We start from the raw sequence: 72,089 nt of genomic DNA on the forward strand, positions 1-72,089 counted from the left end.
TACACTTCATATGGCAGATATGAGCACTGAGTTAATATAAGTACAGGTTTAAAAGTAATCTGGCACAAAGTAAGTGCCCAGTAAATGCTACCTTCTCTTCTTACCATCTAAGGGTTTGGGTTGATTCTCAAGATAAAGTTGTCAGAAGTAAAGACCAATGGTGATACTGTATTATTTCTGGAGCCTAGAATGGAAAACCCTGTGTCTTTATTTTGAGGGACAAATCAGAAGGACAGAGTTGGAGAAGATGGCCTCTTATTTGACAGGTGGCAGCCCAACTCTGGAGAGCAAAAAACACAGAAGAAACTTACAAAATGCAGGACTAGAGTTTGACAAATACGTTTTCAAAGAAATATAATGTGACATAAAAATGGGGGGGAAAACCCCATAGTAGCTCACTCTAATGTAATGAAAGGCCTAAGAATGAGAAATTCTGAAAAGGTGTGACTTGACTAGATTACACACTAGAGTCCCATATAAAATGATGAAAAAGCAAGCATGCTGGATTAAACAAACAACCTTTATTGAGAAGTCTGTCTTATTACAGAGAACGCATAGGCCTTTCATTGTGTTACATGAGAAACAAGCTGGCAGCACACGTGGTTACCAAAACTCCTCTGGTTCTTTATGAGAAAGGCTTGGGAAACTAAAATAGGGAAAGACAAAAATTTTTTAAATTTGTTAAATTCTTGTCCAGTTTATTCTGGGACCTTCCTACTGTTCTCAATTCCTTCCCTGTGGGGTTTCTGCCCTCACTCACAGTTTGTATCAGGAGCAGTATCACAACTTCAAAATGCAACAAATTTGTTTTAAAGTAATTCTGATTAATTCAATGATTTCTTACAGGCAGACTCCAAGATATTGCCCACAAAGCCAGCAATATGATAATGGTTTCTGTAAGAAGACAAAGTTGGGGAAAGCATACCTTTCGTCTTTGTCACTAGAGGGCAGCATGTCTACTTGTGAACCTTCTCTGTCACTGTTCGTTAAGCTCTGATACAGAGGGGGAAGAATAATTTTGAAATTAGATATGTATTAATTTTATTGATTTCTCTGAGAACTTTTGAAATATATATATGGTCCAAAAAGGAGGTGACATTTTTAATCCTCATCTGAGGATATTTTTTTCCATTTCTTTTCAGAGTGAGTAGAAGAGAAAGAGAGAGAAACATCTATGTGAGAGAGACACAGAGATTGGTTGCCTCACAAATGCGCCCTGACTGGGGCCAGGAATCAAGCCTGCAACCGAGGTACATGCCCTTGACTTGAACTGAACCTGGGACCCTTCAGTTTGTGGGCTGACACTCTAACCACTGAGCCAAACAGACTAGGATAAGGAGGTGACTCTTAAACATGAAACTTAGCAAGCACATCAAACAATCCTGTGTACATTCTCAGTAGCCATAGTATTCCAGACTTATGTAACATACTAATGTCTCAGACAGTACTAATGCATTCATTATTCACTGATAGGCCTTTCACTGTACTTCATTTTTGTTCTGAAAATAATGAGACATCTCAACCTTTACAAACTTCGACAAATCAAGACCTGTTCAATCCTTTACCCAAACAAAAGGAAAAAAAAATTGTCAAGGGTGTAATCTTAAAAGATCTGAGCCTCCATTTGAACTTTGGATTTCCTCTGCTTTTACCTCTTTGTCTCCAATGGAGGAGGCAGACTCCTCTCCCAAAGTTTTCTAACAAAGCACAGGAGGCCGTGTGCCCCCCCCCCCCGACTGCCAGTCCACAGCATCAGCACCTTATCTGCCACCTTCGGGTCTTGGTCCTCCTGCATGATTTTCATGTACTTCTCCAAAGGATTTTCACTACAAACAGATTTGTCTTCCATTTTTGAACACTCATTTCTAATTCTTTCTCCATCTCAATCTTCAAAGACTCTTCAATTAACTGCTATCAAAAGATGGCCACCAAAATAGAAAATACACACATTTTAAAAACACCCAGTATTATAACTCTGATCCTTTATGTAAAAGGTGCATGCCAGAATAGTTTCCTTTTTTTCCCTTTGAAGTCATTGCTACCATCAAAGGGGTGACAAACATGTCATGCAATGAAGGAAGGGATTCCTTTGTCTAAAGTGGCTTGTGCTTTAGACCAAATGAACCAGGAGTTCCAGGAATGTGGATATGAAAGATTAATTTTATGTAAGGTCCAGCAGGAGAGTGAAGTGGAGGAGTAACCCATCTGTCTGGGACCAGAATCAGGACATAGAAGGCCAAAGAGAATAAAGAAGGAGAGCAGGACAGCCTGAGGAAGCCACTGTGGACTGGTTGCCACATCCCCGAGTTTCCTCTGGTCCCAGCCAGTGGACCTGGAAACCCCACTTACTCAGGGAAGATCTACAGCAAAGCAGAGTATACCTCTTTCTGGGTGTGTTCTCAGGGCCAGATAGAACACATGCCCATGGGCTTGGAAAGCTCCCCTTGCCTATGAGACTCCTAGGGTGTGTGTGAGCAGCCCTTCTCAGTGCCCTTAAGCATAGGAAAGGATAGGGATGCCGATGGCAGGGCTTTTAAAAATTACCTACCATTATGACTTTGGGAAACACTAAGGACTCACTTCCTGGAGAGCAAGGTGCTCACTGAAGGCATGCCATGTGGAAACCAGCATGGAGGACTGAGCTGTACTTAGAACTATTATCCTTTCTTGATCCAGCTTTTCTAGTTCTCTCCGTTCCCTTTCTAAAGCTTCTTGCTCACTCTGCCTTCTGTCTTCTCTGTGCTTTTGTTCTTTCAGAAGGTTCCATATTCTTTCTTCTTCACTCTCTTCTCCAATTTCTTTCTCATCTCCACCTGAAGGAGCAGAAAATAAGTAGCTTCCAGGATCAGTTTTCCCGCAATTAAGGGACTGGTTTATAGGACCCCTGCGGTGACTAAGGGAGACTGCTCAATTCTCAGGATTCTCGGCCGACTGTGCTGGCTGCTGATCCATCTTCATGGTCTCACAGCCCCCAGCCCCACTCCTAGCACAGCACCTGCCTTTTATTTTACTGAGATGAACACAACTCACCCTTACCATGAACAACTTCAACTGTCCTCACCTCCACACTACAGTTTTGTATCTTTGTCACCCTTCCCCCCTCCTTTGTCCTTCCCAAGCCTTGCATTTCTGCCTCTACACTTGGTTAAATACCTCTGCTCTTTAGGATTCTGACTTAACCGTCAGTCCCTATTTACTGCCACAGCAGTTTTAGAACTCTTCCTGACTCCCACAAAGGTGCTCGAGCCTCTCCTGCCCAGAACAGTACAAAACCAGCATCCCTTCCCTGCACCTCCCTAGTCATCTCCCCATCATTCCCCGCTTCCTGGGATTTTAGCTATGACAACTGTCCCAGTCATTCCCACACCTTTTCCTCTAGTCCTGATCTCTCCCCCAGCCTCACATCCATGCTTCTAATGGGTTCCCTGCCATCAAAACATGGAAATCCCATGGCATCAGCTTCATACCTGAGATTATCATTTCTGTCCCTTTCATCACACTCTTTCCATGCTACTTCCTCCTCCTGCTGCAATTAAAGTCCCTATTATCATTTACCTGGATGGCTGCAACCGAACTAACCTCATCCATGCTCTCCCTGACATCAGTGTGTCCCTTCAAGCAACCCACCTTCATCAGCACTCATCATTCCTGAAGAGAACACCTGGATTTGCTGTGCGCTGTCTCTGCTCTGGTAGAGCCCAAACCCACCACGCTCAAGGCTCTGACATTCCTTCTCTTTTCTGGAGTGACTTCCAATAGCACCACACTTCTGCACTGGGAACACTGCACCTCTAGCAGCACATGCACTGCTGGCTGATACAGCTGGACCTTTCTTGCTCTGAGCCTTTGCTTTTACTCCCCAACCTGATGCTCCCTTCCTCCCACCTCTCCCACAAAACTCTACCTCGAGGAAGACCCCACTTAAGTGCCTCCTCCTTGGTGAGGTCCTCCTTATTCCTAAGGTGAATTACCTCTCCAACACCACATTCACACAGTATTTTGTACCTGCCTTGTCAAAACCATGTGTATGTGTTTGTCCTACGTCTATCGTTTGGGCTTTAATTGTTATTCCCTATAGCTCACAGCACAAGTCCCCACGCATCTCAGGTTTAACTCAATCTCAATCCAACAGATGGTTACGCTGACCTTTCTCCTCCAGCTCTGGAGGAGCGTAAACTTTTTGTAGGCTACACTTTCCCCCCCCATCACCAATGCTAAGAGACAAACTCATACGTTCACCAGAGAGCTTTGAATGTTTTTGCTCTTCCCTGTTCTAAGTTCCTGGCAAGAACTGAGTTATTAGTCCTACTAGCAGAAGAGAGGCAACACAATCTTCTCTGTCTCTTGGTCCTGGTCATGAAATTCAAATACCACAGGAGCAGCTAATCATGTCCACAAGCAGAAATGCAATTTCCTCCTTGCTGGTGGAAGAATGGTTATTCCTAAATGGCATTACTTTCTCGTATGGAGTAGCAATCTTAAAATAGGAATGCTGTTTGGTTGCTGACTTTAAAAGATAAAGAAGAAAAAAAGGCTACTTTTTTGCTGTGGGGTATATAGTCATGAGCCAGGTAACAAAATTTCAGTCAACAATGGACCACATATATGACAGTGGTCCCATCAGATTATAATGGAGCTGAAAAATGCCTGCTCCCTAGTAATGCAGCTGTCATCAGGTGATAACACTATGCATTACTCACATGTCCGGGGGATGCCAGTCTTGTAAAAAGCACAGCACATACAACTACATCCAGTACCTAATACTTGATAATAATAAATGGCTATGTCACTGATTTATGTATTTACTACACTATACTTTTTATCAATACTTTAGTGTTCCCTTTACTGATAAAGAAAAGTTTGCTGTAAAACAGCATGCCATGCTACGTAAGCAAAACCCTCAGAGTAATAAGTAACGTGCTTATTACTCTGTATCTTGATGGCATAATTTATAGGGCACAGACTGGTGTTCAGTACTCAGTCATACTATCTGTAGTTACAGCCAAGGAAAACTTACTTAGGTAGTGAGAGGAAACAGGAAGGGAGGCCGTAGCAGTGTCTAAGTGAGGCATATTGCCTGCAGTATGGAGGCCACTCACTTCAAACTCCATTGGCATGTCCCTTGCATCTACATGAGGTACAAATGAGTCTTCCAAGAGTCCTTAACCACATGAAATATTAACATACTACATCTTTATATTTGTATTAACCTATCATCCAGATGTTCCAGGCTGAAGAGAAGCACAGAGCTGACTCTACATCCCAATTTTATACTGAAGCAGTAGGCTCCCAGAGAGCAATTTAAGACAGGATGAGAGCCAGAACTCCAGTGTCCAGGGAGTGAAGCTAATGTATTTTCATCTCCATCCTTTCACTAAGAATGAGTTTTCTAAGTCTGAGGCAGAATCTGTACAACTTAAAGTAACAGCATCTTCATATTTCATGAAAGGAAAAACCCCCAACAAATTAAAAAATCACTAATTTAAAATCTGAGGCAAACTTCATAAATTAAGGGTTCGCTTGTGGTCTCCAACTTTGAAATTATTGGTTATCCTGAAATTTTTAAAAAATGAAACTCAAACATGCCCGTGAAAATCTTTATAATATAAATGTGAGGCAATATATCTGGATTTATGGTTTTATCACAAATACAAATTTGTAATTTGTGACTGTTTTCTGCATTTTCAACTTATAAAAACCAATACTTTTATTTGAACTTACATTCAAAAGGTGATTCAAATTCCTCATTATCCTTAAAAAATAGGTTGTGCACAGTTGAAACTTCATTTCTGTCATGAAGTTCAGCTTGTCTATCATAAAGACTGGGTAGGAAGGATAAAACCCATGAGCCAGAAGCTATAGTAATGTAAAACCTAACAGTGCAGGACAATGAAAAGCCTTTTCTGAGTGGGGAAGTGATTTAGAGAATGAGTTGTGCTCGTGAGGATAAGAGCTGCCCTGCCCTGGGTGCTCTCCAGCACCAGGCATCATCCCAAGCAATCAAGACATCAGCTCACATGCCTCAGAACCCCCTAACAGTGAGGCATAAGCTACCATGGTTAACAAGGAAGAACACTGCCCTGTAAATGCTATTCCTAGGACTTCATTTCTTCAAGAACTTATAAAATGTTTTTGCAAAGAACAAATTGTGCACATCATCAGCATGAATCAACTGAAGATGCAATACTAAAAGCCCCATGTGTATCCAACTGCCCTACCTCACCACGTGGGTGTCCTGTCTCTTCTCTTGGCTTTACCATAATAGAGAGCGATATAAAACACATATACATTACACACATTAGGACCATGATGGGCACATGTGGCAGTTGCCACTTATGTGCAGTGGGAATGAATCAATATGCAGATAGATGTCCAGCCTGTAGCCCAGAACTAAGGAGTCAGAGTCTCCCACCATAAGGATCAGGCACAGGCAGGACTCCCACAGGTGACTCAGTCCCAGCCTGGGTGATGCACCATTAAGCTTTACATAGGTCTACTCCACCCTGCTTCAGCGATCGGATCCTACAACCCACTACCACTTCACAACTTACCTCAATAGACAAATCTGAATTTTGTGTGTTTGGATTTAAATGCCAAAATGTTTTTAAATGATGTGTAAACTACTTCAAGTTTAAAAATAAACTGAGTTTATTTGCTTTTGCAGATTTTTTATGTTCCTTTTTTATCTTTATAAATTTAGTCTATTCATGGAACTATACAGATGCTTATTCCTACCACAGTGCATAGTGTACACATCAGGTTTAGCAAACAAAGAGAAATCATGTATTTGCGAAAAGGAATTTTCCTCAGGTAATTCAGATGATTCTCGAAGATTACACATCATGTTACAATCTGAAAGCAAATTCTACACTGCACGTGGTCTTGAGAGTCACCTTAAAACCCCACACAAGTCAAGGCTGAGACCCCATGCAGCTAACCAGACTTGGCTGGGGCTGACCAGAACGTGGGACTTACTTGGCCTTCTGCTCCAGAGGGTTGGAGAAGTGAATGGGTGGAGAGGCTGTGCCAAGACTCAGTTGGTGAAGGCTGGGGCATTCTTTCAGGACAAGGACTGGCAGCAGTAATGTGGCACAGGCCCAGACCTAAGGGTCAGAAGATATCATGGTAAGAATATTACAAATTACATGGAGAAAAAAATCAAAAATCAATGTGGTTTCTAAGGAGTTCTATTAGTTTAAAAAGAAATCTATTATCCTTGCAAACAGCTGAGCATGATGGGTAAATGACCCACCACAGTAACAATTCAAGCATCTAAATGAAACTGTAGTGGTTACAATAAAATGTATAAAACTAATCAGCATTAAGGGAAAAGTCATTGTCACTGTCTGGACACGTCTGCCTGCCAAACAAAATGCTGGAAATCGCCACGCTATCCCATTCTCTCTCACACCAAAGCCATGAGAGGGGAGAAGCTGCTGGTAAGCAGACAGCAACTGCTGCAGGGAGGAAGCAACTGCTCGGGCTATACATTTCCCAGGCTCAGGGCTTTCTCAGGCCCAGCTAAGCATGCTTTCCACTTCTTCCTGTTGTCAAGGGCTAGCTCTTACTCAGATAAGAGGTCCACTAAGGGCCATCCAAGTCCAGGGCATCCTGCAACCCTTTCTGCAGAAGCTTACCTTCCAGATGCATTTCACCATCAACACTTTGCTTAGCAAGGGGAGAGGAAGAGAAGCATCTGGCAGTGCATCTGCCGCACCATGAGTCTGCGCTGCACAGCGCTTCTGCCATGTTGCCCACTGGAGGCTGCCTGGGCACAGCTTCTTTCTCTGCAAAACTATGTCTTTCAGAGGAACCTGAAATGATGTTCCTGAGAGTTCGTTGCAAGTACAGAGATGGCAAACTGTTGGATGTCAGTGGGCTTCTAGCAGTGGGGTACTCACTAACTCTCTGACAGTAATCTAGGAAAGCTTTTTCTAAGCATTTGCCCCTGTGCTCTGCCTTGGTGTTGGCTACCAACTAAAGGTCAGAATCAGGGGAGCTACCACTTGTGCTTGCATTTGGGTAATTTCTAATCCTTGGTGTAGCTGTGTCTGCCATCAGCTTTTCCTGTTTGACAGGATATTTCAAGAAATCCCCACTTATTTCACTGTTAGAAGACACCATGAATTTGCTGGCAGAATGATGGAACAGAGACGTCTTTGGATTGCGGTACACTTCAGTCTCTAGGGCTGTGGGTTACAAACAGATAATGTGACCAATAAGTGGAGAATAAAATTCAAACATGCTTGAGGATATTTGAAAAATGAAAAGAGGTGGTAATAAAAACAAACATGCACATTTAACAATTTCTGAAGCTACAGTAACACAAATCATTATTAGCATTTATTTAGAGTTTTAATGTACCAGCTACAGCTTAATAGGCCTTTTTAGGCCTTTTTTTTTTAAGTTTTATTTTTGTTTAAAATATTACAGATGTCCCTTTCTCTCCCCAATGACCCATCACCCATCCCATACCCTTCTCCAGTTCTCCCACCATTTCCGAGTCCTTGGGTTGTGCATATATGCATATAAATTCTTTGGTTCCTCTCTCCCCATCCACCCACCCGCCCTCCTCTATCCCTCTGACATTCATCAGTCTGATCCATGCTTCCATGTCACTGAATCTCTTCTGTTTGTCAGTTTAAGTTCTTTAGATTCCACATATAAGAGCAATCATATGATATCGTCTTTCTCTGCCTGGCTTGTTTCACTTAGCATAATTTTCTCCAGGTCCATCTATACTCTCCCAAAGGATATGAGATCCTTCTTCTTTACAGCTGCGTAGTATTCCATGGTGTATATGTCCCAAAGCTTTTTTATCCACTCATCTACTGATGGGCACTTGGGTTGTTTCCAGAACTTAGCTATTGTAAACTGTGCTGCTATGAACATAGGGGTACATATATTCTGATTAGTGTTTCTGATTAGGATTCTTAGGATATATTCCTAGAAGTGGGATCACTGGGTCAAAAGGCAGCTCCATTTTTAATTTTTTGAGGAATCTCCCTACTGTTTTCCATAGTGGCTGCACCAGTCTGCAGTCCCACCAGCAGTGCACCAGGGTTCTCTTTTCCACATCCTCTCCAGCACATGTCATTTGCTGATTTGTTGATGGAGCCATTCTGACAGGTGTGAAGTGATACCTCATTGTGGTTTTATTTTGCATCTCTCTGATGATTAGCGATGTTGAGCATTTTCTCATGTCTCTTGGCCATCCGTATGTCCTCTTTGGAGAAGTGTCTATTCAGGTCCTTTGCCCATTTAATTGGGTTGTTTGTCTTCCTCTTGCTGGGTAGTATGAGTTCTTTGTACACTTTGGAAATTAGCCCCTTATCAGATTCATCCTTGGCAAATATGTTTTCCCAGACCGTGGGGTTCCTTTGTATTTTGAGGTTGTTTTCTTTTGCTGTGCAGAAGCTTTTTAGTTTGATGTAGTCCCATATGTTTATTTTTTTTGTTTCTCTTGCCCTAGGAGATGTATCAGTGAAAATTCCACTCCGTGGGATGTCTGTGACTTTATTGCCTGTTTTCTTCCACAATTTTTATGCTTTCGTGACTTACATTTAAGTCTTTTATCCATTTTGAGTTTATTTTTGTGTATGGAGAAAGTTGGTGGTCTAGTTTCATTCTTTTGCATGTATCTGTCCAGTTTTCCCAGCACCACTTATTGAAGAGACTGTCCTTACTCCATTGGATACTCTTGCCTCCTTTGTCAAATATTAACAGACCATAATGGTGTGGGTCTATTTCTGGGGTCTCTGTTCTGTTCCATTGACCTATATTCCTGTTGTTGCACCAATACCAGGACATTTTGATTACAATAGCTTTGGAGTACAGTTTGAAGTCCGGTTTTGTGATTTCTCCGACTCTGTTTTTCCTTCTCAAGATGGCTGCAGCTACTCAGGGTGTTGTTTGGTTCCATATATATTTTCAAAATGTTTGTTCTAGATCTCTGAAATATGCTGTTGGTATTTTAATAGGAATTGCATTGAATTTATAAATTGCTTTGGGTAGTAAGGACATTTTAATGATATTAATTCTTCCAATCCATGAGCATGGTATATTCTTCCACTTGTTTAATTCTTCCTTTATTTCTTTTTTAAGTGTCATGTAGTTTTCCAAGTATAGGTCTTTTACATCCTCGGTTAAGTATATTCCTAGGTATCTTATTTTTTTAGTTGCAATGGTAAATGGTATTGTTTTTTTAGTTTCTCTCTCTTAAAGTTCATTGTTGGTGTATAAGAATGCCACTGATTTCCAGATGTTGACTTTGTATCCAGCTACCTTCCCAAATTCATTTCTCAAATCTAGTAGTACTTTGATGGAGTCTTTAGAGTTTTCTATGTACAATATCATGTCATCTGCAAATAAAGACAGCTTTACTTCCTCCTTCCCAAGTTGGAGACCTTTTATGTTTTCTTCCTGTCTGATGGCCATGGCGAGGACTTCCAGTACTGTGTTGATTAAGAGTGGTGAAAGTGGACATCTCTGTTTTGTTCCTGTTTGTAATGGAAATGGTTTTAGTTTTTGCCCATTGAGTATGATGTTGGCTGTAGGCTCGTCATATATCTATGGCCTTTATTATGATTATTCTATTCCCACTTTGCTGAGAGTTTTTATCAGAAATGGGTGGTGGATTTTGTTGAATGCCTTTTCTGCAGCTGTTTATATGACCATGTGATTTTTGTCTTTCATTTTGTTTATGTGATGTATCACATTTATTGATTTGCGGAATCAATTTGTGGAAAGCCTTGCATGCCCAGAATAAATCCCCCTGGTCTTGGTGTATGATCTTTTTAATGTATTGCTGGATCCAGTTTGCTAGTATTTTACTGAAGCTTTTAGCACCTATGTTCATCAGGGATACTGGCCTGTAATTTTCTTTCTTTGTAGTGTCTTTATCTGGTTTTGGGATTGGGATGATGCTGGCCTTATAAAAAGAGTTTGGGAGTTTTCCCTCCCCTTGAATTTCCTGGAATAGTTCGAATAGGTGTTAACTCTTTTTTGAATGTTTGGTAAATCTCACCTGTAAATCCATCTGGTCCAGGACTTTTGTTTGCTGCAAGTTTTTTGGTTACTGCTTCAATTTCATTAGTTGTTATTGGCCTATTCAGGTTTTCTGCCTCTTCTTGATTCAGCTTTGGAAGGTTGGTTGCATCTAGGAATTTGTCCATTTCCTCAGTGTCCAATTTGTTGGCATATAGTTGCTCATAGCATTTTCTTACAATCCTTTGTATTTCTGTTGGGTCAGTTGTTATAGCACCTCTTTCATTTCTGATTTTATTTATTTGGGTCCTTTCTCTTTGTTTCTTAGTGAGTCTGGCTACAGGTGCATCAATCTTATTTATCTTTTCAAAGAACCAGATCTTGGTTTCATTGATTTTTTTGTTTTTTTTTAGTCTCTGTCAGTTTCAGCTCTGATCTTTATTGTTCCCTTTCTTCTACTTCCTCAGGGCTTTTTTTGCTGTTCTCATTCTAGTTTTTTTTAGTTGTTATGTTAGATGGTTCATTAGATCTTTTTCTTGTTTCTTGAGATAGGCCTGTAACACTATGAATTTTCCTCTCAGGACTGCTTTTGCCGTGTTCCATAGGTTTTGAGTTGTTTGTTCATTTTCGTTACTTTCCATGAAGCTTTTGATTTCTCCCTTGATCTCATTGGTAACCCATTCATTGTTTAATAACATGCTATTTAGCCTCCATGTGTTTGAATATTTTTGAGTTTTTTATAGTGGTTGATTTCTGGTTTCATGGCATTGTGATCTGAGAATATGCTTGATATGATTTTAATCTTCTTATATTTGTAGAGGCTTGCCTTGTGCCCTAACATGTGGTCTATTTTTGAGAATGTTCCATGTGCACTTGAGAAGGATGTGTATTCTGCTGCTTTAGGATGAAATGTTCTGTAAATGTCAATTAAATCCATTAGGTCTAGTGATTCATTTAAGGTCTACATTTCCCTGTTGATTTTTTGTCTTGATGATCTGTCCAATGCTGACAGTGGGGTCTTAAAGTCCCCACTATGATTGTGTTGCTGTCAATCTCACCCTTAAAGACCCCCAAGAAATTTTTTATATATTTAGGTGCTCCCATATTGGGTGCATAAATGTTTATAATGGTTATTTCCTTCTGTTGGAGTAATCCCTTTAATATTATGTAGTAACCGTCTTTGTTTTTTGTTATGGTCTTTATTTTGAAGTCTGTTTAGTCAGAAATAAGAATTGCTTCTCCAGCTTTCTTTTCCTTTCCATTTGCATGGAATATTTCATTCTGTCCCTTCACTTTTAGCCTGTGTGAATCTTTTGCTCTTAGGTGGGTCTCTTGTAGACAGCATATATTTGGGTCCTGTTTTCTTATCCATTCAGCTACTCTATGTCTCTTAATTTGACCATTTATTCTGTTTACATTTAAGGTTACTACTGATAAACTTATTTATTGCCTTTTTTCCAGGTCTTCTTTCTTAATGCATGATATTATTTCACAATTCATGGTACACACTCTTGAAATCCAAAATGCTCTTAGAACTGAAAATTTATTCATAATTTATTTGGTCACAAAGTCTAACCGTACCTGAACTCACTTGGTTGATAAACTTGACATAAACTGATGCAAACCCACTCGTAATCTTTATTTATTCCATCCAGCATGGACAATCATACCTTTGCTGCAAACATAGTTCACTAAAGGATGCTGCCCCAGCACTCCCAGGGCCCAAGTTTCAGATAAGTGAGTGAGGACCTGCAGTCACAACAGGGATAAGAACTCTCCCTCCTCCCACCTTACAGATGGAGGGCTGAGGCTGGGTCACACAGTTAGCAAACTATACAGACACAGGGACTCCATAATGCAAAGCCAGTCCATGTGGCCACTACTCTGGCAATGTCACCAGGACAATACATGTGTTTGAAAAGGTTCCATCCTCAAACTATTTTTCATCATTCGAGATCACCGTGATTTTAGCTGTGGGCAGTTTGGCAAAGAGACTTGAGAGAAAACAGAGAACAAGAAGGAATAGAAATAAGAGATAAAAACAAAACTAGTGCAGGAGAAGGGAACAAGAACTGATGAGGAAAGAGTGCAAATGGGAACTAAGTCTCAGTCAGGAAGTGTGAGAAATCAGTTTAACTACTAATACACAGAAACTTCCTTTGAGCTTGAAAGCAGCCAAAGAAGGTATCTAAGCTTCAGTACACACATGAAGTAGGAAGGGGCAGATATCATGCATCCTCAGTGGAGATAGGCACTAATGATAGGTGTAACCCATCCAAGTGTCTCATGTGTTCCAGGCGCTTGCCTGGGATCCATCTTATTTCATCTTCTTCACCACGGCACAGCAGGTATTCCCTTCCCCATTACAAATGAGGAAACTGCCCAGCTGGGCGTGGCTCAGCGGTTGAGCGTTGACCTAGGATCCAGGCGATCAGGGTTTGATTCCTGGTCAGGACACATGCCCGGCTTGTAGGCTTGATCCCCAGTCGGGGGAGTACAGGAGGCAGCCAATCAATGACTCTCATCATTGGTGTTTCTCTCTCTCTCTTCCTCTCCTTTCCTCTCTCTGAAATCAATAAAGATATATTTAAAAACAAAAACAAAAAACAAATGAGGAAACTGAGGTCTAAGTGTTCCTGGATCCAATTTCCCCATTTGTGGGAGTGGAGTGGCTCTTGCAGTATCTTCAGAAGAAGAATTTTCTAAGATCTTGCACAGGAGAATGAATGGTTTTTACTGGTGTGGTTGTAAAATCTCACGCTGTTTAACCATCCTGAGAAAGGTGCAACTAGGGGTACAGCAGGGCCAAATGTAGGCACAGTGTCCAGAGTGTCTCTTCCATGGTGGAACTGGATCTGATGTAGCCACACTACATTTAGTCCATCAGTCCACTGTGTGGATTCCACATGGCTGTGGGCCACATGGCCAAAGTGCCAAGCATAAGAACCCTATAAGCCAGGGGTTAAGAATGAGCAGCAAGAGAAAGAAAGAGGGGCTCATTTGTTCAGAGCTCAGATATTAAATCTTCCCATCATTTAAGTCTCCATGCCTATTCTGGCCACTTACTGTTCCCAGGTACCAGTGACTTGTTCCCAGGTGTGACTGATGGATGAGCACCTTCCCAGATCACCCAGACCTTACTGGGCATCAGTCTATTGTCCAGTCCCTTCCCATTGCAATCTATTAGGGAACAGACTTGCAGAGTGTCAACTGCAGCTTTCTGGCATGGCTGTATAAATGGGAAGCCTATATGATCTAGTCTTCCCTTTACTCCTTTCCTGTTAAATAATAACCAGGTTATTATAACATTATCACAAGAAAGCTAAATGTGCCCGAGATCAATCAACTAACTTCCAAATTTGAGTGCAAAAACAAAAACATATATAATCAACATGGTTTATGCTAATGTGACATAAGCCACCCTGCAACTCCCATATTAACTCATCTCTCAAGGAATATGTAAAACCACTGAAGAGTCAAACTGAAGTTATTATCAAGGTAACAAATATAAAAGCCTAGGTCCATGATGAATCTGGGAGCCTCTGCATCATCACCACACCTTTATTTGGAGTATGAAGCTCTCTCAAGCTATGGGACACCTGTAGAAGCAAGTAACATTAGCTGATGACCCAGCTGGTATTCCTGAAGTGGACAGGGAGTTTTATTTCTAAAATGACATATTTCTATGGCTGTTCCCCTACTATGAAAATTACTAAAATTTTGGTAATGATAATTTATTTCCACGTCTGAAGTTTTACACGTACATGTTTATAGGTTAAAAAAGTCTCTCACCTGTCTGAGTTTGTTTCAGTTGCAATTTTAAATCAACCACTGGCATAGTTAACCTTTTTACAGAGGCATCATAATCTAATATCTGGGCCTTCAGCTTTGGAGAATGCTCAATCTGAAAAGAGTTAGAGAAGAGAAAGAAATCAATGTAAAACAAATTCCATTTTACAGCAAAAGGAACAAGTTTCTTGTTGGGCTTATTCTCTCTCTGTTTTGCTCATTCTGAGCAGCTTTATAATCCACAAGTCCCTAGAAAACAACAACAAGGCACATAACAAACAAGTTTCCCATGTCTCTTTTCACTCATCTCAAAAATAGCTACTGCAGGGCGTCAGGTAGACACTAGAAAGAGACTGTCAATATTTGTAAGTCGCAGGGTGAGCATCAAGAGACACTAGTAGTGGGCTCCATCAGGACTTGAACAATTTTGTGTTTGCATGTGTTTGCTTTCCTCTGGATTTTATTACTGTTATGAATATAAAATTATATCATCACTTGAGAATTTTATCAGATGAAAAGAATACCCTGAGTATACTGGAGGAGTAATTTTTGACGTTAAAATCCATCTGATTTACTCTGGCATGACATATGCCAAGTTTGCAATTGTACAACAAAGTGGACTGGCCTGACACCTGGCCAACCAAAGAGCAGTACTCACTTCACTTTGCAGCTGTTGGTGCAGAGCTTCCTTGTGGGTTTCGAACTCCTGCTGCCCTAACACAATAGCAGTTTCTGCTTTCTTTAATTGTTTCTGAAAATTTACCAGCTCAGGAGATGGCTGAGCTATGCCTAAGAAGGAAAAAAAGTCTGGTGATTACCAACAGTAAGTCTTCTCATTTCACTTAGCAAAACCAGCCAAAGAGATTTTAAATTCTTCTTTCTTTTCTTTGTACACATGCAGTTACTGTATTAATTCTATGAAATGGACTAGGCAATCCTGAATCACAAATTTCAGAAGACTGTAATGTATACAAATGCAAACTTCACTACTCTTCCGACTCCCACTCCAAGTAAAAAATCCTTTCAAATCCTCTAACTTGAAAGTCCACACCTTTCCTCTACCTCACACAGCAGGCATAGAAGGAGCCCTGCATTAAGACCTGTTGATGACTACCCGAGGGTCCAATCAGTCTGGGCATCTGTCAGCAGCACTCAGGATCCAGGCAGACAGCAGATGGAGTTTCCCAAATTTCAGTCCCTGGAAGGGCCTCTAATATACGGTAACACATGTAGGGTAGCCGCAAAGGATAGTGTAGTCCCCTGGGCTATGGCCATGCTCCTTGGGCCTAGAGGGTCAGAGAGTGAAGAATTCCCAGAAATGGAGAGAATGAGCTGGCGCAGGTACAGAGTGCTGGTGAGAGGCCATCCTACAAGCATATGGGATCTCACCTGGCTGAGAGGCGCAGGGCCAGCCTAGAGCACAGGGGGTCAGGAGGTGGTGGGGAGGGGATAACCGCCACCTCAACTTCACTTTCATCGTCCTTCCCAGCACTGAGGGTGTCCCTACTGGCCAAACCTGAGCAGCAGAGGGTGGGGAGATTGGTGTAATCCAGAGAAGCAGGTTTGTACTGTTTAAAAATATTTCTTCTAGTGACACTACTAATCATACAATAGCAAGTGAATGGAAATGATTTCAAATCAAGAATCTTAATTTTATAAAATTTTCCCAAATGAAGCCTCCCTTACAGGTACAAAGCCCATTTTCATTATACTAATATCAATAATAAAGACATGCCATCAGGAAAAAAGACATACAGTTCAAGAGATGTAAGTTTTCACTTCTCTCTTCTAGTTGTTAAGTAATTTATTTTGTGCCTAAAGCTTCAGTTTCTCTTCCATTAGAAGTGAATAGTCACTCATCTCTTTCATCTTTTCATTCAGCAGGTGGTTTTGCCTTGTTATTGCCAAGAATTGGGCCCTGAGAGACTTGAGCTCCAGCTGAATTAAAAAGTAAAACTTGTATCTGAACAGTGACTGCTTGGATACTTACGTGGTGCTACTTATGTGAAAGCTGGCAGGCTCTTTAAGCTGGGCCTCATGATGTAATTAAGATCACTTGAAAGAAGTCTCATTCTCTGCAGTAAGAAAAGCCTGACTACAACAATCAAAGTCATCATTTGCCCTAGATTTGGTCAGGGGGAGATTAATCTAACTTTATACTTAGAGCCCTGCCCTACCAAGCAAGTGCTTCAGATTAAGATTATCACCCCATTTTCCAGATGCAACTAAGGTTCCAATACCAATTGCAGACCATAGCAATACATTTCTAAATGTGAAAAGGTGAGCATCAGAAAAATGCTGTGGGTGCTTTCCTTTTCTTTGTGCATGTTTGCATACAAAAGCCTACAAAATTCTCAAGTCACTACAGCTGCAAAAATACATTTTATATACAGGATATATTCAGGTACAGGGAGTTCCAGCTCTGTCCTTCAGACAGCATGTATGAATGAACAGAAATAAAGCAATAGTGGCATGTGAAAAATGCATCTCATTTTGTTTTAACCTGCAAGGTTCCAATGTAGATAGGAATTTTTATCTACTGCTGATGGGAAGGAAAAAGAGGCTGAAATAGAAACTAAAATGTACTGGCTGCCAGCTATGGGCTAGGCACATAAGTCAGCTCTCTGAGGAACCTCAACAACCATGGGATGTGGGCAACATCCCAATGTTTAAGGAACTTGTCTAGAGGCACACAAGCAGTAGGGAGACACAGGATTCAAGCAGAACTCTGGGTCCCAAAGAACATACTCTTCCCTAGAAGACTAAGATTGAAAGAAAGAACTACTGAATTAACGTAAGCTCGGCCATCACCTTCGTATAATAAATAGTCCAAACATATCAAGAGGATAACAAGATAGCCCTCGCTTGTGGCTCAGCATGTGCACTGCGGCATCGCAGGTTTGATTCTGAATCAAGGGCACCTACCTGGAGTGCAGGTCTGATCTCCACCCCTGAAGGCCAGTGGGAGGCAACCAATCAATGCTTCTCTGTCTCTCCTTCTTCCTTTCCTCACCCCCCCTTCCCTTCCTCTGTCTCTAAAAAAAAAAAAAAAAAAAGGAAAAAATATCCTCACTCCTCAGGTGAGAATTAAAAAAAACCAGAGAACAAGCAGCTAAAGTAATGTATGCCTGAAATACAATTTCATGTATTGCCTAACATTGATTTCAAAAAAATAATAGATTTGGGAATTACCTTAAGTTCTTTCACATGATTTGCAGAATGAATGAGTTCTTCCTTTTTTGAATTAACAGCTATGAGCTGCTCTTGCAAAAGTATAGCTTTTTCTGTAAGAGAGAGCCAAGCAATTAAACATCATGTTTTTCTAGTGAACACAAAACTCACTTAAGACTTTATGGCTGATATGTCAGACCTAATGACCATTATTTCATGATCTAAAATAGGTGTCAAAGTAAAAAATCAGTAGGGCAAGTAAGAAATAAGTCTTGTTACCCAACAGGTGGTAGGTGGGTCCTAACGGTCACATATGTGGTGAACTTCCTCCTGCTATACACACCAACCAGTCACACCGCATGCTCAGAGCCCTCATGCCAACAGATCTGAATTTCCTTAGAGACAACAATTTGTCTTATGATTTTTATAGTCACTATTTTGTCATTTTCATTTCACCTATTACAAGTCTATGCAGATAAATCATCAAAAAATAATGTGCTGACTTCATGATGGTACTAACTGCTAAAGAAGTATTAGTCTCCACAAGATAGTCACAGAGAGGCAGCCACATATTGGATGACCTTACAGGTCTCTATCAAGTACCCAGGCCTGGTTCATGCCAAGAATTCCTTTGAAATTTCCACTAAAATTCAACTTCTTGTACAGGCAAGTTCCTAGAAATATACTGAAATGTAAAATACCTGGAGATTGAACAATTATTCAACCTTCCTAGTCCAGGACTAATTATACTATAGTTTAGGGGGTCAAGCGAAAATATCATGAGGCATAAAAACATATTAGTAGTGAAAGAAATAAGGAACCAGATCAGAAGGGACAGAGAAATAAATTTTCTGTAAGTAAAAACTAAAGTCTCTCATGCTTAAAACTACAATGAAATATCTCCTTGGAGCTGTCAGAATGGCTGTCATCAATAAACCAACAAAATACAACTGTTTGCAAAGATATGAAGAAAAAGGAATCCTCATGCACTGTTGGTGGGAATGTAAATTAGTGCAGCCACTGTAGAAAACAGTATGGAATGTCCTTAAAAAATTAAAAATAAGAGTGGCTATATTGCACTTCTCAGCATATATCAAAAAAACAAAAACACTAATCTGAAAAGATAGACATAACCTCCTATATGTTCTTGGCAGCATTACTAGAAACAGACAAGATTTGGAAGCAATCTAGATGTCCATCAACAGATGAAGAAAGAAAATGTGGTATGTTATATATATACAATGGAATGTTACTCAGCCATAGAAAAGAATAAAATTTTGCCATCTGTGACAGCATGGATGGACCTCAGGGTATGACGGTAAGTGAAATAAGACATTCAGAGAAAGGCAAATACCATATGATTTCACTTATATGTGAAATCTAAAAAAAACACATGAATAAAACAGAACAAAAAGAGAACCATAAATATAGAGAACAAGCTGATGGTGGCCAAAGGGAATAAAATATCCTCAATACCCTACTTTCTCTCAGGTTAAGTCATTTCTGACTTATTACTTTTCTTATTTAAAAAAGCTTTATAAAGTTGGATAAGATCCTGCCAACCACTGACATTTGTGAATATACAAAAGGTTAAACAAGAAAGTTTACAAAAATGTAGTGAAAGACAATGATTTTATTTTAAATTTTATACAATTAAAAGGACAAAATAATGTGTAATTTTGTAGTAACAATGACATATAAGCTATATAAATGTATGTATATTATATATTATTTTAAATTTAGAACAGGCCCAATTTAGGAAGCTATTAACCATATCAGAAATAAAAAATGCAGCTTTCTCCCCTGACACAAGAATCAGCTTTATTCTTCCTTTCCTCTTCAACTAGCCTGTTAGTTCTGGAGATGTAGTTGTCGTTTTGCTCGAGTTGAAACCTGAGGATCCGAATGACTAAAATGAGTTTCTTTTTATATTCCTAGACAGGTCCCTATCAATGTGTGGGCTTATCTATGGCACCTGGTGCCTAAGGACAACAGGGCCATGAATAACTTCAAGGTTTCTCAGTACTAAGGCCCAAGATCCAAATTCTGAATATGATCCAGTTAAAGCCTGCTATACTCAAGTAAACTGGGTTGCCAAATCTCATGTTACTGTGAGGTTACAGAGAAAAATTATTCCACCGTTATCTGGGCTGACACAAAAAAATAAATTAAGTTAAATTTACACTGTATACAACTGACCCTGAATCCCAAAACAAATTAGTCAAGTCCAACCCACCTGCCTTGCCTGCCCCCATAAAAACTTTTGCCTTGGGTTAGGCACAGTGTTGAGAGCCAACTGCCAATATCTTCATAACTGGGTGAGCAATACCAAAAGGCACACTTTCAAGCAGTTTTACTTATCTCCACCAACTGCTACTAGCAGAAGTTTCAGTTCAGAGATGGGAGAAAGGAAAGAGAAGCACTCCTGTGGTGAATATCCTGCGAACTCCAACACTCCCCAAGGACAGAGAGGATACCCAAAGCAGACAAATAACACCAGACAGTTCATGATCTCCATGGCGATGGAACGTTAACATACACACTTATTCATTTATTCCTAAAAGTTTAACAACTACAGGTACATCAGTGTCTGCTACTATACTCGAGGGGCTGACATAAAATATGTAGGGATAATACCCATCCTTTACAGTACATGGAAAGGTACTGTATCTCTTTTATTAGAATTCTTTTAAAGAGTAAAGCTCAAGAAACCTTTGCAAGTACTATGTAATGGAATATCAGTGACAAATTATGGGCAAGACAGTAAAAACAGGCCAATGATTAAGAAATATCAGAGCAGCTGTTGAGTCATCTTTTCACCAAGAATTCATTTACTCACCTGGCTGGTATTGCTCAGTGGTCGAGCATCGACCTATGATCCACAAGATTGCAGTTCAATTCCCAGTCAGGGGACATATCCTGGTTGCAGGCTTGATCCCCAGCAGAAGTGCAGGAGACAGCCGTTCAATGACTCTCTCATAACTGATGTTTCCATCTCTCTCTCCCTCTCCCTTCCTTTCTCTTGAAATCCATAAAAATATATTCAAAAATAAAAAAATTCATTTACAAAATGAATATTTACTGAACACTTATGTGCCAGTCATTATACTGAGCACTAAAAAAAAAGTTACCAGGCTTAATGTCTTTGCACTAAGATATTAGTCACTGTAACACAACAAAACTCAGACTATAGGAAAGCCATGGTAACCAGTTATCCATATCTTCCTTTCCCTGAATCATTTTTTTCTTCGTATATAGGTATTTTCAGTTTGTTTCTTTTGATTCTGGCTTTGCATAATCTTGAAGGAGTACAAGACACATGTCCACTGACAAATACTATAACCGCTACGTAAAATAACCTATAAATTGTCAAACACCCCCATCTTCTTAGTGGCAGTATGAATGGAGTAGAGGAAAAGAGAACTAAAAATCATTATAATTTCAGCCCCGGCTGATGTTGCTCTGTTGTTTGGAGTGTTGTCCCATGCACTGGAAGGTCGAGGGTTCAAATCCTGGTCAGACACATACCTAAATTGCAGGTTCAGTTCCCAGTCAGAACACATACAGGAGGCAATGGATCCATGTTTCTCTCTCACACAGATGTTCATTTCTCTCTCCCTCTCTAAAATCAATTTTTATGAATTATAATTCCACTTTTATACCTTATCAGCAGTGCAAGCTGAGCAAGTCACAAGGTGCCCCCAAAATTAAAGCAAATCAAAGGCCCCCAGTAAATGTTAGACAAGCTAAGAGTAAGAATGAGCAGAGGACACTATTCTCTTAAAATATCTTAATTCAAATACTCATGAGAAAGGATTGACTGTCAGTGAAAACATGCATTTTTTTTAAACTAACTTTCACCATAAAATGTTAGGCTTATCTACTTCACTAGAGTTGCCACGTTTCCATCAACTTAATTCAAACATACTACTTCTTTAAGAATGCCAAACAATTACTTCAGAATTTCACTCTTGAGCTTCTGGTCATAGGTCTCCTCCATGCTCTTTATACTCCGTTCCCGTCTCCTAAGTGTATCAGCCATGCTTTTATCATTCTCTTGTTGTAGCCTCTGAGCCCCGAATTAGCAAAAATGTAAAAAGCAAATAAAAAACTGTAATATCTGAAGAAAAAAATGATGTGATTAGCTCCACAGACTAAAACTGTGATGTTACTGTCACCACAGGGAAATAAACAGAAAGAGTCAGAAATCCTCCTATTTTAAGAACTGTCTGAGTTATGAGGGATCTGAAGTAGGAGATGGACCTATATGGTGGCACCAGGCTGGAGGGAGTGTGAAAGTGTCAAGACCAAGGTGCTTTTTAACAGGTGATAAATGGCCATAATCAATTCAGAGGTGAAAGAATAACGTTATTAAGAGCCACAAACCAAATTTGTTAGTGTACTTTAGTGCTTGTTTCTTCTGTAAGGTTGTTTCTGCGAGATTTAAATGATTAGCCCATAGGTATTAAAGACAGAAGAATTTTTTTGGCATTTAATAATCTAGTGATTGAATACTGAAAAGAGCGCCAAATGAGAGAGCAAAAGAGAGGGGGACCAATCAGAGTTTCCAAATACTGAAGAATGGAACGATCTTCAAGTCAGACCTTTAATCAACCACAAAACAACTTCAGAGCCAGTGAATCAGGTTCACAGGTACTCAAGCCATGAGAAGTGCTAGGGAGCACTGACCATTCCAAACAAATGATAAAAGCTTATGTGTTAGCTTCCTCTGCTGGCTAATCAGTAAAGCAAAAGGAAAGTTAACTATATTTATTAGCTTGTATCAGTGATTTTCAACCTCTTTTATTTCATGGCATACATACTGCAGCACACCAAAAATATATTTTTCCCCATCTGAAAAAAAATCATAGGTATAATTCTGATTAAGGCACACTGAACAGCTAACTATTTTGTATTGGCTATTGTCATTTTTTTATTTGACAATCGAAGGAAAAAGAGGTCAGTGTACCTGACCACAGAGTAGGTATTGCATGTTTTAAAAATTCTTGTGTACACCACTTGAAAATCACTGGCTTATATGCTTAGAAAGGAGGAAGAGTTGGGGAAGTGAGGGTAAAGTGAAGATATAATCATGAGCTATCTCCACCCAAATTTTGTCACTTTCCTTTTCTCTCTCATGATTAATTTACCACTTCAGTAATGCCAAAAAGAGAGTAAGGAAGGCAGAGAAATCAAATAAATCAATCTTACATAAATGAGAGAATAACCTTAATGAAGACCATGGACAAATCCTTTAATGAAGTAAGAGTATCTGTGAGTTTCCATGTGAGCTTGCTATTAATCACAGGTAAAATGTGAAGAATGAAACGTTGGTGAACACTCAGAAAAAGTACACACATCACAGACCGCTTCACCCAGTACAACTCAAGTCAGAACCACCACTTGTCCTCTGATACCAGAGCAGTAAATGTGTCTGCAACTGTTACTATATGCACATGCAACTGTTAGATCTGAATGACTGAACGTTAAGTGTGCAACATGATCTGTTAAAGCATTGTAAGCTTCTTCAAAGTACTGGCCTGGTTTTACCATAGCCTGATGATGGTATCTCACTCGGCTTTTCATCCCAATGTCTAATAATTCAAAAGCAAAATAGTAGCCTTTGTTTCTCTTAATTTGTGCCTTTTAAAACTAGGTGATGGCACCTCTACTTGGGGATTAGCATTAGAATACTTAGATGTACTTAGTTTTTAATCTCACAGACCCAAAATGAAAACTTACTACTTACATATCAAAAGCTTCAATTCTTTGCTTCAACTCTGCTTCTCTGCCTCTGAGCAAATCAATATCCTTTAGAAGAAGTTGACCTTGAGCATAAATTTCTTTTGTTTCCATCTGTAGAGAAAAGCATTAATTTTTAGCAAGCAAGCTAAAGAAAGTAAAACAGATCTGAACTAATGGACTGCTTCCTAAATTCCAGAGAACAATGCAAGAACAAAGTAACAATTTAGAGTAACAATTTCACTTTCAAGAGGTTCCACCTGGAGGTATGCATTTTGCCTGTTCTGGTTACACAAAAATTTACTCCCTCCCCCAATGACTGTTAAGTTACATTACTCTATATGCCTAATATCCCATGTGTAATCATTCTACTAAATTAATGTCTCTCAGACACTTAAAATTTTGATAAGTTCTTCAGCAAAAAAAAAAGGAGGGGGCAATAAAATGTACATTCAGCAATAAAACAGTAAAATATTCCCATGGATCAGTAGTTGTTTGAGTCATAGGTCATTCTGACTCAGCTTTAGAAAGCGTGTATGAAGCCCTGAATGAACAGGCCACACTTCCATTTGTGCGTTCACTGAGCAAGGATTTACTGAGTATCATGTCAGAAAGCACAGTGGAGGCTTAATATGAAAAGATGAAACAGATACAGTGCCCACCTTTTAAAAAATTCACAATTTACTAAGGGAGAAACAATCACACAACAGTGTGATGATTTCACAACCAGACTCCAGTCTCCCCAGCAGGAATGATTAATAATTCAGTCCATCAGTGGGAGTCAGGGAAGGTGTCACCTCGAGGTGACATTCAAGCTGATGTTTGAAGGACAGGACAGTTTTATTAAGGAGAGAAGGGGAAGGACATTCCAGGTGGAGGAGTAAAGGCATGGTGCCTTTTATGAGGACGGCAACCTTCTCCAGAGCCTTCAGAAAATCCGTTGACTAAAAGGGGACTCACATTATTAACTGATGGACCTGATGTAGTAGGTCATGTATCTTGAAGATAAAAGTGTTAGAACACAATCCAGTCATCTCAAAGACCAGTGCTTCCCACATTTATTTTTGTAGCTAAAATGAGCCTAATTCCCAGAAGTGCTACACAAATCATAGAGGGGGTGCAATTACCATTAATAACTGGGTCTCACTGAGAAGCTCTAAGCAAGGGTTGATGCTGAGAGGAAGCCTCTTACTTCCACGATCTCCTGGCATCAGTAGCTCTGGCTGGACATAGAAACCCATGCCCCAAATCCAGTCTGGTCTGACATCCCTTGGGGAAAGGAACCCGTTTTTCCTAAAGGAGTAGATACAAATCCACCTGCTGACACGCACTCCCTGCCACTCCTCAACCTGTCCCACCTCCTGACCAGTCACTTTCATAGGTAACAGGATCAAATGGCCACATGGATGACACTTGCAGGCCCCAACTCCTCTACTCCAGGGAGCTTCGCCTTTGCTCTGATGGAAGCATAACGCTTCCAGCTTCACCTGGAACTTCAACCTGCAACTGTCTTCTTGATCCACCCTTATTCTTCTGTCAGTATCCCTGCACCTATTCCTTGATGTCTTTCAGACTGTCATGTAACTCTCCCTGCTACCCTACGTTACTGGCCATCCACCCTCTGCTTTGGTCCCTTTCACCATCATGATGAACCCCAATGTCTTCAGCTAAACAGTCTGCCTTTCTCAAAATAAATAAATTCATCTCTATAAAGCTCCACTCCCCAGCCACCATCTTTCTGCCCTCACTGACCTGCCAAAACTTCCTAAGAGCTACAACAGAACAATCACCTACAAGCACTTGGTTTGGTCTACTTCAGTTCCAGGTTGCCCACCTCAGCAGAGCCCCTATTCAGCTCTAGCAGTCCTGCCCACTTCGGAGGGCTGCTCTGCTCCTCCTCACCTCCAGCAGCCACTCCACACCTCTCTGGTGATCTCCTCCAGATCTCTACCTAACCTTCACATCTGCCACTATGTAGTGCAAGTGTCTTATACTTCTGATACAGATATTCACATCCCCTTTCCTTGGAAAAAGTCTGTGTGTCCTTTTTAAAGTCAATTCCTCCACTTGCACTCTTGACTCCAGTCCCTACTGATCCTTTAGGGCCTGAGCCATCGATTATTCCAGCAAATGCCCAATCTTCCTCCTGGGCTTTGAGCCAATCTACTAACAGCTGCAGGAAAGAGCCATCCAGTAAATGATTTTAAAATATTACCTCCTGGTGCTTTTGAATTCTCTCAATGAACATCTTTGCCTGAGAAAGGAGGACTTCAGATTTTGCTTGACAAGCTCTCTCAACATCATTCCAGAACTTGGCTATTTCCTTCTCAGACTTTCCTTTCTCTTCCATTTTAATTTTTACTATTTCAGTATTTTTAAAATGCTTCAACTGCCAATTGGTCACAAATAATTGTAAATACCAATGACAATAGTAAAAAATAAAAACAAATTCTCCGTGGTTAGGTTTAATATTCATTCATTTTTTAAAAAATATATCTTTATTGATTCCAGAGAGAGGAAAGGAGAGGGAGAGAGAGAGACAGAAACATCAATGATGAGAGAGTCATTGATCAAGCCCAAAACCGGGCATGTGCCCTGACTGGGAATACAACCCCAATCACATGGATCCTACGCCAATACTCAACCGCTGAGCCATGCCCAGCTGGGTTAATATTCATTCTTTAAATATACAGGGAGTCCCCCAAAATGTACACACACTGTAATAGTTGATAGCTCAATTTAAAAAATGAAATGTATTTTAATAAATACTGCCTTTTAATTATTCAAAGTGTGTGTGTACATTTTGGGAGACATCCTGTATTATTTTAATTCATCTTTAGTTTCATCTCATTCACTGTACCTGTAGGGGTTCATTCAAAAGGCAGAAAGAAATGACATCAAGTGGAAAGCAAAGTAATATGCCTAACAGTATAATATCACATTCATTAATAAAGATTCTATATATTTTCCAAGATTAAAGAATGAAAAGATAGGCAAAAATATCATTTTTATTAACAGCAACAAGATAAACTTACCCTATCATGCATTTCTGCCTGACGCTGCTGTTCTTTCTTATATTCATTTAACTTCATTTCTAAGGATTCTAACTTTGGACACTGAGGATAGGCACCTGCAAACTGATCGTCAATATGCTGAAACTTCTCAGCTATTAAAAACACACACACAGGAAATTAGGGTAAAGGAATGTGGTCAAATGAGCAAAAGGCCAGAAGTCTGTTCAAAAGCAGAAGAGTACATATAAGGAACGTGTGGGGATGTCTGCAGTCTACTCTGAAATAATTCAAAACATTAAGACAGGTTACTGGACAGAAAGTCATTAAGTATAATATACATTTAATGGTGAACTGTAAAACTTTCAACTTTGAATAGTTGAAAATTTTCATAAAATGTCAAGGAAAAAGAAAGCAGTTTAAGTCAGAAAACACTGGCATCTCTTTCCAGTGTCTAAGTACCAAAGCAGAGAGCAGTGAGTTCTTTGATCAGTTTTTGGTGAAAGCTGAGTCACATGTTCAAAACAATGACCTTGGAGGATTAAAGATGACGATGGACTGAGTGGAAGTTACACTGACACTCTCCTGGGACCAAACTGGAATTACAACTGAAATATACAAAGACCATCGTGAATAATCAACTACAACTGAAGATGAACTTGGTTAGAGAGCATCCTCATAACCAAGGAGGAAAAGTGGAGACTGCATTGAGATGTGTAGGAAGTGTGGAGGCAAGAGAGGGCTGCCCAGGTTCCCATAAGCAGCTGCTGAAGGTATGGAGGGAAATCTCAACTGTGCAGGCCTAAACCCTAGGCAGGGCTTCCCAGCCAAAAGCACCAGAACTGAGAAAGGTGTCCACGTAACATTTGGCTGTGAAAGCAGCCTGGTTTCTGTCTCCTAAGGTGAGAAGGCTAGAAATGCAGGCACTTCTTAAAAAGCCAACACAAAATGTTGTGAGCAGCTACTGACCTTCACACAAAATGTTGTGAGCAGCTACTGACCTTCACACAAAATGTTGTGAGCAGCTACTGACCTTCGGCTCCAGCAGAGGAAGGGCAGAGTGGGCTGAAGCTGTATGAGAAGAATCTAGCATGGTGGGCTCTGGAGATAGAGCTCAGAGGGCACCCCTCTGGATTAGTGTGCTGAATCATTCCCCCATATGGCAGAGGCAAGACACTTACCTTCCAAGCAGCTTTTGTTTGAGGGGGAAGCAACTGCTCCACACTGCTGGAAAACCTCTCACCCTACCTGTGGACCGATCAGTGACAATCTAGACCCAACCACAACAGGAGAACATAAAGAAACCACAAAAGGGACACCCACAAGAGGGACACGCCTAGAGCAAAGAGCTCAGAACTATAAGGAAAACACACCTCTGGGCTCCACTGGCCCACAAGACAAAATCCCATCCCACAAAACTGCAAGACAGCAAATATATCTAATATATAGATACAAACACTAAGACCTACCAAAATGGGGAGACAAAGAAACAACCCCTAAATTAAAAAACAGAAAAAATCACCAGAAAAAGTTTAATGAGATGGAGTTAGGCAAGTTATCAGAAACGGAGTTCAGAGTATTGATTATGAAGATGCTCAAGGAACTTAGGAAGACACTAGATGATAAGATCAAGGACCTTAGTGAAAACATGAAAAAAGAGATATATGCCATAAACAAAACTCAGACAGAGATAAAGAATGCTGTATCTGATATCAAGAATGCACTGGAAGGAATTAAAAGCAGGCTCAATGAAGCAGAGGATAAAAGACAAGGTAGAAAACATCACACAGTCAGTGTAGCAAAAAGAAAAAACACTTAAAAAGCATGAGGACAGTCTAAGGGAGCTTTGGGACAACATGACATGAAACAACATTCGTATTATAGGAGAATCAGAGGGGAAGGAAAGAGAGCAAATGATAGAGAACTTGGAGGAGGAAATAATGATAGAAAACTTCCCTAGGCTGGCAAAGGAGAAAGCCACCCAAGTTCAGGAAGCACAGAGGGTTCCAAACAAAAGGGACCCAAAGAGACCCACTCCAAGACACATCATAATTAAAATGGCAAATGTCAAGGACAAAGAGAAAATATTAAGGGCTGCAAGAGAGAGACAAGCAGTGACCTATAAGGGAACCCCCATAAGGCTGACAGCTGATTTCTCAACAGAGACTCTTCAGGCCAGAAGGGAGTGGCATGAAGCTCTCCAAGTAATGAAAAGCAAGAACATGCAACCAAGACTGCTTTATCCAGCAAGGCTATCATTTAAAATTGAAGGTGAAATAAAAAGCTTCCCTGACAAAATAAGGCTAGAGGAGTTCAGTACCACCAAACCAGCATTGCAAGAAATGCTAAAAGGACTGCTGTAAGAAAAAGAAGGAATAGTGAGAGAAAGGTACATCAGCATAAAGGGAAAAAATGGCATTAAATAAGTTGATATCAATAGTAACCTTAAATAAAAATGGAATAAATGGTCCAATTAAAAGACAAGTAACTGAATGGATAAGAAAACAGGACCCAAATATATGCTGTCTACAAGAGACCCACCTGAGAGGAAAAGATGAACACAGGCTAAAAGTGAAAGGATGGAGTAAAATATTCCATACAAATGGAAAGGAAAAGAAAGCTGGAGTAGCAATTCTTATTTCTGACAAAACAGACTTCAAAATAAAGACCATAACAAGAGACAAAGATGGTCACTACATAATACTAAAGGGATCAATCCAACAGGAGGAAATAACCCTTATGAACATTTATTCACCCAATATAGGAGCACCTAAATATATAATAAATTTCTTGGGGGCTTTAAAGGGAAGATTGACAGCAACACAATCATAGTGGGGGACTTCAACACCCCACTGTCAGCACTGGACAGATCATCAAGACAAAAAATCAACAAGGAAACGCAGACCTTAAATGAATCACTAGACCTAATGGATTTAACTGACATTTACAGAACATTTCACCCCAAAGCAGCAGAATACACATTCTTCTCAAGTGCACATGAGACATTCTCAAAAATAGACCCCATGTTAGGGCACAAGGCAAGTCTCTACAAATATAAGAAGACTGAAATCATATCAAGCATCTTCTCGGATCACAATGCCATGAAACTAGAAATCATCCACTAAAAAAAACTCAAAAATATTCAAACACATAGAGCCTAAATAGCATGTTATTAAACAATGAATGGGTTACCAATGAGATCAAGGAAGAAATCAGACACTTCGTGGAAAGTAACGAAAATGAACAGACAACAACCCAAAACCTATGGAACACAGCAAAAGCAGTCCTGAGAGGAAAATTCATAGCATTACAGGCCTATCTCAAGAAACAAGAAAAAGATCTAATGAACCATCTAACACAACAACTAAAAGAACTAGAACAAGACCAGCAAGAAAAGCCCGGAGGAAGCAGAAGGAAGCAAATAATAAAGATCAGAGCAGAAATTAATGACATAGAGACTAAAAAAAAATACAAAAAATCAATGAAACCAAGAATTGTTGTTTTTTAAAAGGTAAATAAGATTGATGCCCCTTTAGCCAGACTCACTAAGAAACAAAGAGAGAGGACCCAAATAAATAAAATCAGAAATGAAAGAGGTGATATAACAACTGACCCAACAGAAATACAAAGGATTGTAAGAAAATACCATGAGCAACTATATGCGAACAAATTGGACAACATGGGGGAAATGGACAAATTCCTAGAAGCATACAACCTTCCAAAGCTGAATCAAGAAGAGGCAGAAAACCTGAATAGGCCGATAACAACTAATGAAATTGAAGCAGTAATCAAAAAACTTGCAGCAAACAAAAGTCCTGGACCCGATGGATTTACAGGTGAGTTTTACCAAACATTCAAAGAAGAATTAATACCTATTCTATTCACAGTATTCCAGAAAATTCAAGAGGAGTGAAAACTCCCAAGCTCTTTTTATGAGGCCAGCATCATCCTAATCCCAAAACCAGATAAAGATACTACAAAGAAAGAAAATTACAGGCCAATATCTGTGATGAACATAGATGCTAAAATCCTCATTAAGTCTAGTTTTAATCTGGCCTGATTATTTGCATAAACACAAAGAATAGCAATTGATCATACAGGTGCCATCAAATCTGCTTTGCTGGACTCTCACAAAGAACCTTTAGATTGAACTTTAGTCACCCTCTCAGGGCAAAGAAACAAAACCACACTTAACATCAGGTATTGCGTGCAATACCTATAAGTTTGGGTAAAGTCCTCAAGTTCTCAAGATTCTCAAAAATGTCTTAAGATTCTTTCCTTGCCATCTTTCAGAAAATCAAACTTTGCTCCTTATTTGTGAAGACTATCATGAACCACGTGACCAACCAAGGTACAGGACATTTCTGCAGTGTGCTTTATTAGCTTTGAAAGTCAATCTCAATTCCTTAAAGCTTTCTGTTGACATCCAAATTCTAGGAATGTCTCTCTTAGGCATGGCATGCCAGTGAAATTGTTGGTTAATAAAACCACAATTTAAAACTGGTTTAATTGAATTCATGCACAGAAACATATTACCATTCCTCACTCATTAATAATTGCCAAATTCTAAAAGAATTAGGTAAGGAGAAAAATATAAAGCAAAAGGAAAATTTTTTCCCCATTAACAGAGTGAAAAGTAATAAAATCCAACTCTATTAGGTAGCTAAAAGTAGGCTATTAGCAATCCCAGATTGGTGCAAACACATTCAATAACTTTTAGAAGCATAGGCTCCTTTACTGGCAAACATACATGCGCTTTAAGAGACATACTTCCATGAGACAGGTATTATATGGTAAAAGTCACTCATTTAGAAAGATACATGTGAACTAAGTTAAATTTGTATGTTCAGGTAACTTCTTCCAGAAATGTGTGTTCCAAAAGATGACTTTGATACTAGTTCTTGGAGACCAGGCATTTGCATTTCAAAGGTAGAACTTGATTTCAGAAAACCAATTATCTATAAGCCTTGTCTTAAGGAATCCAAAGTGAAATGTTTGCCAGTTGGCCCTTAGACACCATAGAGGGGTTTCCTGAGGGACTGTGAATGGAGATTATATTGTTTATTGTCTTCAGAAAGATAAAACTTTAATTCTTGTAAGGAAGGAAGAAAAACCTTTCATCTTTGTAAAAGAGGGATATACTGGGTAGCTGAGGGAATATAGGAGCATCCCCAATTATCCTTAGCACTGTTGTCATGTTACTGGACCCTAGCATTCGCACATGACCCCATGCCAGCCTCAGTATCCTGAGGCTCCTGTCTTGCTCCTCCCACACACAGGACAGAGACCTTCCCAAAGTGACAATACAATTTTGTAACAGCATGGAACTTAACCAATAGTCACTGGTAATCAAGCACTATATAGTTGGGCTTATTTAACTCTAAGCCAATAATTCTGATGGCCTCTGACAGTAACTAATCCTACCAGAGGCTTCCACGGTTGTGTCTGTCTGTAGAAGAGGTGCCTATTACCTCCACTGCCTTGGGTAAAAAAACTGGCTTTTAGCAGTTTGGGCAAGTAAGCTGTTGCCCTTCCTTTTGTATTTTCAACAATTCTAGCTCTTCAAGGAAGCCTTGTAAGGTAAGGTAGTCTTCTAAGGGGAAGAAGCATCCCTGTTAAGGGGCTAGGCAGATTTAATACCTTGAGCCCCAGAGGTAAATCCTATTGGCCCTCTCTAGAGAGGGATTAACAAATATTTAGTCTCCAAGATCAGTGTGGCTTTATATCTGAGACTTTTATTTATTAGGTACACATGTAAGAGAAGTATTGAGAACTGTGATATTGGTGCCCTAGAAGCGTAAGTAAGCAGCTGTGTCTGCAGGAGAAGCACGGGCTACTGGGCTTCAGGCTGTGTTTGGGGCGGGGCCAGGTGGGCATTTGGGGGGGGACTAGCTCCCCCTGCCTTAATAACACAAGGTTATTAGGAAAACTGGGGCAGGGAGACTAGAGGTGGGACCCTGGATCCAGCAGCACAGTTCAAGGCTTGTGGCTTTCTCTGCCACCCCCTCCCCCATGGTGTTCAACCTTAGGCTGCAGAAAGGCAGGCCTCTTGGTCAAGGGTGCACAAGGATCCCCATGCACCCTTGAGGTCCCAACTGTATCTAGGGATATGTGATACTTTCAGAAGAGTGGAAATCCCCAAGCCGTTTTCTGGTGGCAGATTTGAGTGTATTTGAGCCATGGAACATCAGGCCCTGCTATGCTATCTAAGGGCAGTGGTGGCTGGGGGTATGAGACAGCAAGCCTGCACTGAGTGAGGAGGGGACAACAGGGAAAGGTAAAAAGGGAATAAAGCTGTGTGCCCACATTTCTCACAGCTTGGCTGGGATCAGCAGTAGTAGCTGTGAGAAGTCCCTTCTGTGCACAGTGCTGGGGGCACTGCAGAGGATGAGCATGCTTGGGGTTTTGCAGACCAGGAGTGAAAACCAAAAAACCAATAGGTGGGCACCAGCTCCCCCATTTGACATTACCCTGGCACCCATCTGCCCATTGCTTTATGGAGCACTAAAGCCACTTTGCCATTCTGCTTGCAGGATAGGGCATTCCCAAGCCATGATCTGAGCTACATGAAGCAGAAAAAGAGCAGATAAACCAGAGAAATGCAAGCAAAATGCAGGCAGTAGCAGAGGGGTGGAGAGACAAAGTTTGCTTACCAGAAACCAATCTTTTTCCTGGAGTCCTAGGTTGGGTGTCATTTTTTGTTGTCAGTGGATGTGGGGTTTTTGTGGTGTTGTAAGGAAAAGCATTTTTGGAGACCCACAAGGAAAGATGAGATCAGGTGGTAAAGTTTATTCAGAAACCAATATCTTCATAGTTTCCTTCTTGATTTCCTGATGTTCCACCTCTGTCCATTGCATCATGGAAAATCAGGGTCATAAATAGAGTCAAGGTTCAGAGATCCCGTGCCATGTTAAAGCTTAGTTTAATCCAGTGGGAACTAGCTTAGTTTGTGTTCCTGGCTGCAATCTGTTGCTTAGCTGCTGTACCCAAATGGAGCCTACCTGTGGAGTCTGTGCAGTCATCAGCTACTTGGCTACTAAGGCCACATGGCTAGTTGGGAGAGAACAGGTAAGTGCATGGTTCAAGTGTTATCATGAGAGAGAGACCACTCTTTGTTCCCCTGAATTTCTAACCAGGAGCTTTTTAAAAGTAACCAAGGTTTTACAGGCTTTCATTGGGTCCACCCCCTAGTCAATTATCCCTTTCCCAGGTTTCACTTACAGAGCTCTATGGTCAAGTACCTCTCCCTGCACCATTTTGACTTCTGTTGCACTTATGCTTATCACCTCTTTGTCCTTTCCCTTCCCCCAGTGATCTGCATGGGAATAGACCAGTAGATCCTTGGGGGAAGTGTGAAGCTATAGCTTCCTGATGAAACAAACAGGCCTCTGCTACCTAGCTGACCATGCTCAGTGATGTTTGACTTCTCTTGCTTTCTTTCTATTAATAACTGCTAACTACAGTAGCAAAGGTATGAGGATTGTGTGCCTGATGCTTAAAAAAAAATCAATATTCAATACATCAGAGTTTGAAGTAAGGAAATGTTTACTGATAGAGAAGCCAGAAGACAAATAAGTGTGAGAACTAATACTCAAATTCATCTTAAGACTGACAAATATTCAGGCATCTTTTATATCACGGGAATGGGGAATGGTAAGAGAAGAGATGGGTGAGGGCAGTAGAAAGCTAGAAATGCAGGCATTTAAAGGGATGCAGAAAAGAGTCTAAAATTAAAAAAATCCCTTTGTTTCCAGTTGATTTGTTAACCCTGGCTGACCTGAGTCTTGTTCTAAAAACTCCTGGAAATCTCTGATAAATTCATTACTTTGTGCATATTTAAATCCCCACCTCTTTGGGAAGGATGACCTTTTGACAAGGGCTGTTTTTTCAAACCTTAAGTGTCCAGCAGAATTCCTGTAGTAATTGATGTATCTAAAGCAGGAGCTACTAGCCTGAAGGACACTATAGAGAGAGCAAGCATGTTGGTCTGTTACATCCACCCCCCCCATTTTTTTCTTTTCTTTTTTGGTCCATTCCTCAATTTGAAAGAAATAGGAAAACTAGGTCTAGGTTCAATGAAGGTAAAATGGATTCAAATTTGTCTGCTAACTGTGACCCTCTTATCTGACTCATACTCTCACATACCCATGTCTTCCATGATAGTCCCTGAGGATTTGGGAGATATTCTGGGTGTTTAATTTACAAGACCACTCCAATGGTAGAAACAGCAATAGGCTAGATTTCCTATACCCTAAATAATGATCAGAGCAAATTATAAGCCATTGTCTGAGTCTCTAAGGCTGTAAGTCAAAAAAACCTTTAGATAAAAGGCTCAGAGTTTTATTTTTGTTGGAATGAAGGCAGGCAGAGATGATCTGACAGATTTCCCTGGTCCAGTCTGAAAATCTTTAATGATGTCATCAGGTGTGTAGTGCCAGCAATCAAGGCCAGAGAAGTTCACACTAGATTCAGACAGTCTGAAGAAAAACTGGGGGAGACAGAGGAGGATGAGACATGTCTTTATTTCAGCTGATGGCTAGACTGAACTTATAGTAGAAACAAACCGTCTACTCAGTGGCAGCCAGCCAGCCAGGCATACAAGGGGACAAACTGAACCCCAGGGGACAAACCACAGCTTTAAAAGTCTCAGGCCAGTCTTATAGTACCCAGAACAATAGTAGTTTCAGCCAAGGTTGGGTCAGACATTAGTCAGCTAACATGATATCTGTTATGACTATACTATATCATGTTTATATAACTGAGGCCTTCTGCCAGAAGAAGGTGGGTCCTTCGTGGAAGTGTGAAGTCTAAGTGTTTTCACTCCCCCACCCCACACACTCCACCCCTTTATAGTTTTTTACCTCACAAGCTATGTAAGTGCCATGTTCTGTGTGAGAAGTGAGGGACATTGCCTCCCTATATCACAATAGCAATAGAGATGCCAACAGTAGACTACGAGGGTGTGGGCAATCGTAAAACAAACTATCAAAGGGGTGTGCCAACCAGAAGCCAAGGAGGCCCACCATTCACATGTTTCAACTTTTTTTTCAAGCTGGGGCCCTGGCCATTGACACCAGGGGGTATTCTCTCTGCCACTAGGGCCAGGAACTTGGTCCTCACGCTCCAAGGGAGCATCATCAGACTCTTCTTCCTAGAGAGCTTAGGGTTGTCCTTGGACTCAGGGCAGTCATTGGGGGATCAAGTTGCTGCACCCCTCAAGACATTATTCCAGGGGGTGCTTACATCCACAGTCTCAGACATATTAGATTCCTTATCCTGACTCCAGGCTGATTGATTGAAGTCTCCAAGGAGTGAGCAGAGTCCACAATGGTTTCCAGGTGCCTTGCAGTGGAGGGCTCCCTCCCAGAGCTGCACTGGCTCCAGGAGCCACACCATAGCGTGCTCCACCTCTGACCCGTTTTTGTGCAGCACTTGCATCTCAGCAGGCGCCAACACCAGTGCACTGAGATGCAGGTCTTGTGCCAGCACTGCCAGCCTCAGTAGGCTGGCAGCCCCTAGGCCAAGTGCCCAGGGCGGCACCACCTCCTGGGACACCATGGCAATTCTCAGTTCCGTGCGAATGGCCTCAGGGAGCAGGCATAGCAGTAAGTGCCACTTATCTGTGGGGGGTCACCACCTCACAGGCTCTCTGGAGAACCAGGAGCTGTTCCTAGCCTGAGGCACAAGCGGAAGGTGGCCTTCGGCACTACCTGCATGCCCACGCTGTGCCCCGCCTGCTTCTTCTGCTGGGTCTCTGCTAGTAGGTGGATAAAGCAGTGCACATGAAGTAACCGTTAGTACATGTACACAGAGGCCTTTGGCGAGTCCAGACAGCACTTTGTGCTGTCTGCCACCCCTTGGGTACCTCAACTGCCCACTGCCATTTCCTGGGCAGCGCAGGGTGGCCTGAGGCCTCCTGCAGCTGCCTGGCAGGCATGCTCCTGTGGTTAGGAGCCCACACACTGTCACCTCCCTCTTGCCACTGCTGCTATCAGGCTGTCTTGCCCTCTACGCTGCCGCTTTGCCCTGCAGCTTTCCCATTTCTTGGCCACAAATGTCCCACAGCCGTAGCAGCCAACTGGCTAAGGGCTCATTAAGCTTTTGTCGAACTGCCGCCCCAATTCCACCAACTCTGTTGGCATATAGGGGTAATAGGTAAGGTGTTCCACTACCTAGGGTGGCACCACCAGGCTTCCCTCCTGAGGTCCGAGGCTGCCACAACCCTAGCTTCTGTGTCACTATGGGTCTAGCCCTAAACAAACTACCACCCTCCTCTTCCTTCCCCCAGGGGTCTACCACTTCTACGAGCTCCAGCGAATTTGCAAGGGACATTGCCTGTCTCTGCCACTTGGCTTCTGAAAGGTGTCTGGTCCCCTCCAGTGCCCATCTTTTTTGCTATTCTGTCTCCAGTTCACTCTGGAGCTCCTATACCCCAGCTGCTTCACACAGCCTCTGTTCAGTCTCTGCATGGAGCTCTGAAAGAAAAATCCAGCCCAGGATCCCCTGCAGCCCTCTGGGCACTCCATTTCTCCTAAGCTTCCCCCACCTGGAGGAGGGCTTCCTGAGTCTGGATGGGACTTTCATCCACATTCGGCCATGCCTGTGGGGATGTTCAGGGCAAGAGGCTGGCCACCCAGTAACACACTTGTTGCAGGCTACCCATCCCCCGCAGGCTTTGAGGGGGCAAAAGGCTCCACAGATCCCACCAGCTATGCCAATTGTAATGCAAATCATCCAGTGTGAACCCTGGATCCAGACAGACCAAAGAAAAACTAAAAGCCAGAGGAGGATGAGACATGCCTTTATTCTGCTGTAGTGGCCAAGCATATAGAGAGACAAACCACACTGTCCCAGTGGGGGCCCAGGGGCCTACACAGGGAACAAACCACACCCTGAAATTGCTGGGCCAGTCTTGTGGGGCCCAGAACAATAGTGGCTTTCAGCCAAGGCTGGGTCAGACATTAGTCAGCTAAGAGGACATGTTATGTAATGCTATATTCTGTTTACATAACTGGGGCCTTCTGCAGGGACAAGGTGACACGAAAAGAAAGCCTAAGTGTTTTCACTTTCCTCACAAGGTGCACAAGCAAACTCTGTGTGACTTGTATAACATTAGTAGCCAAAACCCATCCAAACATGAGCTATTGTGACAATTTCATCAATGTTTACATATGTCATTTACCTGCAGTTTGCAATTGCAAGGCTATTAGATGGGGAAAAAAAAGTGTCATTAATTCCAAAGAAAAGAATGAAGAAATATGAAACATTAGTTCAGAGGGCTACAAATATTTTTACTAGAAAAATTTAGAAACCAGTCCAGTAACACAGGTAAAAACGAAAAATTTAAAAGATAATGAGCTGCAGAGATTCCAAGATGGCAGCAGATTGACACTGACACTCTCCCAGTGGAAACTGGAATTACAACTAAAATATAGTAAAACTATCCTGAAAAATCAACTGCAACTGAAGATGAGCTAGAGATCACCCTCATAACCAAAAAGGAGACGTGTAGACCACATAGAGGAGAGTAGGAAGTGCGGAGGCAAGAGAAGGCTGGCTGGGCTCTCACAGGCAGCAGCTGAAGGTCCTGAGGGAGATCTCAGCTGTGGAGGGTTCCCACTGAGGACTCTGGGGTCTAAACCCCAGGCTGGCTCCCCAATCAAGAGCACTGGAACTGAGAAAGGTGCTCACATAACATCTGGCTGTAAAAAGCAGTCGGGTTTCTGTCTGCCAGGGTGTTATAGAAATAGATTTGTGTGTGTATTAGAGTCAGGAATATAAGTTTGATGTATGTATTACACTTGAAATAAGTAACTCCATTTTGTGTGACTGAGTGTAACTGTAATGCCTGCTGCCATGATAAGATTAACACTCTGTAGACCTGGCTTCCAAGCAGGCCCCGCGCTCTGTAAGACCCTGATAAGACACACTGAAGATGCACCACACCCTTCAACTGAACTGTTAAAAGCAGGAGCTTTTCAGCCACATCCTTCGATGCTTGTCTGCCCTCCACAGACTTTGTCTCCAGCTCCGGGAAAGCTGACCCTTGCCTTGCTCTGCCCTGCATCTCTCTGCGAGAGCTTCCAGAGGACTGCAGTAACAGACGCTGCTGTGGCTGCATCCCCTGACCTCGTGTGTGTGTCTTTCAGCGGATCCTCCGGGTGGCCTGCTGGTGCTGAGAACCATCGGGAACTGGTAAATAAACCCTGTGTGATTTGCTTTATGTCTGTCTCTGTCTCCCTTCTTGAAACTTGAATTATTGGCTCAGTCTCATTGAACCAAAGTGTCTCTCGACCCTCACGGTGGTATATCCATGTATTGGGAGTTAGACCACCTGCGTATACGTCTCCAGAGAAACTGAGACACAGGGAGAGACAGTTGGAAATTCAGGCCCTCCTCTTAAAGAGCCAGTGCCTGGGAGTGGTTGGGAGAAAACCATTGTGCCACCCTGCTGGAAAACCTCTCACCCCACCCTGTGACGTTTCTATGGCCTGAGGCTCCTTGAGAGACTGAATAGCAGCATCTGGGTGCTTTGAGTCTTTGCCTGATTTGCTTCTAGAGCCAGGGCTTGGAAAAGCAGACCTTGGCACACATCTTGGTCCTGTCCAAACATACCCAGACACAGCAGAGAGAACCAGAAGCTGTGGAGTATGGAAAACTTCAAACAGGGCACTCATGGCCAGGTGCAAACAGTGTCTGATACTGGCTTAAAACCAGAGACCATCCAAAAGACTGAGAGTCCTAGAAGATCTAACTAATACATAGAAACAAATGTAAACAGGCAGCCAAAATTGGGAGACAAAAAAGCCCCAGATGAAAGAATAAAAGAATTTTCCAGAAGAGCTAAATAAAATAGAGATAAGCAATCTATCAGGTATAGAGTTCAGGAACTGGTCATAATGTTGGTCAACATCATGAGAGAAGAAATAGAAACTATGAAGAAAATTAAGGATACCATAGTAGAAATAAAAAATACATTAGAAGGAATAAACAGCAAATTAGGGGAAGCTGAGGATCAGATCAGCGAATTAGAAGACAGGGTAGAAAAAAGCACTCAATCAGAGATTTTTAAAAATCCAATTTAGAAACAGGAGGACACCCAACTCCAAATCTATAGGACACAGTGAAAGCAGTCCTGAGAGGGAAGTCCATAGCACTATAAGCTTACCTCAAAAAAAAACCCATCTAATAGATTCTCTAACCTTACAATTTAAAAACTTAGAAAGAAGAAAATAATAAAGATCAGAGCAGAAATAAATGACATACAGACTAAAAATACAATGCAAAAGATCAATAAAAGCAAGAGCTGGTTCTTTGAAAAGATAAGCAAGATTAATGAATGGTTAGCCAGACTCATTAAGAAACAAAGAAACAGGACCCAAATAAACAAAATCAGAATGAAAGAGTTGAGGTAACAACTGACCCAACAGAAATACAAATGACTGTAAAAAAAACAAAACAAAACTACAAACAACTATACACTGCCAAGCTGGACAACCTGGACAAAACAGACAAATTCCTAGAAAAATACAACCTTCCAAAGCTCAGTCAGGAAGAGTCAGAAAAATTGAATAAGCTGATAACTGCTGATGAAGTTGAAGCAGTAATCAAAGGACTTTCAGCACAAAAAGCCCTGCCTGGATGGCTTCATGGGGGAGATTTACCAAGCATTCAAAGAAGAATTAACACCTGCCCTCCTCAAACTATTTCAGAGAATCCAAGAGAAAAAACACTTGAAAGCTCTTTTTATGAGGCCAGCATTAGCCTAATTCCAAAACCAGATAAAGACACAGCAAAGAAAGGGAATTATAGGCCAGTATTTCTGCTGAATGTAGATGCCAAAATTCTCATCAAAATATTAGCAAATCAGATCCAGCAATATATTAAAAAAATCATACATCATAACCAAGTGGGATTTATTCCAGGGATGCAAGGCTGCTACAATACTGACAAATCAATAAGTGTGATACATCACATAAACAAACTGAAAAACAAAAATCATATGATCATATCAATAGATGCAGAAAAAGCATTCAATAAAATCCAACACCCATTTTTGATAAAAACTCTCAGCAAAGTAGGAATAGAGGGATCATACTTCAATGTAATAAAGGCCTTATATGACAACCTATGGCCAACATCAACTCAATGGACAAAAACTAAAACCATTTCTCGTAAGAACAGGAACAAGACAGGGAAGTCCAATTTCACCACTTTTATTCAACATAAGAAAAGCCACAGTGATCAGACAAGAAGAAAACATAAAAGGCATCGAAATTGGAAAGGAAGAAATAAAACTCTCATTATTTGCAGATAGGATATTGCACCTAAAAAATCCTAAAGATTTCACCAAAAAAATACTAGATTTTATAAATAAATTCAGTAAGATAGCAGGATACAAAATTAACACCCAGAAATCAATGTCACTTTTATACACCAATAATGAATTCTCAGAAAGAGAAACTAAAAAACAATCCTATTTACCATTACCACTACAAAACTAGATGCCTAGGAATAAAGTTAACCAAAGATGTAAAAGAGCTGTACTCAGAAAACTACAGGACACTGAAAAAAAAATAGGGGAAGATATTTAAAAAATGGAAAATCATACCATGTTCATGAATTGGAGGCATTAACATCATTAAAATATCTATACTATCCAAAGCAATCTAAATTCAATGTCCCTATTAAAGTGACAACATCATATTTCACGAGCTAGAACAAACACTTCAAAAATTTATATGGGACCAAAAAAGACTCCGAATAGTCATGGCAATCTTTAGAAAAAAGAACAGAGTTGGAGGGATTACAATACCAGATATCAAGTTATACTACAAAGCTACTATAATCAAAACAGCCTGGTACTGGCACAAGAACAGACATATAGATCAGTGGGACAGAACAGAGAACCCAGAAATTGGTACATGTCATTATGGTCCATATTTGACAAAGGAGGCAAGAACATACAATGAACAAAGACAGTCCTTTCATTAAGTGGTGTTGGGATAACTGGACAGGTACATGCAAAAAAATGAAACTAGACCACCAACTTCCACCATACACAAAAAAAATCTCAAAATGGGTAAAACACTTAAATATAAAACATGAAACCACAGAAATCCTAGAAGCAAGCATAGGCAGCAACATCTCAGACATGCCTCATCACAGTATGTTGGTCTATACATCTCCTAGGGCAAGAGAAACAAAGGAGAAAATAAACAAATGGGACTGCATCAAAATAAAAGGCTTCTGCACAGCAAAAGAAACCATCCACAAAATGGAAAGGGAGCTCACAGTTTGGGAGAACGTATTTGCCAATGGCACATCTGATAAAGGGATAATATTCAAAATATGTAAGGAACTCATAGAACTTAACAAAAGGAAGACAAACAATCCAATTAAAAAATGGGCAAAAGACCTAAATAGACACTTCTCCAAAGAGGACATAGAGCCCGGCTGGGTGTGGCTGAGCGGTTAAGCATCGACCTAGGATCCAGGAGATTGGGATTCGATTCCCAGTCAGGGCACATGCCCGGGTTGTGGGCTGCAGCCGATCAATGACTCTCTCATCATTGATGTTTCTCTCTCTCTCCCTCTCCCTTCCTCTCTCTGAAATCAATAAAGATATATTAAAAAAAAAAAAAAGAGGACATACAGATGGCCAACAGACACATGAATAAACACTCAAAGTCCCTAATCATCAGAAAGATGCTAATCCCACCCACACACCCACACTCTTTTACAAGAAACTTGTAACTCTTTTAAAGAATTAGCTTTTTTCAAATAGTTAGCTTTCAAATAGTCAGCTCTTAGTTAGCTGCAGGAGCCCAAAAGCACCAGTCAGCATCAGACATTTTAGCATGGCTGAGTTCCTGGAGCTTCAGCACAGTTCCTGCACCCAGGAATTTTTTTCTCAGAGTATCCCTAGACCCACCCATAGCCACACTAGTTACTCTGGAGAGGGCTCCCCAGCAAGCAGGCCTGAAGCCACTCTGGGGAACAAGATGACAATACAATGAGAAGACAAAAGCCTACAGTTTGTGCATTTGTGTCTGCCCATTGTTGTGAGCACAAGGTCACTGGGAATATGCATTCTCTGTGTATCAGGTAGTCTTCTCAGGGGAACAGTTTATTTCAAAGTGAAACTGGACACAATGGGCCTGGGCTGACTGTTGCTACTTCAGCAAATTAGGCAGAGATAAGGTTAAATCAAATATAAGCATTTATTTAATTATTTCCAGCAAAAATGAGAGAGCAGAGGGGTTTGTCCACATAAAATCTGCTCTGCCCTTCCCTTATTACCTGGCTGGTTACACAGGGCCACATGCAAGGGGAAAGTAGGGTGGGGAGGATAGCTTCATGATCTGTGGTCCCTGTGTTGCCTTCCAGGATCTTGAAAGTCCGATAACAAGACAGTTAATTTTCAGTGGTGCTAAAACCCAGTTCTGCCAGTTCCTGAGACCTGAGAATAGCCAGAATTCCTGAAATGAACTCCTGGAGGGGGGTTCAGGCTCCAGGCACAGCAACCAAATCAAAGCACATCCTGTCCTTTGTCTGTTCTCAAAGAACATTTTATTTTCTGAGCAAGGGCCACATCCAGGGCCCAAGGTGTCTCATCTTTTTATAGCTCTGTTTTTCTTCTTACAGCACATCCTCCAGTTTCCCAGGGTCTACAGGAAAACTTATATATACTTAGTAAGGTGAATAATCATTAAATAACTATGATCCTATTCCTATTAGGTGCCCTCCCCACTTTCACAGAGCAAAAACATTTCTGCCCCCAACAAAAGGACATGAGCAAATTTAGAGTGGTATTGAGGCAGGAACCGCCGCCATTTTAGGAAGATTCCCCATTTCAGGTATCAGATTACCCGCCTGAATGTACATGTAACCTTATCTGACCTCTGTAACCCCGCCCACTATTTTCACGCCACAAGCAGGCCCGACCTCCGACCCTATAAAGCTGACCCAAGCCCTTTGTTTGGGGCCCAGAATTTGGAGACTGCCTCCTCTGGGACAGCATGCATTAAATAAAGGTCTCCTTTCGCCTCCTCCTCCGGTGTACGGCCTGAGTCTTTCCCGCTACAGTATGTTTTTGGGAGCTTTCTTGTTTTGGTGGTTCTGTTTTTGTTTTTTTCTCCTCTCCTTCATAGAAGAAGAGCTTAAAACTTAAGACTAGGTTATAGATAAGAACATTTTCTCAGCACAGAAACTACAGGTCCTAAGGTTGACATTTATATTTATTTGCTACACATACTTTATCAAGATCTTTGACAAATGTTTTTATAATTTGAATTTCTCTTTTGGCTTCATATTAACAGAATTTATCTTAGGGAAGAAAAGAGGAAATGTTACCACTGTAACTAGCTAGCTAATATTAATAGTAGAAAGAAAGTAAAGGGGAGGACAGATATTATAAACATGTTCATCTTGGCAGCTTCACCAGGAATCTGTAGTTCCACATTCCTCACAGGGAACCACCAGTCCATTCCTTGCATAACACCAGGGAGAGACACAACACAAAGGGAAAGATGGGCACATGCTCAGTGAAGTCAGGGTGATGTAGGGAAGGTGCTTATCTACGAGTCTAACCTGGAACAAAGATAATTGGCTAGAGGGGTCCCACTGCAAACATGTAAAACACAGAAAGATTCATTGGTTAAGTTCCTAGTTAAGATCTCCAGAGAATTCTCTCTTGTTTTTCTTTTTAAAATTTTTTAAAGATTCTTTATCTTTACTGAATATATTACAGATGTCCCATTTTTACCATAATGGATCCCCTCTAACCCACACCCACCCAACACCCAGGCCTTCCCCAGACCAATGTTTGTGTCCATGGATTATGCTTATAAACATATAAATTCTTTGATTAATCTCTCCCCTCCCACTCCCCCATCCTTGCCTTCCCTCTAAGATCTTTCAGTCTGTTGCATGCTTCTATGTCTCTGGATCAATTTTGTTCATCAATTTATTTTATTACCTTCCACATATAAGCAAAACCATGTGGTACTTGTCTTTCTCTGACTAGCTTATTTCCCTTAGCATAATACTATCCAGTTCTCTCCATGCTGTCCCAACAAATAAGAGATCATTTTTTATAGCTGCATACTATTCCACGGCATAAATGTCCCACAGCTTTTTTATCCACTCATCTACTGATGGGCACTTGGGCTGTTTCCAGACCTTAGCTATTATAAATTGCACTGCTATGAATATAGGAGTGTGCAAGTTCTTTGTGACTGGTGTTTTGGGTTTCTTAGGATATATTCCTAGAAGTAGGATCACTGGGTCCAATAGCAGTTCAATTTTTAATTTTTTGAGGGAACACTATACTGCTTTCCATAGTGGCTGCACCAGGTTACATTCCCACCAGCAGTGTACTAGGGTGCCTTTTTCTCCACACCCTCGCCAGCACTTGTTTCATGATTTGTTGATGGAGTCATTCTGACAGGTGTGAAGTGATACCTCACTGTGGTTTTAATTTACATCTCTGATGATTAGTGATGTTGAACATTTTTTCATATGTCTCTTAACCATCTATAGGTCCTCTTGGACAAGTGTCTATTTAGATCCTTTGCCCAATTTTTAATTGGATTGTCTTCCTTTTGTTAAATTGCATGAGTTCCTTATATATTTTGAATATTATCCCTTTATCAGATGTGTTATTGGAAAATATGTTCTCCCAAACTGTAGGCTCCCTTTCCATTTTGTGGATGGTTTCTTTTGCTGTGCAGAAGACTTTTATTTTGATGCAGTTCCATTTGTTTATTTTCTCCTTTGTTTCTCTTGCCCTAGGAGATGTATAGACCAACATACTGCTATGAGACATGTCTGAGATTTTGTTGCTTATGTTTTTCTCTAGGATTTTTAAGGTTTCATGTTTTATATTTAAGTCTTTCATCCATTTTGAGTTTACTTTTGTGTATGGTATAAATTGGTGGCCTAGTTTTCTGTTTTTGCATGCACCTGTCCAATTTCCCCAACACCATTATTGAAGAGTCTGTCTTTACTTCAGTGTATGTTTATATCCCTTTTGTCAAATATTAATTGACCATAATGGTGTAAACCAATTTCTGGCTTTTCTGTTCTGTTCCACTGATTTATATCTGTTCTTGTGCCAGTATCAGGCTGTTTGGATTACAGTGGCTTTGTAGTATAACATTATATCTTGTATTGTGACCCCTCTAACTCTCTTCTTTCTAAAGATCGCTGTGACAATTAGGGCTCTTTTTGGTTCCATATAAATTTTGAAGTGTTTGTTCTAGCTCTGTAAAATATGTTGTTGGTATTTTAATGCAGATTGAATTTATAAATTGCTTTGGATATATGGATGTTTTAATGATGTTAATTCTTCCAATTCATGAACATGGTATGATTTTCCATTTTTTAAATATCTCCCCCTATTTTTTTTTTTTTTTCAGTGTCCTGTAGTTTTCTGAGTTCGGGTCCTTTACATCTTTGGTTAAGTTTATTCCTAGGCATTTTATTTTTTTAGTTGTAATGGTAGATAGGATTGTTTTTTAGTTTCTCTTTCTGAGAGTTCATTATTGGTGTATAAAAGTGACATTGATTTCTGGGTGTTAATTTTGTATCCTGCTACCTTGCTGAATTTGTTTTACTTTTTTGGTGGAATCTTTAAGATTTTTTAGGTACAATATCATGTCATCTGCAAATAATGATAGTTTTATTTCTTCCTTTCCAATTTGAATGCCTTTTATCTTTTCTTCTTGTGTGATCACTGTGGCATGGACTTCCAGTCCTATGTTGAATAAGAGTGGTGAAAGTGGACATCCCTGTCTTGTTTCTGTTCTTAGGGGAAATGGTTTTACTTTTTATCCATTAGTATGATATTGCTGTAGATTTGTCATACATCGCTTTTATTATGTTGAGGTATGATCCCTCTATTCCCACTTTGCTGAGAGTTTTTATCAAAAATGGGTGTTGGATTTTATTGAATGCTTTTTCTGTATCCATTGATATGATCATGTGATTTTTGTCTTTCAATTTTTTTATGTTATATATCGCGCTTATTCATTTGTGAATATTGTACCAGCTTGCATCCCTGAAATAAATTCTACTTGGTAATGGTGTATGATCTTTTACTGTATTGCTGGATCTGATTTGCTAATATTTTATTGAGAATTTTATCTACTGTGCTCATCAGGGATATTAATCTGAATTCTTTTTCTTTTTCTTTTTTTTCTCTTGTAAATATGTTGAGTTTTGTTTTTTTTTAATTTAATTTTTATTTTTGTTTAAAGTATTACAGATGTCCCTTTTTCTCCCCAATGCCCTGTTCCCCCCTGTTCCTTCCCCCTCCCCAGTCCCTCTCCCCACCATTGTCCATGTCCTTGGGTGGTGCATATATGTATATAAATTCTTTAGTTACTCTCTCCCCCTGCACCCCCTTCACCCTCCTCCATCCCTCTGACATTTCGTCAGTCTCATCTGTGCTTCCATGTCATTGAATCCATTCTGCTCATCAGTTTATTAAGTTCTTTAGATTCCACGAATTCTTTTTCTTTATAGTGTCTTTATCTGGTTTGGAATTAGGCTAATACTGGCCTCATAAAAAGAGCTTGGAAATGTTCCTCCTTTTTGTATTTTTTTGAAATAGTTTGAGGAAAATAGGTGTTAATTCTTCTTTCAATATTTGGTAAAATGCCCCTGTAAAGCCATTCATGCCAGGGCTTTTGTGTGATGAAAGCCCTTTGATTACTGCTTCAACTTAATCAGGAGTTATTGGCCTATTCAGGTTTTCTGACTTCCTGGTTGAGTTTTGGAAAGTAGTATTTTTCTAAGAATTTGTTCATTTCATTCAGGTTGTCCAGCTTGGTGATGTATAGTTGTTCATTGTATTCCTTACAATCATTTGTATTCCTCTTAGGTCAGTTGTTATTTTACCTCTTTCCTTTATGATTTTGTTTATTTGGGTCCTCTCTCTTTGTTTCTTGATGAGTCTGGCTAAAGGTTCAACTATGTTGTTTATCTTTATAAAGAACCAGCTCTTGGTTTCATTGATCTTTTATATATATTTTTTAGTCTCTATGTCATTTATTTCTGCTCTTTATTATTTTCTTCTTTCTAGTTACTCTAGGCTTTTCTTGTTCTCTTTCTAAGTTTTTAAATTGTAGGGTTAGATAGTCTATTAAGCTTGTAGTGCTGAACTTCCCTCTCAGGACTAATTTCATTGTATCTCATAGATTTGAAGTTGTTGTGTGTTCATTTTTATTTTTTTGAGGAAGTTTTTGATTTCTTTCTTGATCTTATTGGTAAGCCATTCATTGTTTAAAAACATGCTAGTTAGTCTCCATGTATCTGAATGTTTTTAGTGTTTTTATTGTGGGTTGGTTTCTAATGTCATGCCATCATGGTCTGAGAAGATGCTTTATATGATTTCAATCTTCTTGAACTTGTAGAGACTTGTTTTGTGCCCTAACATGTGGTCTATCTCTTGTTTTTCTTGCATTGTCCTGCTTCCTTACACTGGCTTGTTCCATGAGCCACACTAGCCTACCATGTGGTCCTAGAAGCTACATGGACCACTTTCTTTTTTCCTAAATGTAGAGTGATTCATATTCTGGACTTGTTCAATATTGTTTTTCATAATAGAAATGAATATCTAATAAGCAGCATTTACAGACCACTTGCTATATAATGTTATTTTAAATTTTGGCACCAGCCTAAAGAGGTAGGTGCTAAAATAATCTTGAGTTTACAGGTAAATAAATAAATAAATAAAAATGGTAGAGAGGTAAAGTTTCTTGTGTAATCAAAGAGTTTGTATGTGGGTAAGCTGTGATTTAGAGTTGCTTCCCTTTGACTGTGGGAGCCATGCTTTATTTGAGCAGAAAAAGTCTACACTGATACCCATCTATGCTTCCATGTCATTGAATCTATTCTGTTCATCAGTTTATTAAGTTCCAATCACATATAAGTGAGATCATGTGATGTTTGTCTTTTGCTGCCTGGCTTATTTCACTTTGCATAATATTCTCCAGGTCCATCCATACTGTACACTTTGGAAATTAGCCCCTTATCAGATACATCCTTGGCAAATATGTTTTCCCAGACCGTGGGGTTCCTTTGTATTTTGAGGCTGTTTTCTTCTGTTTCTCTTGCCCTAGGAGATGTATCAGTGAAAATCCCCCTCCATGGGCTGTCTGTAACTTTACTCCCTATGTTTTCTTCCAGGATTTTTATGGTTTCATGATTTACATTTAATTCTTTTATCCCTTTTGAGTTTATTTTAGTGTATGGTGAAAGTTGGTGGTCTAGTTTCATTTTTTTGCATGTATCTGTGCAATTTTTCCAGCATGATTTTCTGAACAGACTGTCTTTACTCCATTGGATGCTCTATTCAGGCATATTTTTTACTTTAATCTCTAGATTTTCACTTTCCATGCTTATACAAAATGCAATTAGAAATTATATCACATAAGAAGTTGGATTTATGTTTCATGCCTATTTGTTGTATTAATTTGAGTGTCTAAACATTTTGTGCCATGCCTAAATTTTCATTCTTGAAATAGCTAATTTATTCTTGAAGGAAGCAAATCTTTTCTGTAATGGGACAGAAAGTAAATATTTTTAACTTTGTCAGGAATTTGGTCTCTGAATAGATACTCACCTCTGCCACTCTAGCACAGTAACATCCATAAACAAGTTGTAAATAAATGAGCATAGAAATGTGCCAATAAAACATTAATTATAAGTATTGAATTTCATATATTTTTTTATGTCATATTAAAATATTTTTCTTTTGACTTTTTTCAATTATTTACAAAATGTGATCTAATTCCTGATAGATTTGTTGCAAGTCTTCAACTGATTTTTAGGCTATATCTGATGCTCATTCTGGCACAGAGTGACCCAGGCTTTAGAGAAGGCTCCAAATCTTCAGACTAGAACCACAGCTGACGCATTTGCTTTGGAAGCACTGGAAGTGCTTTGAACACACTGGAAAAATAGCTGTGGAAATAATTCAGAAAACACTGATGAAAACAGTATTTATAAAGTTGGGTAGAGTTCTTTATAATATTGACTGTTGACCTGGAAAGTACAAAAAATTGAAATAGCGAATATGGCTCCTTTTGTTGATTCTTGCATTAATGAATTGGGTCAGACATTTAATGAAGTCCTGATTTGATACAAGATAGTTGGAAGATTTAGGTAACACCTCAGGATCTCTACTATGCTTTCTTTCAAATAATTCTTGCACTAGATAAAGGATAGTTATGACCTAATAATGCAGAAGGGGCTAGAAATGAGAGACAGAACTAGAAAATTTTGAGTAAATGTTATTTTGGTACTTGTTATTGTTGGTTTTAAAATAATAAATTATATACCTGTAATATCTAATATTTGGTAATTGAGTTGGTATTGAAATAATTTTGACCTCTAGGAGAACACCAGTTTGGGATTTTTTTATTGTGAGACAGATGATTCTTTGTATGTACTATTTATTATGTAAAATTTTAAATGCATACAAAAGCACAATAATAAACTTTTATGTATCTATCACACAAATTTAATTACTGAGAAAATTCATGACTAGCATTACTTTCATTCAATTACATCTCAGACTATTTTGACACAGATTTTAGATACATAATTTTACCCATAACTTAGTTTGTGTTTAAGAGATAATGATTTAAAAAAATATGTTCTTAAAATTTTTCAATTACAGTTGAAATTTAATATATTTATTTCAGATGTACAACAAAATGATTGGACATTAATATACCTTAGAAAGTGATCATCCAGATAGGCCTAGTGGAAATAGGGTTCTTTTAAAAAACTTAATAATACTATTACCACATCAAATAAGATTAAGTAACTTAATATAATCAAACAACTTTTAAGGACATGCTATCTGAGACATGTTAAATGCTTTAAACACTTAATTTCTACCCATCATAGTGTATACTTATACCATTGTAGTAGAGATTTCTTGTATGTCTACATTTTTGACTACGGGATAAATGTTTTGATATGGCATCATCTTATTCACCTACATTTTCAATGTTGGCTTTCAATCCTTATTTGAAAAAATTGAATTGACTATAAAACTCTGATAATGCCTATAAAAACTAATTCTTCTTTTTTGGAAAATGTTTTGAAATGACATTCATTATCCATTATAAAGAGCTTGAAATTTGGAGTTAGAATACCTAGGCTGAGTTTTAGCCTAACAGTCTACTAAATAAGTAACATTCAATGTGAGGCAGGATAACAAGAAACTTAAAAAATTATTAGCCAGTGTTATAGTGAAACTGAGAGAAGATAATTCAACAGGGCCAAACAATATGAACAACCTACAGCCAGCTAATGTAGTGCAAGACCTTATCTTCCCTAATGAAGAACCCTTGAGAGCAAATGGTTTATACTCTCCTGCCTAACTATAAGATATATAGCTTAAATGACCATGGTCAGGGAAATAAAGAACAGAGACCAAATTAATTACATGAGTTCCAGCTAAGGACAAAGATGGATGAAGTCAGACAAACAAATAACAAATATTCAGATTCCAAGATAGTGGTAGACTGAGAGGAAGCTACACTAATGCACTTCCAGGACTAAACAGGAATTACGACTAAAATATAGAAAAAACATCCTGAATAATCAACAGAAGACCCTAATAACCCAGGACCTACAGTGGAGACCACACTGACTGGTAGGAAGTATGGAGGCACAAAAGGGTTGACTGGGCTCCCATAGAAAGCAGCTGAAGGTCCTGAGGGATATCTCAGCTCTGGGGGGTTCCCACTGAGAACTCTGGGGTCTAAACCCTAAGCTAGGCTCCCCAGCCAATGTATGGCTGTAAAAAGAAGCAGGGTTTCTGTCTGCCAGGAAGAGACAGCTGGAAATGCAGAAACAGTCAAAAAGCCAACACCAAGTTTTCATGTGCAGCCATTCACTTTGGGCTCCAGCAGAAGGAGGGCAGACTGGACTAGAGCTATACAAGGAGAGTCCAGGATTGCTGATTTGGGGAAGTGGAGCTGAGAGGGTGGACATCTGGATTCCTGTGCTATCATTTACCCGTATTGCAAAGGACCTTTCTCAAGCAGACATTTATCTTCCAAACAGCTTTGTTTGAAGGGAAACAATTTCCTGACCCTCTGAGAAAGCCTCTCACCCCACCCTGTGGAGTTACTATAGCTTGAGGCTCCTTAAGACACTTGTAACAATCATCCATGGCACCCTGTGGAGTTAGTTTATAAAGCCTGAGACTGCTTAAGAGACTGAATAACAACCTCTGAGTGCTTTGAGTCTCTACCTGACTTGCTTCCCAAACCAGGGCCTTGGGAAAACAGGCCTTGGTACAGTTTGGTTCTGTTAAAATGCACCCTGCCCTGGCAGAGAGAAACACAAGACCTGTGTTGCTGTTAGCCCCAAACAGTATACACAAGACCAGCCACAGTGCCTGACATTGGCCTGAAGCCAGAGACCCTGCAAAGAGGCTGAGAGTCCTAGCAGATCTATCTAATACATAGAAACAAATTCAAATAGTCAGCCAAAATGGAGAGACAAAAAAAAACAAGACCCAGGTGAAAGAACAAGAGGGTTCTCCAGAAGAAGAGCTAAGTGAAATGAAGATAAGCAGTCTATCAGATATAGAGTTCAGAATACAGATTGTAAGGATGATAAGAAAAGATAGAGAACTATGAAGGAAATAAGGATGACATAATTAAAATGCAAAAGTGCAAGACAAAGAGAGAATATTAAAGGCAGCAACAGAAAAGAGATCTTTTAAGCACAAAGAAGCTCCCATAAGGCTGTCAGCTGACTTCTCATCAGAAACTCTACAGGCCCAAAGGGAATGGCATGAAGTATTCAAGGTAATGCAAAACAAGGATCTGAAACCAACACTACTCTATCCAGCAAGGCTATGATTTAAAATAGATGGTGAAATAAAGAACTTCGCAGACAAAAAAGGCTAAAGAAGTTTATCACCACAAAACCAGCACTGCGGAAAATGTTAAAAGGACTGCTGTAATAAAAACTAGGTATATAGAGAGAAACATATGCATAAAGAATTAAAATAGCAATAACTATCTATCAGTAATATTAAATGTAAATGGATTAAATGCTCCAATAAAAAGACATAAGGTAACTGAGTGGATAAGAAAGGAAGACCCGAATATATGCTGTCTATAAGAGACTTCCCTCAGAACAAAAGATACACAGGATGAGAGTAAAGAAACAAACAAATAAACAAAAAAGCTGGAGTATCAATAATTATACCTGACAAAATAGATTTCAGAATGAAGACCATAACAAGAGACAAGAAAGGACACTACCTAATACTAAAGCAATTGATCCAACAAGAGGATATAATACTGATAAACATATATGCACCCAATATAGGAGCACCTAAATTTATTTTAAAAACTTCTGGAGGACTTTAAGGGAGAGATCAAAAGCAATACAGTCTTACTAGGGGACTTTAATACCCTTCTGACTTCACTGGATAGATCTTGTAGACAAAAAAATCAATAAGAAAACAGTGACCCAAAAAGATACACTAGATTAGATAGAATGAACTGACATTTACTGAAAATTCCACCCCACAAAATATATATTCATCTAAGGTGCACACAAGGCATAGATCATATGTTAGGACAAAAATAAACCACATGTTAGGACACAAAACAAGTCTCTACAAGTTCAAGAAGATTGAAATCATATCAAGCATCTTCTCGGACCATGATGGCATGACATTAGAAATCAACCACAATAAAAACACTAAAAAACATCAGACACATGGAGGTTAAATAGTATTTTTCTAAACAATGAATGGCTTACCAATAAGATCAAGAAAGAAAAAATACTTCCCTCAAAAAACACACACACACAAAACACACACACAACAACTCCAAATCTATGGGATACAATGAAAGCAGTCCTGAGAGGGAAGTTCAGCACTACAAGCCTACCTCAGAAATCAAGAAAAACTTCTAATAGACTCTCTAATCCTACAATTTAAAAATTTAGAAAGAGAACAACAAGAAAAGCCTAGAGTAACTAGAAGGAAAAAACTAATGAAGATCAGATCAGAAATAAATGACATAGAGATTTAAAAAACAATACAAAAGGTCAAGGGAACCAAGAACAGATTCTTTGCCAAGATAAACAAGATTAATGAACCTTTATTTTGATTTTTAAAAAATATATCTTTATTGATTTCAGAGAGAGAGAGAAACATCAATGATGAGAGCCTCTTGTATGCCACCGCTGGGGATCAGGCCCGCAATCCAGGCATGTGCCCTGACCAGGAATTAAACCACAATCTCCTCAATCCTAGGTCGATGCTCAACTGCTGAGCCTTGCCTGGTCAGGTGACTGATGAGCCTTTAGCCTGAATCTTCAAGAAAGAAAAAGAGAGGACCCAAAAAAAAACAAAATCAGAAATGAAAGAGGTCAAGTAACAACTGACCCAACAGAAATACAAAGGATTGTAAGAAAATGCTAAGAACAACTATATGCCACCTAGCTGGACAACCTGGATGAAATGGACAAATTTCTAGAAAAATATTATCCTACACAACTCAATCAGAGAGTCAGAAACCTGAATAGATCCGTAATTACTAATAAAGTTGAAAGCCCTGGTATGCACAGCTTCACAGGAAAGTTTTACCAATCATTCAAAGAGCAGTTAACACCTTCCTCCTCAAACAATTCCAAAAAATCCAAGAGGAAGGAACACTTCCAAGTTCTTTTTACAAGGAGAGTGTTAACTTAATTATAAAAACCAGATAAACATACTACCAAAAAAAGAGAATTGTGATTCAATATCTCTGATGAGTATAGATATTAAAATCCTTAAACAATATATTAGCAAATCAGATCCAGCGATATATTAAAAAGATAATACACCATGACCAGGTGGGATTTATTCCAGGGAGGCAAGGCTGGTACAATATCTGTAAATCAATAAATGTTATACATCACATAAACAAATTGAAAGACAAAACTCATATGATCCTATCAATTGATGCAAAAAAATCCAATACACATTTTTATAAAAAGTCCCAGCATATTGGGGATAAAGGGATCATGTCTCAACATAAAGGCCATATGTAACAAAACTATAGTCAACATCATACTCAATGAGGAAAAACTAAAAGCATTTTTCTGAAGAACAGGAACAAGACAGTGGTGTCCATTTTCACCACTCTTATTCAACATAGTTCTGGAAATCCTAGTCCAAGCAATCAGACAAGAAAAGACATCCAAATTGGAAAGGAGGAAGTAAAATGGTTATTATTTGCAGATGACATGATATTGTACATAAAAATCCTAAAGATTCAACCAAAAAACTATTAGATTTAATAAGTGAATTCAGCAAGGTAACAGGATACAAAATTAACACCCATAAGTTGATGGCATTTTATACACCAATAATGAACTCTCAGAAAGAGAAACTAAAATAACAACCCCATTTACCACTGCAACAAAAAAATTAAGATACTTAGGAATAAAATTAACCTAAGAGGTAAAAGGTCCATACCTGGAAAACTATAGGACATTACAAAAAGAGATAGAGAAAGATTTAAACAAGTGGAAGAATATACCATGTTCGTGGATTGGAAGAATTAACATCATTAAAATGTCCATACTATCCAAAACAATCTATAAATTCAATGCAATTCCTACTAAAATAGCAACAGCATATTTCACAGAGCTAGAACAAAAACTTCAAAAATTTATATGGAAACAAAAAGACCCCAAATAACCGCAGCAATCTTGAGAAAGAACAGAGTTGGAGGGATTATAATACCAGTATCAAGTTATACTACATATCCACTATAATCAAAACAGCCTGGTACTGGCACAAGAACAAACTATAGATCAGTGGAACAGAACAGAGAATGCAGAAAGCATCCCAAGCCATTACACTTATTTAGTATTTGACAAAGGAGGCAAGAACATACAATGGAGTAAAGACAGTCTCTCCAATAAATGGTGTTGGGAAAATTGGACAGGTACATGCAAAAAAGAAAAAAAAAGAAAAAAGAAACTATATCACCAACTTCCACTATACACAAAAATAAACTCAAAATGGATAAAAGACTCCAATGTAAAAGTTGAAATCATAAATATCTTAGAAGAAAAATGTAGGCAGCAAAATCTCAGACATGTCTCATAGCAATATGTTTGCTGATACATCTCCTAGGGCAAGAGAAACAAAGGAGAAAATAATAAGACTACATCAAAATAAAAAGCTTCTGTACAGGAAAAAAAAAAATCAATAAAACCAAAAAGAAGGCACTGTATGGGAGAACATATTTGCCAATGACACATCTGCTAAAGGGTCAACACCCAAAATGTATAAGGAACTCATACAACTCAACAAAAGGAAGACAAACAATCCAATAAAAAAGGGGGAAAGACCTAAATAGACACTTCTCTAAAGAGGACATAGAGATGGTCAAGAGACATATGAAAAAAGTGCTCAAAGTCAATAATCTTCAGAGAGATGTATATTAAAACCACAATGAGGTATCACTTCACACCTGTCAGAATGACTACCATCAACAAATCAACAAAGGACAGGTGCTGGTGAGGATGTGGAAAAAGGGGAACCCTAGTACACTGCTGGTGGGAATGCAGACTGCTGCAGCTGCTATGGAAATAGTGTGGTGTTTCCTCAAAAAATTAAAAATGGAACTGTCATCTAACCAAGTGGCCCCACCTCTAGGAAAATATACTAAGAAACCCAAAACACTTATCAGAAAGAACTTATGCACCCCTATGTTCATAGCAGCACAATCTACAATAACTAAGATCTGGAAATAGCTGAAGTGCTCATCAGTAGATGAGTGGGTAAAAAAGCTGTGGGACATTTACATCATGGAATACTATGCTGATGTAAAAAAGAAGGATATCTTATTCTTTGTGACAGCAGGGAGGGAATTTGAGAGTATTATGTTAGGTGAAATAAGCCAGTCAGAGAAAGACAAGTACCACATGATCTCACTCATATGTGGAATCTAAAGAACAAAATAAACTTATGAATATAATGGATCCAGAGACATAGAAGCATGGTACAGACTGAGGCGTCTCAGAGGGAAGGCAGAGGAGGGGAAGTGGGTGAGAGAAATAATCAAATAATTTATATGCATGATTCCATAACCCATGAACATAGATAATGGTATAGAAAAGGCCTAGGGTTGGGGTAGAAGGTGTCAATGGGGGAAAAACGGAGTCATCTTTAAACTTTTTAAAATAAAGATAAATTTTAAAAATAAAACAAAAATACAAAATAAAGTAGGAAAAACACCACTCAATTAAAGCCAGACAGACCTAAGATAAAAGTAAAACAGTAAAGCAGAGCAAAGAGAAATCCCACACTCCCTCATCCACTCATTTTGATGCATCAGCATATTAAAACCACACCTGTAAAACTGATGGATATTTTGCTGAAACACTCACCTAAGATTCTCACCTACAGAAGAGGCATAACACCCCTCAAGACAAAAAGACCCAGGGCAGACTAACTCTAGAGCATGCACATGCTATTTTGTGGGCATGATTTTTTTACTTTCTCCTAAACTCTAAGGGTCTCCACAAGACTTGCAACCAGGGGAGCTTCAGGTAGCAGCAGATTTTCCAGTGCATATCTCTGATCCTCTCTCCACGGTCCCCTTCCTCTCTCACTTCTAGTGAACTAACAGCAGTCCTGCACTGGCTTGCTACCATCACTGTGACCTTCGCTCTCAATGAGCTAACAGCAGCCCCTCCTTGGCTCACTTCTTTTCTATAACCTTCCTGGAGAGTCAAAGCAAGGCTCTCTCCTGTTGATTCTTCTACCCTAAGTTCTTACTTTGTTTTACTGTCCCTAGCTTTCACAAACATAGTCTCAAAATCACCTGGACCCTTTCCTGAAGGAAGTCAAGAACCCACACACTTCAAGGTGATCTGGAGCAGACCCACTCGAGGCCTAAGCCCCCATTCAGTAACAGTTTGGCACCCAATGTAGAGCTTGGAGTTGTTTTTCTTTCTTATTCTCCCTCTCCAACTCATCCTCCTATAACTTCTCATAGTTGGTATAGGGAAAACTACCTGTCAGCCTGGACTAAGTCCTTTGTCAAAATGTGCCATATCAATTCTGAGATAGGATGTAAGGCTGACCTCTGAACATGGGATCACTCACTCACACAACTGTTTCCTGGTGACACCTTGGGCTATAGAGTCCAGTGAGTCAAAACCTGAAAATTCCTGACTTTTGAAGGGACCCCTTTCCTTCTCTTTATTTGGACATCACAAGAGTTGAGACCCCTGTCTGAGTGGGATAAGTCTATCCCTAGTGTATTTGGCTAAACTCGTCCATGGGCCAAATGCACTTTTCCTTTGTATTTCTCTCTCTGCTAGTATGACCATGAGTATCCTTTCTGAGTCAGATAAATCCATCACTGGGGCATCTAGCCAATGCCCTGGTCATGGGTAAGTCCATCCTCAAGGCATGTTAAACACATCCATGAAACAATCACACTTTCCCTTTCTATTTCACTCTATGCCTGAGTATATCCATCCTCAGAGCATTTGTAAGGCCACTCCCCCCCCCCACCATTTCTCTTCTCATTCTATAATTCCAGGTCCTCTATCTAAAGCATTGATTACATCAATTTTGACAACTTCATTCTTGTCATACCACATGTCACCTTCTGTTTCTGTGTTCTCTTTCTTTCATTTGAACACTCTTTGGGGTGTTACATGTATAATTCCTTAAATTAGGCCAAGACTTTCTTTGCTGCCACAGCTCATTCTCAGTCTTTAAAACTTTCATTGAGAGTCTCAACAGGTTATCCTCCTGGGTAATTAGCAATGGAAACAAGGGTAAAGTAATGGGAAAAAAGTGAGATTTAAAATGCAAGCAGCTGAAGTTGCTTAAGCCTGATATTTCCCCTCTCTCTTCTCAAGCCTCCTTAAAAGTTATCAGGAAAAATTAAAAATTTGTTTTCTGTACAGTTATTAGCAAATCAGATCCAACAATATATTAAAAATGTCATACACCATGGCCAAGTGGGATTTATTCCAGGGATGCAAGGCTGGTATAATATTCCCAAATCAACAAATATGAAACATAACATAAACAAATTGAAAGGCAAAAATCACATGATCATATCAATAGATGCAGGAAAAGCATTCAACAAAATCCAACACCCATTTTTGATAAAAATTCTCAGCAAATTGGGGATAAAGGGATCATATCTCAACCTAATAAAGGTCATATATGACAAACCTACAGCCAACATCATACTCAGTGAGCAAAAACTAAAACCATTTCTCCTAAAAGCAAGAACAAGACAAGGGCCTCCCCTTTCACCACTCTTATTCAACACAGTACTGGAAGTCCTAGCCATAGCCATCAGACAAGAAGAAAACATAAAAGTCATCCAAATGAAATGAAGGAAATAAAACTGTAATTATTTGAAGATGGCATGATATTGTATATAGAAAACCCTAAAGACTCCACCAAAGAACTACTCAATTTAATAAATGAATTCAGAGATGAATCTTACAGTGAGCCAGCCTGAGGGTCAAGCACACATGTGAATGAGACAACAGCAATTAAAACCCAATAGGAATACTAGTGCCCACATAACCAACACAATAGAGATTGCTAGAGCACTCAACTAAGGTGATAAAGGAGACTGCACCACTGGATCCCACAGAACACTTACTGAAGAAGACCTCACTGCCAAGACTCACAGTCATACCAGTTCTATTAAATAAGTAGAAACACAGTGACAACCTAAATGGGGAGACAAACAGGCCCCAAATGAAAGACCAGGAGGAATCTCCAGAAAAAGAGCTAAATGAAATTAAGACAAGCATTTTGTCAGAAACAGAGTTCAAAGTAATCATCAAAAGAATGCTCAACAGTATGAAAAAGAACGTAGCAAGTATAAAAAATAACCAGTCAAAAATGAAGAATAACATTTATGAAACAAAGAATAGACAGGAAAGAATAAAGAGTAGGTTGGATGCAGCTCATCAAGAAATATCCACCTACTCTGCCATTGTGGCAGGTGTAAGGTGGTATCTCATTATTATTTTAATTCTCATCTCTCTGATGATTAGTAACATTGAGCATTTTTTTCATATCTTTCTCTCGGCAATTAGTAACTCCTCTTTAGAGAAGTGTCTATTCAGGTCTTTTGCCTATTTCTTAATTGGATTGTCTTCCTTTCGTTGAGTTGTATGAATTCTTTATTTATTTTGAAAAGTAATCCCTATCAGATGTACCTTTGGCAAATATGTTCTTGCCAACAGTGGGTTCCCTTTTCATTTTGATGGTGTGCAGAAGCTTTTTATTTTGATGTAGTGTCATTTGTTCATTTCTTCCTTTGTTTTTCTTTTCTTTTTTTAAAATATATCTTTATTGATTTCAGAGAGAGGAAAGGACAGGGAGAGAAATAGAAACATCAATGATGAGAGTCATTGATCAGCTGCAGTCCGCAACCCGGGCATGTGCCCTGACCAGGAATCAAACCCCGATCTCCTGGATCCCAGGTTGACGCTCAACTGCTGAGTCATGCCTGACCAGGCCCTTTGTTTTTCTTGATCTAGGTGATGTGTCAGTGAAAATTCTATGTGAGATGTCTGAGATTTTGCTGTCTATGTTTTCTGCTAGGATTTTTATGGTTTCATGTTTATATTTAAGTCTTTTATCCATTTTGACTTTATTCTTGTATATGGTTTAAGTTGGTGGTCTAGCTTCATTTTTTTTGCATGTACCTGCCCAGTTTTCCCAACACCATTTATTGAAGAGACTATTTTTACTCCATTTTGTGCTTTGCTTCCTGTGTCAAATATTAATTGAGCATATTTTCTTGGGTAAATTTCTGGGTTTTCTGTTCTTTTCCATTGACCTATATGCCTGTTCTTGTACCAGGCTGTTTTCACTAGAGTGGCTTTGCAGTGTAGCTTGATATAAGGAAATATATTTGATCCTTTCAACTTTATTCTTCTTTCTCAATGTTGTCATGGTTATTCAGGGTCTCTTGGGGTTCCACATAAATTTTTGGAGCATTTGTTCTAGATCTGTGTGCTTTCCATTGGTTTTTAATAAGGATTGTCTTGAATCTATAGATTGCTTTGGGTAGTGTGGACATTTTAGTAATGCTAATTCCACCAATCCATAATATGGCATATTCTTCCACTTTATATATCTTCTTCTATTTGTTTTTGCAACATCCTGTAATTTTCTGAGTACAGATATTTTACCTCCATGGTTAAGTTTATTCCTAAGTATCTTAATTTTTTTTTGTTGCAGTGCTGAATGGGATTATTTTTTAGTTTCTTTTTGGAGAGTTCATTAATTGTGTATATAAATGCCATCAATTTCTGGATATTGATTTCGTGTCCTGCTATTTTTCCAAATTTATTTGGTTGAAGTATGATTCCTCTATTTCCACTTTACTGGGAGTTTTTATAAAAAATGGGTGTTGGATTTTGTTAAATGCTTTTTCTGCATCTATTGATATGATCATTTGAGTTTTATATTTCAATTTGTTTATGTTATGTTTCACATTTATTGATTTGGGAATATTGTACCAGACTTGCATCCCTGGAATAAGTCTTATTTGGTCATGGTGTAGGATCTTTTTAATATATTGCTACACCTGATTTGCTAATATTTTGTTGAAGATTTTAGCATCTATGTCCATCAGGGATATTAACCTGTAATTCTCTTTCTTTGTAATATCTGTCTGGTTTTGATGTTAGAATAATATTGGCCTTGTAGAAATAGCTTGGAAGTGTTTCTTCCTCTTGGATTTTTGAAATAGTTTGAGGAGGACACATGCTGTTTCATCTCTGAAAGTTTGTTGAAACCCCCCTATGAAGCCATCCAAGTCAGGTCTTTTGTTTGCTGGGAGTTCTTTAATAGCTACTTTAATTTAATTGATTGTTATTGGCATATTCTGGCTTTTTGATTCTTCCTGGTAGTTTTGTAACATTGTAATTTTCTATGAATTTGTTCATTTTATATAGGTTGTATAGGTAGTTTGCGTATAGTTGTTTATGGCATTTTCTTACAATTCTATGTATTTCTGTTGGGTCCATTGTTACTTCACCTCTTTCATTTCTGATTTTGTTTATTTGCCTCCTCTGTGTTTCTTGATGAGTCTGGCCAAAGGTTCATCAATCTTGCTTATTTTTTCAAAGTTCTTAGTGTCATTGACCTTTTTTATTGTTTTTTAGTCTCTATATCATTTATTTCTGCTCTAATCTTTATATTTTCCATCCTTTTAGTCTCAGCTTTTCTTTTTCTAAGTCCTTAAGTTGTATGGTTAGTTAATTCATTAAAATGTTGATCTGCGTTTTGAGGTAGGCCTGTAGTATTATGAACTTTCCTGTCAGGACTATTTTCACTCTGTCCCATAGATTTTGAGCTGTGTGTGTATTCATTTTCATTTGTTTCCAGGAAGTTCTCTTTGATCTCTTTGGTAACCCATTCATTGTTTAATAACATGCTATTTAGCCTCCATGTGTTTGAATGTTTTTGAGTATTTATATTGTAGATTAATTCTAGTTTCATGCCATTGTGATCTGAGAAGATGGTTGATATGATTTCAGTTTTCTTAAACTTGTAGGGACTTATTTTGTGTCTTAACATGTGGTCTATTTTTCTGAATGTTCCATGTGCATTTGAGAAGCCTGTATATTCTGTAGCTTTTGAGTAAAAGCTTTTGTTTTGTAAATGTCAGTTATTTCTATCTGATCTAGTGTGTTATTTTGGATCACTGTGGTTTTGCTCATTTTTTGTCTAGATCCATCCAATGTCAGTGCAGTGTTAAAGGTCCCTACTATGATTATATTGTTGTAAATCCTCACTTAAAGTCCTGCAAGAGTTTGTTATATGCTTAGGTGCTCTATGTTGGGTACATATATGTTTATTGGGGTTATATATTCAAGGTGGATTGATCCCTTCAGTATTATGCAGTGTCCTTCTTTGTCTCTTGTTATGGTCTTCATTTTGAAGACTATTTTGTCAGATATAAGTATCACTACCCCAGCTTTTTTTTTTTTTTTCATTTCCATTTGCATGAACAAATTTTTTTCCATCTCTTCACTCTTACCCTGTGTGAGTCTTTTGTTCTGAGGTGGGTCTCTTGTAGACAGCATATATATGAGTCATGTTTTCTTATCCATTCAGCTGCCCTATGTCTTTTTAATGCAGCATTTCATCCATTTCCATTTACAGTTATCATTGATAGGTATTTATTTATTGCCTTTTTTTTTTTATGCTGTGTTTCTCTTTTTCTATTTTCTTCTTCTTACACCAGTGCCTATAGCATTCCTTGCAGTGCTAGTTTGTGTAATATGCTCCTTTAGTTATGGCTGGCTTGGCTCAGTGGTTAGATTATTAACCCTTGGACTGAAGGGTTCTGGGTTTGATTCTAGCCAAGGGCACATACCTTGGTTGCAGGCTCAATCCTTGGCCCTGGTTGGAGTATGTGAGGGGAGGCAACAAATTGATGTGTCACACATCAATTTTTTTTTCTCTCTCTCTCTTCCACTCTCTCTGAAAAGCAATGGAATAAATATACTAGGCTGAGGAACACATACACACACAATATACATATATATACATATATATGTGTGTATTTGTGTGTATATTATACACTCCTTTAACCTTCATTTTTGTCTGTGAAACTCTTTATTTTACCTTATATTTTGAATGATAGCCTTGCAGAATACATTAGCCTTGCTTTTCATTACTTTGTACACTTCATGCCACTACCTTTGGCCTGCAGTGTTTCTAATGAGATACATACTGACAGTCTAAAGGGATCTCCCTTATAGGTAACTTTCTATCTCTCTCTTGCTGTCTTTAAAATTCTTCCTTTGTCTTTAACATTTGCCATTATAATTATGAGTGTAGTTGTGGGTCTTTTGGGATTCATCTTGATTAGAACTCTTTGTTTCCTGAACTTGAGTGACTTTTTCCTTCAATAGCTTAGGAAAGTTTTCTGTTATTATTTATTCAAAGATGTTTTCTAGTTCTTGCTCAGAATCTTCTCCTTTTGGAACCCCTATGATGCAGATGTTGTTACATTTCATGTTTTCCTAAAGCTCCCTTAAACTATCCTCCTGATTTTTAATTTGTTTTCTAATTGCTGCTGTCTGGATGGTTTTTTCCCTACCTTATCTTCTAATTCACTTATATGGTCCTCATCTTCTTCTAATATGTTGATTTCTTCCAGGGCATTCTTTAGTTCAGCTATGTCTTTCTTCATTTCCTTTTTTTTTTAAATTTTATTTTTGTTTAAAATATTACAGATGTCCCTTTTTTCTCCCCAATGACCCGTTCCATCCCATCCCTTCCCCCTCCCCAGTCCCTCTCCCCACCATTGTTCATGTCCTTGGGTTGTGCATATATGCATATAATTTTGATTTTTATTTGTGGTTTCTGTATATGTTCTCATGTTGATATAGTTTCCAATAAGTTCTTTATAGTTCTCATTAAGTTGCTTATAGTTCTAAGTTGTTGGAGCATCATTATAACCATTACTTAGCATCAAAACTCTTATTCTTTGGGGCCATTGTTAAGTAGAATAAGGATCACTTGAACATAAGCACTTTGATACCAGGACAATCTGATAACAGACAAATACTGAGTGACTAATGGGCAAGGAGCATATACCACATGGAACACTAGACAAAGGGATAAGTCACATACTAGATAGGACAGCACAAAATTTAATCAAGCTTACTCAGAGCAGTTCACAACATAAGACAACTTTTTTATTTTTGGAATTTTCTATTTAATATTTTCTGACCACAGTTGACCACCATTAACTGGAAACAGGGAAAACTGAGGGTAAGGGAGACTACTGTAACAGAAGTAAAACCGATATCTCACAAGAATAATAATTAGTAAAACTTTACTATGAATACACTAAAAAGACAGTTTGGGCACCCACAGCACTCAAACCAGAGCATGGAGTCTTAGTGGCATATAATTACTTACACAGTGAAAAAGTAGTGACTATTTATTCTTACTAGTGATAATAATTGTTATAATAGTATAATTTTTTTAAATAACAGGAATTGGTAAGTGGTTGTCTTATACCAATTTTGGGAAACAGAAATCATTCAGGTGAATAAGCTGAGTTAAGTTGTCCTTGTAGCACCAAACTGGTTTTGTCTACTCGGAGAATTTTTAAGGCTGATCTCTTTGTTTTTATTTTAACAAGTTATAGCAATTCTTTATATATTTTGGATAGTAACCTCTTATCATATATATAATTTGCAAATATTTTCTCCCATTTCATAGATTGCCTTTTCTCTCTGTTGACAGTGTTATTTGAGGTAACCGATTTTTAAATTTTGACAAAGCAAATTGTTTTGGTGTTTTACCTACAATTTTAGTGGCATATCCAAAAAATTATTACCAAATCCAACATCATGAAGGTTTTCCCTTATGTTTTCTACCAAAAGTTTTATAATTTTAGATAAATTTAAAGTTTTTAATTTATTTCAAGTTAATTTTTGTTTATGATGCAAGGTAAGTTATTTATTTATTTTATTCTATTTTATTGATGACAGTTACAGATGTCTCCCAATATTCCCCCACTTTACCCCCAATCCTTCCAACCCCTGCCCCACCCCAGTCCTTTACCATACTATAATTGTGTTCTTCGGTTGTGCATATATCTATATGATTTTTTTGGTGAAACTCTTCCTGTCTCCCCATCTCTCCCTTCTGAAAAATGTCAGTCTGTTCCATGCCTCTAGACTTATTCTGTTTATCAGTTTATTATGTTCATTAGATTCCAATTATAGATGAGATCATGTGACACTTGTCTTTCTCTGCCTGGCTTATTTCACTTAGCATAAAACTCACCAGTTACATCTATGCTGTCCTAAAGGGTAAGAGATCCTGCTTTTTTACAGCTGCATAGTATTCCATGGTGTAAATGTACAACATCTTTTTTACTTACTCACCTACTGATGGGCACTTGGTCAGTTTCCAGATCTTAGCTGTTGTAAATTGCACTGCTGTGAACATAGGGTGCATATATTCTTTCTAATTAGTGTTTCAGGCTTCTTAGGTTATATTCCTAGAAGTGGGATTGCCAGGTCAAAAAGTAGTCCAATTTTAATTTTTTTAATATTTATTGGTTTCAGAGAGAGGAAGGGAGAGGAGAGAGATAGAAACATCAGTGATGAGAGAGTTGTCATTAATCGGCTGCTTCATGCATGCCCCCAACCGAGGATCAAGCCCGCAACCCAGGCATGTGCCCTGACTGGGAATTGAACCATGATCTCCTGGATCCTAGGTCAATGTCCAACACTGAGCCATGCCTGGCTGGCCATTTTAATTTTTTGAGGAAACTCCATGCTGTTTTCCGTAGTGGCCATACCAGTCTGTATTCCCACCAGCAGTGTACTAGGGTTCCCTTTTCTCCAAATCCTCACCAGCACATGTCATTTGTTGATTTGTTGATGCTAATCATTCTGACAGGTGTGAAGTGATACTTCTTTGTCGTTTTAATATGCATCTCTCTGAAGATTATTGACTTTGAGCACTTTTTTCATATGTCTCTTGACCATCTGTATATCTTCTTTGGAGAAGTGTCTATTCAGGTCCTCTGTCCATTTTTTATTTGGGTTATTTGTCTTCCTTTGGTAGAGTTTTTTTAGTTCTAGACATATTTTGGAAACTAACCCCTAATCAGATGTGTCATTGGCAAATATGTTCTCCCATACTGTGAGCTCCCTCCTTTTGGTTTTGTTGATTATTTCTTTTGCTGTACAGAAGCTTTTCATTTTGATGTAGTCTAATTTGTTTATTTCTCTTTTGCTTCTCTTGTCCTAGATGTACTGGTAAAACTTCTGGTATGAAAGATATGTGACAGTATGCTGCCTATGTTTTCTTCTGGACTATTTATGATTTCATCACTTACATATAAGTTTTTTATCCATTTTGACTTTATTCTTCTATACAGTATAAATTGGTGATCTAGTTTCATTTTTTTGCATATACTTGTCCAATTTTCTCTCCACTATTTATTGAAGAAACTGTCTTTACTCCACTATATGCTCTTGCCTCCTTTGTCAAATAGTTATTGATCATAATGATGTGGGTAGATTTCTAAGGTCTCTATTCTGTTTCATTGATGTATATGTCTGTTCTTGTGCCAGTATCAGGCTGTTTTGAACACATGCTTTGTAGTGTAAGTTGACATCTGGCTCTGTGAGATCTCCAACTTTGTTTTTCTTTTTCAAGATTGCTGTGGCTATTTGCGGTTTTTTTGGTTCCATACAAAGTTTTGGAAGATTTGTCGTACATCTGTGAATATATGCCTTGGTAATTTACTAGGTATTGTGTTGGATCTGTATGTTCCTTTGGATATTATGAACATTTTAATGTTGTTAATTCCTCCATCCTATGAGCATGGCATATTCTCCCATTTGTTTATATCTTCCTCTAGTTCTTTTTTCAGTGTCCTGTAGTTTTCTGAGTACAGGTCTTTTATATTCTAGGTAAAGTTCATTCCAAGGTAGCTTATTTTTATCTTGCAATGGTAAATGATATTTTTTTAGTTTCTCTTTCTGAGAGTTCATTATTGGTGTATAAAAATGCCATTCATTTCTGACTTGATTTTGTATCCTGCTACTTTTCCAAATTCATTTATTAATTCTAGTAGCTTTTTGGTGGAGTCTTTTGGATTTTCTATGTACCATATCCTGTCATCTGCAAATAATGACAATTTTACTTTCTCTTTAACAATTTGGACACCTTTGATTTTTTTATTCTTGTCTGATCACTACGGCTAGGACTTCCAGTACTATGTTTAATAAGAGTGGTGAATGTGGACATCCCTGTCTTGTTTTTGTTCTTAAGAAAAATGGTTTTAGTTTTTGCTCATTGAGTATGATGTTGGCTGCAGATTTGTTATATATGGTCTTTATTATGTTGAGCTATGATCCATCTATTCCGACTTTGCTGAGACTTTTTTTCAAAAATGGATGCTGGGCCTGGGTGGGCATGGCTCAGTGGTTGGGCATCAACGTAGGACCCAGGAGATCAATGTTCAATTCCTAATCAGGGAACATTCCTGGGTTGTGGGCTGGATCCCCCGATGGGGGCATGCAAGAGGCAGTCGATCAATGACAACTGTCTCATCTTTGATGTTTCTATTCTCTCTCCCTCTCCTTTTCTACTCTGAAATCAATAAAGATATATTTTTAAAAAAATAGATGCTGGATAAATCAAATACTTTTTCTGCATCTGTTGATATGACCATGTGATATTTATTCTTCCTTTTGTTTATGTGATGTATCACATTTAATGATTTGCAAATATTGTGCCCATCTTGCATCCCCAGAACAAACCCCTCTTGGTCATGGTGTATGATATTTTAAATCTATTGCTGAATATGATATGCTAATATTTTGTTGAGGATTTTAGCATCTATGTTCATCAGAGATATTAGCCTGTAATTTTCTTTCTTCTTAGTGTCTGTACCTGGTTTTGAAATTAGGATTATGCTGGCATCATAAAAAGAGCATGAAAATCTTTTTTCCTCTTGAATTTTTTGAAATAGTTTGAGGATAAATGTTAGCTCTTCTTTGGATGTTTGGTAAAATTTTCCTGTGAAGCCATTCAAACTACAGTTTCTGTGTGCTGGGAGTTTATAATAACTCCTTCAATTTCATCAGTTGTTATTGCTGTATTCAGGTTTTCTGATATTCCCTGATTGAGTTTTGGAAGGTTGTAGTTTTCTAGGCATTTGTCTGTTTTATCCAAGTTGTACAGCTAGTTGGCATATAGTTGGTCATAATGTTTTCTTACAATCCTTTGAATTTTTTTGGTGCCAGTTGTTTCTTTGCCTCGGTGATTTCTGATTTTATTTATTTGGGTCCTTTCTCTGTGTTTCTGGATGAATTTAGTTAAAGATTCATCAATCTTGTTTACCTTTTCAAAGAACCAGCTCTTGTTTTTATTGGTCTTTTGTATTGTTTTTCTAGTATCTTTGTCATTTATCTTTATTGTAATTTTTATTTCCTTCCTTCTCCTTTCCCTGGGCTTTTCCTGTTATTCTCTTTCCAATTCTTTTAGGTGTAGGATCAGATAGTTTACTAGAATATATTGTTGCTTCTTGAGGTAGGCCTATAATGCTATGAACCTCCCCCTTGTTCATTTCATTTGTTTGCAGATAATTTTTTTTTCTTCTCATTTATTGTTTAATAACATCCTATTTCTTATTAAGGTTGATTTCTAGTTTCATGACATTTTAGTCAGAGAAAATGCTAGTTATTATTTCAATCTTCTTAAACTTATTGTGAAGTATAGCACTTTCATCCTTCTACCCATTGAAGCGTAGCACTCCCATTCTTCTACTCACTGAAGTGTAGCACTCCCATCCTTCTACCCTTACAACCGTCATCCTGTAGATAAGCTAGAGAAAAATTCATCATGTAGAAACAATGACCTCCTCCCCTTCCCTCACAGTTTGTAAAATATTTCCACCCACATATTCCAGGAAGCAACTAATCGTAGATCAGTTAATGCTTATCTTAGCTTCTGTATACCACTTCACTGGACCCCTCCCCAGCCAACAAGGATGTGGCTTTTGCCTTTATATTCTCCCTGTGAAGATTGTTTGGGGCTGTGAGTTTATTTAGAGCAGGAGCCCACTGGCATTTGCCAGCTAATAAATCTCCAAATGGGAAATTCAGTCTCAGTATGAATTAGTCTCATGAAAGCTGGGTATAACAATTGAAACTTCTTTTGTGTCCTAACATGTTGCCTATCTTTGAAAATGTTCCACATGCACTTGAGAAGAATGCATATTCTGCTGCTTTCAGATGAAATGTTCTATACATTTCAATTTAATCTATCTGATCTAGTGTGTCATTTAAGGTCCTTGTTTCCTTGTTGATGTTTTTTGGTCTGAAATATCTATCCATTGATGAGAGTGTGGTGTTAAAGTTCCCTGTTGTGATTTTATTTCTGTCAATCTCTTCTTTAAAGTCCACCATAATTGTTTTATTTATTTAGGTGCTCCTATGTAGGGTGCAGATTCATTTATAAGGGTTATATTCTCTTGTTGGATACATCTCATTATTATTATATAGTGACTTCTTATCTCTTGTATGCCCTTTGCTTTGAAGTCTATTTTGTCAGATATAAGTATTCCTACCCCAGGTTGTTGATTTATCTTTTTCCATTTGCATGAAATAATTTTTTTCATCCCTTCACTTTCAACCTGTGTGAGTCTTTTGTTCTAAGTGGGTCCCTTGTAGACAACGTATATTTGGGTCACTTTTTTTATCCATTCAGTTTTCTTACCCCATGTCTTTTGATTGGAGCATTTAATCCATTTACATCTAAAGTTATTGATAGGTACTTATTTATTGCCATTTATTATGCTTATGTTCCTCTCTATATATTTTTCTTTTTCTTCTTAAAGCTGTTTTTTTAGCATTTCTTGCAATGTTAATTTGGTGGTTATAAACTCCGTTAGTCTTCTTTTGTCTGGGAAGCTCTTTATTTCATTTTTCATTTTAAATGATAACCTTGCTGGATAGAGCGATCCTGGTTTTAGGTGCTTCTTTTTAATTACTTGGAATACCTTATTCAATCCCCACTAACCTGAAGTGTTATTGTTGAGAGATCAGCTGACAGTCTTATGGGAACTCCCTTGTAGGTAACTGACTGTTTCTCTCTTGCCACCTTTAAGATTCTCTTTGTGATTAATCTTGGCCATTTTTATTATGATGTGTCTTCATGTGGATCTCTTTGTGTTTATCTTGTTTTGGAATCTGTGTTTCCTGAACTTTTGTGATCTTTTCATTTACCAGGATAGGGAAGTTTTCTGTTATTACTTCTTCCAACAGGATCTCTATCACATGCTCATTTTCTTCTCCTTCTGAAACCCTATGATGTGGATATTGTGACATTTCACATTGTCCCAACATTCCCTTTAACTATCCTCTTGCTTTTTAATTATTTGGTCTTCTTTTCTGTTCTGATTGTGTGATTTCTTTCAATTTTGTCTTCTAATTTACTAATTAGATCCTCTGCCTCATCTAGCCTACTGACTACTCTTTCTAGTAAATTTTGTATTTTAGATATGGCATTCTTCACTTCTGCTTTTTTTATGTTTGTGTTTTTTTCATAGTTTCTATATCCTTTTTCATGATGTTATTTTTCTCACTAAGTTCCTTATGCATAACCTTATATTCATTACTTAAACTCTCTATCTGATAAATTGTTGGCCTCCATTTCATTTACCTCTTTTCCTGGAGGCTCCTGTTCTTTTGTTTGAACTGTTTCTTTGTTTCCCAATTGTGGTTGTATCTTCGTGTTTGTTTCTGTTTTAGATAGCACTGCTATACTCCCAGTCTTAGTGGGGTGGCATTCTGTAGTAAGTGTTCTGTGGCTTGCAGTGGTGCAGTCTCCTTCATCTCCTGAGCTGGGTTCTCAGGGAATGTCTCTTTTGTGGGATGTTTGGACCCTCCTGTTGTAATTGGGTCTTGATTGCTGATGGCCCTTTCATAGTTGATCAATCCTTAGGCTGGCTGTGATCAACCCTTATGAGGCTCAACCCCAGCCTGGAATGCAAACTGCTGTACAGGTGCACTCTTGGGGTGTCTTGAAGGGCTCAGTGGGACAATTGTTAACCCTTCAGGCTAGGTGTCTATAGAAAGACACCTTTATTACCATGCCTTAGGTTCTGTGCTGGGGTTGCCACTGATGGTGGGGTTGTTTCTAGCAGAGTCTGGAGCCTGTCAAGATCCACCTTTTTGCAGTTGAGGTGTGGTCTGAGGCCCATCACTCATTGTGTTGATTCTGGGTGTTTTGGGTGGGTTTTAGCTGCAGGTAGCTGTCAGATATTATGTGTAACTATCCTTGGGCTGCCTATGTGTAGTTACAATTCTGTTCAATGTTTGTGTCTTCTAGACCTGTGTGTTCTTGGGACAGACCAATTTGTGTAAATGGGTTGGCTTCTCTTAGCTTAGAGATGGGAGTAGATATGTAGTTGGACCCCGGCTCTTTAATTTCTGCCTCCACCTGTCAGCTACTCTGCCTCCTCCCTGAGGTTTCCTGGTATTCCTCCGGAGCCCTCTGAAGAATCTGTAAAATGGAACCAGGCTAGCCTAGCTCAGGCTAGTGGACCCTCTTCTTGGAGGTTATATAGTCAGGCACTCAATGAGGGAAAATTAGTTTCTGCTTCAAAACTAAACTACTCAGTCTCTACCAGAGACTTCACCTCTAATTCCCCCAATGGGGTTTGATGCAGATTCAGGTTGGGTATAGCCTGAAGTCTTTACTGCAAGAGCAGTTTCAGCTCCCCTGGGCTCAGGTGGTGTCACTCAAAAGATTGATTTGGTGGAGAATGTTGCAGAACCCACCCTGAA

At 39.0% G+C, this 72,089-nt stretch overlaps 1 pseudogene across 1 annotated transcript; it reads right to left on the reverse strand.

Moving 5' to 3' along the window:
• Positions 1-840: 840 nt before the first annotated feature.
• Positions 841-36,257, reverse strand: LOC308551990 (centriole and centriolar satellite protein OFD1-like; annotated as a pseudogene). Its single transcript has 15 exons — positions 35,943-36,257; positions 27,948-27,969; positions 26,724-26,854; positions 25,904-26,077; positions 23,689-23,802; positions 21,903-22,015; positions 19,757-19,839; positions 17,968-18,059; positions 16,531-16,713; positions 15,434-15,564; positions 14,779-14,890; positions 7,638-8,189; positions 2,662-2,813; positions 1,760-1,911; positions 841-993 (listed from the first exon to the last, which is right to left on the reverse strand). The product of its transcript is annotated as a centriole and centriolar satellite protein OFD1-like (transcript).
• Between the last annotated feature and the right edge of the window lie 35,832 nt (positions 36,258-72,089).

Source organism: Miniopterus schreibersii (assembly GCF_964146895.1).
Source record: "Miniopterus schreibersii genome assembly, chromosome: Y".
Lineage (NCBI taxonomy): Eukaryota > Metazoa > Chordata > Mammalia > Chiroptera > Miniopteridae > Miniopterus > Miniopterus schreibersii.